This window comes from Curcuma longa, chromosome 5 (assembly GCF_044706935.1).
Source record: "Curcuma longa cultivar G26 ecotype Majalengka, Jawa Barat chromosome 5, ITB_CL_G26_1.1, whole genome shotgun sequence".
Taxonomy (NCBI): domain Eukaryota; kingdom Viridiplantae; phylum Streptophyta; class Magnoliopsida; order Zingiberales; family Zingiberaceae; genus Curcuma; species Curcuma longa.
In genome coordinates, this window is record NC_133865.1 from 11,316,459 (window position 1) to 11,387,704 (window position 71,246).

General features: G+C 36.6%; 8 protein-coding genes and 1 long non-coding RNA gene across 11 annotated transcripts in view; 2 read left to right on the top strand and 7 right to left on the bottom strand.

Moving 5' to 3' along the window:
- Positions 1-1,547, bottom strand: part of LOC141829880 (putative gamma-glutamylcyclotransferase At3g02910) — a 7,211-nt gene extending 5,664 nt beyond the window's left edge. Inside the window, exon 1 of the mRNA XM_074717363.1 lies at positions 901-1,547. Within this exon, the coding sequence (XP_074573464.1) occupies positions 901-1,428 (528 nt within the window). The 5' untranslated portion in view covers positions 1,429-1,547. The remainder of the gene's footprint in view (positions 1-900) is intronic.
- A 5,498-nt stretch (positions 1,548-7,045) lies between these two features.
- LOC141830141 (scarecrow-like protein 1) lies at positions 7,046-11,145 on the top strand. The gene is made up of 4 exons (XM_074717627.1): positions 7,046-7,273; positions 8,905-10,406; positions 10,499-10,654; positions 10,739-11,145. Exons 2-4 carry the CDS (start codon positions 9,022-9,024, stop codon positions 10,935-10,937), a joined length of 1,740 nt encoding a protein of 579 aa, XP_074573728.1. The 5' UTR covers positions 7,046-7,273; positions 8,905-9,021; the 3' UTR covers positions 10,938-11,145.
- A 557-nt stretch (positions 11,146-11,702) lies between these two features.
- LOC141829635 (calnexin homolog) lies at positions 11,703-18,126 on the bottom strand. 2 transcript variants are annotated; one of them, XM_074717154.1, is made up of 7 exons: positions 17,965-18,126; positions 17,809-17,878; positions 12,656-13,782; positions 12,490-12,561; positions 12,179-12,295; positions 11,933-12,093; positions 11,703-11,813 (listed from the first exon to the last, which is right to left on the bottom strand). In XM_074717154.1, exons 1-6 carry the CDS (start codon positions 18,043-18,045, stop codon positions 11,935-11,937), a joined length of 1,626 nt encoding a protein of 541 aa, XP_074573255.1. In that variant the 5' UTR covers positions 18,046-18,126; the 3' UTR covers positions 11,703-11,813; positions 11,933-11,934. The 2 variants fall into 2 exon arrangements, with proteins under 2 accessions (XP_074573255.1, XP_074573254.1); XM_074717153.1 differs by having other exon boundaries at positions 11,703-12,093.
- A 17,616-nt stretch (positions 18,127-35,742) lies between these two features.
- On the bottom strand, positions 35,743-36,600 carry LOC141828824 (uncharacterized). Its single transcript, XM_074716209.1, has one exon. The coding sequence runs from the start codon at positions 36,598-36,600 to the stop codon at positions 35,743-35,745; it is 858 nt and encodes a 285-aa protein (XP_074572310.1).
- A 5,239-nt stretch (positions 36,601-41,839) lies between these two features.
- LOC141830017 (uncharacterized) lies at positions 41,840-45,653 on the bottom strand. Of its 2 annotated transcripts, none has more exons than XM_074717488.1 (3): positions 45,310-45,653; positions 44,289-44,555; positions 41,840-42,497 (listed from the first exon to the last, which is right to left on the bottom strand). In XM_074717488.1, exons 1-3 carry the CDS (start codon positions 45,628-45,630, stop codon positions 42,045-42,047), a joined length of 1,041 nt encoding a protein of 346 aa, XP_074573589.1. In that variant the 5' UTR covers positions 45,631-45,653; the 3' UTR covers positions 41,840-42,044. The 2 variants fall into 2 exon arrangements, with proteins under 2 accessions (XP_074573589.1, XP_074573590.1); XM_074717489.1 differs by having other exon boundaries at positions 45,315-45,599.
- A 4,216-nt stretch (positions 45,654-49,869) lies between these two features.
- Positions 49,870-50,968, bottom strand: LOC141828908 (uncharacterized). The gene is made up of 3 exons (XR_012601856.1): positions 50,854-50,968; positions 50,428-50,510; positions 49,870-50,202 (listed from the first exon to the last, which is right to left on the bottom strand). It is a non-coding gene; the product is annotated as an uncharacterized LOC141828908 (long non-coding RNA).
- A 10,414-nt stretch (positions 50,969-61,382) lies between these two features.
- Positions 61,383-64,590, bottom strand: LOC141829524 (upstream activation factor subunit UAF30-like). Its single transcript, XM_074717015.1, has 2 exons — positions 64,209-64,590; positions 61,383-61,674 (listed from the first exon to the last, which is right to left on the bottom strand). The coding sequence occupies exons 1-2, from the start codon at positions 64,515-64,517 to the stop codon at positions 61,555-61,557; spliced, it is 429 nt and encodes a 142-aa protein (XP_074573116.1). The 5' UTR covers positions 64,518-64,590; the 3' UTR covers positions 61,383-61,554.
- A 630-nt stretch (positions 64,591-65,220) lies between these two features.
- On the top strand, positions 65,221-66,041 carry LOC141830119 (uncharacterized). The gene is made up of 4 exons (XM_074717607.1): positions 65,221-65,345; positions 65,452-65,527; positions 65,617-65,789; positions 65,867-66,041. The coding sequence occupies exons 1-4, from the start codon at positions 65,233-65,235 to the stop codon at positions 65,949-65,951; spliced, it is 447 nt and encodes a 148-aa protein (XP_074573708.1). The 5' UTR covers positions 65,221-65,232; the 3' UTR covers positions 65,952-66,041.
- A 3,712-nt stretch (positions 66,042-69,753) lies between these two features.
- Positions 69,754-71,246, bottom strand: part of LOC141830162 (ERAD-associated E3 ubiquitin-protein ligase component HRD3-like) — a 16,219-nt gene continuing 14,726 nt past the window's right edge. The window contains exons 5-6 of the mRNA XM_074717646.1: positions 71,054-71,246; positions 69,754-70,278 (exon numbers count right to left, since the gene is read on the bottom strand). The exon at positions 71,054-71,246 is cut by the window's right edge and continues 50 nt beyond it. Coding sequence (XP_074573747.1) covers positions 70,084-70,278; positions 71,054-71,246 — 388 coding nt within the window. The 3' untranslated portion in view covers positions 69,754-70,083. The remainder of the gene's footprint in view (positions 70,279-71,053) is intronic.

A 71,246-nucleotide genomic window follows, 5' to 3' on the forward strand; every position in this document is an offset into this window, starting at 1 on the left:
AGTTTGTCAAGATGTGTTAGAGTTAAGAAGCCTCTAATGATAGACATCAAATTCATAGTATAAAATACTTACATAAAAAATACAATCATTTCTTGGCACAAAAGTTTAGTGGCAGTGGCCAAAGTAGCTGCAAAAGCCTATATATTAATTATTATATAAATTAAGGCATATGTCATTTAATATCTATCATAAAAAATATATGATACAATGTTAATTCACGAAGACACTTTTCTCATTGCAAATTTGATGTTATGATTAGCAGCAAAAATAACATCAATCAGAGGTTATGACAAAGAAAGAAACTGATGAAGAGCTTCTTGACATATAATTTTCTATCATTAGTTTGAAGTCCATTTTAAAGGAAATGAATTGCTTTAGGAAACATATGATGAAGCTGAATTAAGTGGTGCAAAATATATATATAGTATGAACAACTGATAGATATGTCAATGTAAAACCAATTGATCCTCAAATAAATTAGTACTTAACATATTCATATATAAGCATATTTAGTTGACGAGAGCACGAGTTGAACTACATGTTAGTCCTAAGGAAAACACCTACATTGCCAAACACATTCACTAACATGCAGTAAATGTGCCTCACCACATCTTCTTCCTGGCTTCATTGGTTGGACTCATCCAGAGCTGCATTGCCCTGCTCAATTATGCACTCACTGGAGCTGAAACTTCTAACTTCCTGGCTGCGGTGAGCAACTCTGGTAAGGCTCCGTTCACAATCGATGATCAATTCTAACGAAGGGAGAGACAAAAGCAACTATGAACAATAAAAGGGGTTTTGATGATAGAATCGAGTGTATTAATGGGTTCTTGTTTCTTGCAATTTAGAGAAAAATAGTAGTTCATTCATCTAATTGGGAGAGGTAATAAAACGCCGCACCTCGCCGAGGAACGTGGTGCCCGCCGGCCGGTCCTTGGGAGGCACGTACCCACTCGCATCGTCCTCCGTGTACGACGCGAGCCCTCTTTCTCTGCACCGCCACCACAGGTCCTCCCCGAAGCTCGGATGAGCGAAGTAGGCCTCCGCGGTAACAGCCCCAGGCGCATCCGCTCCTTCCTCAGCGTCGCGGGCCTCGTCGTCATCGACCCCTGGAGTACAGGGGACGACGACGAGAGGGAGCCGCTCGTAGTGTCCGCGGGTCGTGCCCTCGAGTTCGTCGAGGCGGGAGAGGCCACGGGAGGAGACGGCGTAGAGCTCCCCATCGACGCGACGGCCAGATCCGGGGAGGCGGAGGAGAAAGGGGATGGAAAGGGGACCGATGACGAGGGGGAAGCGGCGAGCGGTTCGGACGGCGGTGAGGAAGGAGGCGTCGCCGGCGTAGGCGAGGTCGGCGAGGAGGGAGTGGTTGGGGAAACGGCGCTTGAGGGTGCCATAGACGAACACGAGAGCCGCCCGATCCAGAACCATCGTCTCTCCTCCTATCGCATGTGTAAAGAGAAACAAACCCTCAGGCGGGCAGGAAGCAGGATTTTGCGAGATTAGGGCAGCGGGCGAAGGTGGGAAGGAATATAGCCGGAGGGATATCACGCGAGGGAGCACGGGGAGGGATTATCACGGGCGGGATAGGGAGGATTTTAGGAGTTTTTTTTAAAGAAATTAAAAATAATATAATTATAATTATAATTTATAAATTTTAACAGCGGACATTATGCGCTGTCAATATAAATCTTTAACAGCGCACATTGCACGCTGTTAAAAATACTTTTAACGGCGCACAATATGCGCTGTTAAAAATAATTTTAACGGCGTACAATGTGCGCTGTTAAAAGTATTTTTAACAGCGTACTATTGTTGCGCGCTGCGGTTAATAAAAATATTATATTATCTGCAGCGCATTTTATTGGGCGCGCCGTCAAAGCAACTATTAACAGCGCGCCTATGATGTGCGCTGCGGATGACTAGTCGTGTTGTTAGATGCTGCGGAAAGTCATTTTTGTTGTAGTGAGTGGTAGAAATACTAATTGTGGTGGCACAAAGTGAGCTTCTGGTCTTCGATCAACACTTCGTCTAGGTCTATCTCCCCTTTGTTAGCATCGTCATAAACTGAATCACTAAATATTTCGATCTTGTCATCGTCTCTGCTGCTTCCTGTGATCGGATGATCGTGAGAGTAGGACTGATCATACTCGATGTTGTTGAGATCCGCATCTTCATGGTTGTCTTTGTCGTTGTAAGAGGAACGGGGGACGTAGATGCACTGTATAGCTGACGTTTTTCGAAGTTGTAGGTGGCAGGGCGATTGATCCCGAATTCCTCAAAACCAAACTTGTGCTTCAACATCTTTTCTCAATTAGAAATTAAGGATTTTTCAAAAGGAGAATAAAATAACTTACGACATTTACGATCTTGCACCGCTAGATGCTGAGATAATTTTGTGATTTATCTTTGTAGATCTTGAAGTATCTCATCTCTGTTGGGAATCCTATGCAATAAAACTAAAATTTGCACAGCGAAAATAGGATCCCTTGAGCGATCCATGTGAAAAATCTGTACGAGTTTAGATCTATAAGATCCTATCTAATAGGTTTTACCTTTGATGCGTGCTCTTCACTTATCCCGCTCGTTTAAAGGTTGTTGGATCTCTAGCACGTTCAAGTGTCCGTGCCTCTATGCATATCCACACTAACACTCACTTTTTGGAGAAAGTTGGTTGTGCTAGCAACCCTTGTTGTAGAGCTCGGCCAAGAAGAAGAAGAAGAGAAGAAGATGAACATCCAACCATATCACTTTAGGGTAGAAAAACTCTGTTTATACCCAAGCCATGATAACCTCCATGCATGGTAACCTCATTTTCTTCAATAACCTCCTTGCATGGTAACCTCATCTTCTTTAAGGCATGATTAATCATGCATGATGAATTAAAATCATTCATCAACTTGGTTTAATTTGAGTCTAACTCAAATTCAACCAACTTGAGTCTAACTCAAGTCTAGGTCATCCAATGAGCTTAATTGTTCGTTTAGTCAAATTAAATGAACTCATCTCCAAATAGAGTGTTATTTGTGTGTGACCTAATAGGTTCTTGTAACGTTGGTAATATCTCTAAAACCATTTTAGAAACATAAGCAATGAGTGACATCTAGCAATGCATCATTGCTATCCAAATGACAAGAATATCGAGATCCGACATAACCTCCGTGACTATGATAATATATGATCATATCATTCTATCCTCGATATCTAAATTGATCAATGAGGCATAGACCGTGTCATCCTCTTATCAATCTTTATATTTCTTGATTCCCAAGTAGACTCACTCAATCAAATGAGCTCAATATCTCATATTGACTCATTTGAGCATGACCATGCATTTCGTGGTCCTACTCTATCAAGAGGTCGCAAGATATCATTCTCGTTATATGGAAGGGATAGATCCCATCTGCATCACTCACATCCCTCCCATAATTTGTTACATACCCAGTGATCGCCTTTATAGTCCACCCTGTTATGGGTGATGTTTAGGGATGGCAATTAGACCCGGACCCGATGGGGAATCCGTTCCCCGATCCCATTTTGATCGGGGAATCCCCGAATCCGAGAAAGCGGGGATGGGGAATCCCCGAATCTCGGAAAGCGGGGATGGGTCGGGGATGGTATTCCAAAAATTCTCCGTCCCCATCCCCGAACCCGACTTTGATAATTTCATTCATTGAGATTCATTAATTTGATTATATCCTTATATCAAATGAAAAAATAAGTCATATTGATAATTACTTGTTTGAATACTATAGTTTCATTATTTCTAAAATAAATAATATTTTCTTTTTTTAATTAATAAAAAAGTAATAAATTTAAAAAAAATACTTTTTAAATATGTCATGACGGGGATGGGGATGTGTATGGGTATGGGGATACCCATGGAAATACCCGCGGGGAAAACCACCTCCGAAATCTGTGGGGATCTCCGAAACCCGCTGGATACCCGAAACCCGACGGGGACGGGGATGATATTTAAATTATGATACCCGACGGGGATGGTATATGGGTTTGGGTTTCGGGGACGGGGATGGAGAAGGCTTCCCCGCCAATTCCCGAACCCGTTGTCATCCCTAGTGATGTTTGACTATACCAAAATACATAACTCCTTATGTAGGGAACCGTAGTGACTTCAGGTCTAAAGACTATTCATACCAATAGTCACATGATAAAGTTTATGACACTCATATAACGATTCATGAAACTTTCTCGTGACGGGTTAATTCAGTATACATTCTCTAATGTATACCCATATGTCAACTTGATATCTCATATCCATGACTTGTGAGATCAAGTCATCCAGCTGATCCACATGCTAGTCTCAACGCATTAACATCGTCCCTGAATATTAAAGCTTGACTAGGAATGATTAAGAGTAGTGTTCTCTACATCGTCTCACTATCAATTTAAACAATCGATATTATGTAGATTAGAACTAGCTACCCAAGGACATTATTATACTTAGTTATTTGGCACAAATACAAAATAAGTATAATAACCAAAAATCTTATCTTTATTAGTAATAGAATATGATACAAAAGTTCCTAGTCAATCATCACATAATTGGCTCTAGGGCAACTACTAACAGTCTCGAATGTTATGATTATGGTGCGAGGCTTCCTCAGTTGGAATCTGCCTGTTACGATCACGATCACGTCAATTGTAACTGATGCGTCTCTTTCCTATGGCTCCTTTACTGATGGAGTAACGAACATCTATCGTCAACGGTGTAACTGACACGTTTTCAATAACTAACGTCTTCTCTAATCCGTAACTTACTCATCATGGCCGAGCTAGACTCTGATGAGCGTACTCTGAATTTGACTCTGAGAGATCTGTCAAGGTCTCTGTAATTTATCGAGCTCGCCCCAGAAGAGATCAACCGACCTATTTGTACCTTATCACCAACTTGGCTGACTTTGACTGAATTCCTTGCTAGGATGTTGTCAACTGAGTTGATCTAACTAGAACCAAGTTAAACCATCTTAAGCCGAGTTCAGGCCAACCTACATCCCAATCTTGTCTTGACTTATACTTACTCTTGGCTGAGGTTGACCGAGTCTCAAGTCGTGCTACATGGCATGGGTCTGAGTTGACTAAGTCTTCGGACATGCCTCGTGGTTTATAGGTTGACTAAGTTTTTGATCATGCCACGTGAAGTTCATACTTTCTCCCATATCAAAGTCAATAAAGAGTACTCCTTATTAGGCCTGAGTTTATTAAATAGATCTTTAATCGACTGAAAAAGAATGGTTTGAAAGGAAAAATTTGTTTTCATAGCCACTATAAGTCGATTGAAACTTGTTGAGTTGACTATGGAGGATTTAAATCAACTACATTTTGAATAGAATGGAAAGAATTATCTATTGTCAAATAGGCTTGTAATATTATCCATTCGAGTCAACTAAATTGAGCTGATTAAAATGGATTTCACTTAACTGTTTTTAGTTGATTGAGAATTAACCTTTGATGGATAAAATTTTCTTATTTGAGTTCTAATCGGTTGAAGATGATTCTAAGTCGAGTAAAATGAAACAAAAGCTACTTGTATTGATCTACTTTATCTAGTATTTGAAGGTTGATTAGCATGTATGAATGGTAGCTTCAAAATATAACTTATACATACTTAAAAGAATTGATTCTCTTAGTTCCTTACCACTTAAAGAATGCTCTTGTTAGGCATGAGTTTATTAAATAGATCTTTAGTTAATTGAAAAAGTATTTGTTGAAAGAATAAATTTATTTTCATAGCCACTTAAGTGGATTGAAACTTGTTGAGTCAAATATAGAGGATTTGAGTTGATTCCATTTTGAGTGAAGTGGAAAAATTATCTATTGTTAAATAGTCTTGTAATACTATTCACTTGAGTCAACTTAATTGAGTTGAGTAGGCTAAAATCCATTTAAATTGATTGAAAAGTTTTTTAATTGATTGAGAATTAACCATAGATAAAATTTTCTTATTTTGATTTAAGTAGAGTAAAATCAAACAAAAGCTAGTTATTTAATCTACTTTATCTAATATTAAAGTAGATTAATTTCAGCCCATGGGGTGTGGTGCCATGATAAGCAATAAGATGGACTCCCATATAATGAGGGTTCAATTCTCATGCATGCATGATTCTTATACGCTTGCGATGCTTGAATCACTCGTAATACTGAGCGGTCAGAACCTCATATATGCTTTTTGGATGGTGAAGGGAATCTTACAATGAAAATAAGCAAAAATGAAAAAGTATTGCTTGATTCTATTCTTGAATTTGATTTCATGACATGGTGAAGGGAATCTTACAATGGAATTATAGTTTTAATATTATGTAATGTAAATAGGATGTACTATAAATTAATTTATAAATTATTTTAAAAAAAAATAAAATCTAAAATTCTCAACTTCAATATAATTTACCATTCATCTTATGCTATAACAGTTATCAATTAATTTAAATTTAACTTTGAGGTATTTCAAAAATAAATTATTTTAATGTCTCTCTCTCTATATATATATGTCCTTAAATTTTGATGCAATAATATTTTTAAAGGAAAAAAGTCACATTTAAATTTTGATTTTTAGGTAATTTTTTATTTTTTATTTAGAGTAAAAAAAATTAAAAAGGCATCTTTTATTTTCATCATCATAAAAAAATCCCATGTTAAAAAAATATTATAAGAGCATTCCTTCCTAAATTTTCTTTCTAAATTATCCTTAATATAAAATAGTTTTAATTAAAATTGGCTGAATATTGGTTAAAAATGTTTAATTGGTCAAATTTATTCTAAATTTAGTCAAAAATTATAACATTGCTCAAGAACTTCTTTAAAATTTGACTTTGGCATCCGTTGAAAACCTCTTCTCTTTCTTCCTCTTTGGGTAACTCCTCTTTCGACGTCTTAATCATACGCACACGTATTACGCACACAGATGGACGGTCGGATGGGCAGACAAGGAATGCCCGCGTAGGACTACGGCGTGCCTTATTGTTTACTGCTTGGCTTCTTCTGCTGCGTTGCTCTGATCCTTCGACCGTCTCCCAACGACTCCTCAATCGCGTTTCCTCCACCGTCGCCAGACTCCCTTCGTTTCTTCTCGGATCGCCTCTTCTTCTTCTTCTTCTCTGACCTTTTTCCGCCCCGTGGAATTTTGACCTCGGGTTTTCGGAGGGCAGAGTGTCAGATCGTAGACGCCTAGCCGACTTCTTTTGATCTGCTTTGATCGGTCGAGCCATTGTTGGATTATGCCACGGCGATCGGCTATCTTTCTTTCCTGATCGTGGAACAGGTAATAAGTAGAATTTAGTATTGCACTCTTCTGTGGCGTCGATTGGTTTGTTTTTAACCCTCGAAGAGTTCAATTTCTCTTTGAGGATTTGCGTTTTGACTTGAAAACATCTTGATTTTTGGTTAATCAGCAAAATTGGATTTTTGAGCTGTTCGAGAAGGTGCGGATTTTCTGGATTACAATGTTGACTATTGAATTTTTGTGCGCGCACTCGGGTATTTAGTCTTAAGTTAACGATCTTTTTTATCCGTCTTGAAATAAATTTTTTGGCCACTGCACGGATTTTTCTGGAAAACGTGATCGTCTTTCCAAGTCATTGTTTGTGTTCATTTGTCCTTTGGTTTTAATGAACCATGAATCCTTGAAGCTGTCTGATTCGATATATCAAAATATACATCATCGAGGATGCCATCCCTCAACTGTGGTTTAGATATTCAATTTGTTTTTAGAACCCTTTGGTCTTCCCAAGCATGCAGAATGATCATCGAGTTTGATAGCCAAGTGTTTATTTTAGAGAAATAAAGCACATAAGAAAAATGATGTATCTGAATTGAAGAGGTGAAGTGCGTTGTTATGCAATTCAATGACGGAAATTAGTAATAAAATTAAAAATGCACATGATATCTTACTGGTTGCAGAGGTGAATTGCAGAGGTGTGTGTGTTCTTCATTTGTTTTCTTTTATTAGAAAAGACCTGAGATGCAGTTAGTGTAATCCCGTCAAGTAAAACCATTTTTGTAGTATTGTGGACTTATTAATCATCAATGTGGTTCGCTTGGTGAAGAATGGTGGGTGGTGGATAAAGAACCATGGCTAGGTCATCATATATTCTTATACCTTGAAACTTGTACGATTGGTGTAATTTTGAAGTCCCAATAGAAGCATACCTGTGTTCGCCAAAATAGACTGAGGCACTTAAGGAAAATCAAGATAATGCTACATGGGAATTTCTTTCATGATGGCTCCAGGACACTATAACATACATGCTAAGACTGGAAAATCATAGAATATGATCTACTTTTCATTTTTCAACTATAGGCATCGTCCATGAAGGATTTCATGTGCTGTGAATCCTTTCCACCTGATCTGTTTTGCTCTGTATAAGACCTAACCAGCGACAGATTTTGGAGGATTTGTTATCATGATTTAATACGGAATCAGAGACCAGAAGAATAGGGCTGTGACTAGTACAAGAACACAAGTTGTAACTATGGTCCCTACATTATCACAAGCATACTAATATGTTAGTCCATTCATACCATCCCTTTTTTTTGTTGGTTCCCTCTCTTGGCAGTTGTCTTTCATAGTTTCTGTCATTGTATCATTTGTTACAGTTTTTTAAATTTACATGCTGATCTTGATAATTCTTGAATGAGAAGCCATCCATCTTCAGTTTGTCATTCAGATATAATACATGCTCTCTTATCTCAACGTGTAGAAACTGGTTGTTAATTCTTGAATTTACTTGTTACATCATTTTATGCTTTCTGTTAATTTACTTGTTATTTGGTTTGTCTAAAGATATTTAGCACTGTGCATTAGAATGAAGTTTAATCTATCTTTGAATTTTCAGAGCCATTCTACCGTGATGAAAATTTTGCGCTTGCTAACATTACTATTTGTGATCACAGCACTTATGGTACTTATTGCTATTTGGTCTGAATTGGCCGATCAGCTTAAGAAATCTCCCGTCTTTTGGTGAATTGGAACTCCTGTTCAGCACTTGAAGTATATTAAGATAAAATATCATGTCGATGATAAGGTCTGTAGATTCATCTACTGCTTACGGTGAATCTAATCTTTACAACACTAGTAAAGATGGCAGCAGCAACCCTGCTTTATCAAGGCACAGATTAAGTGTGGATAAGCAAATTTATAATCATGGACATGCTTTGTACCATTCAGACTACTATCCCAAACAATACTTCAATTCGCCATCAGAAATGATGCATGCTAATTCACTTTGCATATCGACATCCACTATTCCAGGTCAATGTGTTCAAGTTTCTTCAGCTCCATGTCAACTAATGGCTAATATTCACTCTTCTGCAATATCAAATAATCCTTATAGTGGCTGCTTTGAAGTTTGTCATCCTGATTCCTCATCAAACTCTGACATTACCTCTCATTCTTTGTTGGGAAGTGCGAGTCCAGAGCAAGATATAGATTATGGTGAGGAAGAAATCAGATTGAAGCTTCGAGAACTTGAGAAGGCTCTTCTGTATGATAATGAGGACTTGGATATAGATGATTTTATGGGAGTTGATGATTGGGGTGAGCCTATCCAGAATCTACTGCTTACAAACTCGCTGAAGCAGTCATCTTCAGATTCTAGCATCAGTTGTGTTGGCAGCAATAAAGAACCAAGAACTGCCAAGCAGCTACTTTTGGATTGTTCTGCTGCAATATCTGAAGGCAGTATAGAGGAAGCACAAGCAATCATAACTCAGCTTCGTCAAATGGTTTCAATTCAAGGTGATCCTCATCAAAGGATTGCAGCCTACATGGTGGAAGGTCTTGCAGCCAGAATAGCCTCATCGGGGCAATGTATTTATAAGGCTCTAAAATGTAAAGAACCCCCAACTTCTGATCGTCTATCAGCAATGCAGATTCTATTTGAGATCTGTCCATGTTTTAAGTTTGGCTACATGGCAGCGAATTACATAATTTTGGAAGCATGCAGAGATGAAGAAAATATTCATATTATAGACTTTGATTTGAACCAAGGAGTGCAATACATTAACCTGATACAATCACTATCAACATGGCCAAGAAAACCACCACACATAAGGTTATCTGGGGTGGATGATCCTGAGTCAGTGCAGCGATCAGTTGAAGGTTTGCGAGTTATCGGTCAGTGTCTTGAGAAGCTAGCGGAGGATCTCGGTGTGCAGTTCAAATTTCAAGCCATTGCTGCTAAGACTGGCGATGTAATGCCTGAGATGCTAGATTGCCGACCCGGAGAGTCTCTTGTGGTTAACTTTGCTTTTCAGCTTCATCATATTCCAGATGAGAGTGTGTCGACTGTGAACGAGAGAGATCAACTTCTTCGAATGGTGAAGGGTTTGAAACCAAAGCTGGTCACAATCGTGGAGCAGGATATGAATACCAACACAGCCCCATTCTTCCCAAGGTTGCTTCCCCTATATCTTCAAGTTCTATTCCATAATTTTGGATTTTGCTTGTGCCTATTCCGTATCTTAAAACTTCATCATTTGAACTCAGGTTTGTGGAAGCTTACAATTATTATTCAGCAGTCTTTGATTCACTTGATGCCACTCTCCCAAGGGATAACACTGATAGAATGAATGTAGAGAAGCATTGCCTTGCACGCGACATTGTCAACATCGTGGCTTGCGAAGGTGCCGACCGCATAGAGAGGTAATATTAACTGTTAGCATTCTATACATTTGAGTTATCCCTCCACTTTCAACCAAATAATTAACTTCCAACTCAATATCAAAGATATGAGGCTGCTGGAAAGTGGAGAGCAAGGATGACGATGGCAGGGTTTGTTTCGTGCCCATTCAGCAGCAATGTCAATGCATCGATACGAGCACTGCTGAAATCATACTGTGACCGATACATGGTTAAGGAGGAGACGGGGACGCTGTACTTTGGATGGGAGAACAAGCCTTTGGTAGTTGCCTCAGCTTGGAAATAAAAGTTTTCATTCTCTAGGTAAGTTTTCATGTGTATAAGCTTCAAATTTCCACTGATATCTTCAGAAAATTATGCTCATTGTGATGATTGTATAAAACAAGGTATTTAACTAGAATTTGCTTTTGCAAGTCTAGTAACAAGTCCTGTAATTAAAAAAAAAAATCCCTTTTTTGTGTTGGTGTATAGGAATGCTGCAAAATAAATGTAAACTTATACAAAAGTATATGCTAAGTCAATTTCTCATGATCATGATTTAATTACAAAGAAATAACAAACTTTGATATTAAAGTTTAATATTTATCATTTAATTATTGGGACTGTGTGCTAAACATTATTATTGGTGATCAATTATTAATAGTAGTCAATTATTGACATTCATAGTTAATTTATAGGATATCTTTTGTTAGTAAAAAGTTTGATATTTTATTTACATATGTTTATTAAAATTTATTCTCTCGTCTTGATTTCATCCCTTTTTATCTTAGTTTTAGAACTGGAATACTCGGGTCGTTTTGGAATATATAATTTTATTTTTATATATCATCATTTAATATTCATTACTATTTTTAGTATGAACTAATTATTACGTTATGATGCTGTCAGCATCAGCTTAGGAGCTACTATATTAAAGAAATATTCTTTTACAAAAAAATCCTCAAAACAATTTGATAAAAAAAATTGATACATCCTTGAGTACCATGTCTGCTACTCAAATTAATGCCATAGGCAAACTTCAAAGCAATGAGATGCATGTACACAGGCAAACTTCAAAGTGATGGATGAATAGGCTGTTTAAACACATAAAACAGTTCCCAGGAACTACTGATTTTTAAGTACATCCAAAATTCAAGAACAATCCATCTTTTCCAGGTTGATTCTAATAAAAACAAGAGAGGCAAGATAAACTAAAAATCCATCTTTTCCAAGTCAACTTCTAAAGTTTCAAACTGAAGACTAAATATATTTATATGACACGAAATTTTAAGACCTGATTACCTTTATGTCTCCCTCCTAGATCTCCTAGGGCGTGGTGCTGATACATCATCCTTCCCTTCCTCTTCTTTCTCCTCACTGCTTCCTAGAACTTCAGACTCTACAGAACCAGGGTTCTGGGGTTGGGCAGCTGGTGCGACAGAAGCAGCTGGTGGAGCTAGTGACTGTGATGCAAAACAACAAAAGTTAAATCATGTATTAGTTGTAGACAGGAACAAATGAAGAAGCCGCTGCAAGACAGTAGCTCACTTGAGGTTTCTTTTTGCTGAAGAGAAGCTTGAAGATGGCAGTAGCGAATATGACCAGTATGGAAACCAGGACTCCTAGGGTGAGGTTAGGTTGTTTTTCTGCTTTTTCAATGACATCCTGAAAGACAATATGAATGAGACCTCAAAGTTTAGTTGTTCTATGTAAAAGAAGCAGAAAGAGTAAAATCAAAGTAGCCAAATAACTAAAAGAATGGTGATATCCAGAGAGAGGAAAAGCATCTAATAACAGAAATTTTGTAAATGATTTTCAGTTCTGAATGTGGATGAAGTAAAAAAATTCTATGATCTCACAATAATTTTGATCTTGTAGGGCTCCAGTAGTGGAATATCAGCTATCCTATAAAGAACATCAAACACTTTCTTCTGCAATAAATCAAAAAAGTGGTAAATGTAAAATCCAGTCTGAAAAAAGAGGACTTAGCTATTGGATAAATTAAACTGGTCAGAATAATCATGCCTGGACAGCTGAAAGCCAATCTGAAGATACATCAGAGGGTTCTTCAGCCTTCTGCTTTTCTTTCTCAACCTCATACTTTGGCTTCCATGCCTCCAGCCTATATGATTCAGAAACCTTCTCATCTGTATCTATCAAAATATTGTCAAACAGAATACCATCCTGCATTGTCCAAATCTCAATACCAATAGCAGCAATTGGCTCAATCTCTGGTTTGTCGAGCTCGAAATAATCAGGGTTATCTATCTCTTGTGGCTTCCAGATACCCTTGTAGTTTGGGTTGTCAATTAAAGGAGCATGCCATTTTCCTTTGTATGCTGGGTTTCTCTTCATTGGTCTCTTCCATTCTCCACAGCCAGGTGCAGCTTCACATTTTGGGTTGTCAACTTTGGGTGCTTCCCATTCTCCATCCTCTTCATCATCCCAGTCTTCTGGTTTTGTGGCTTCAGGGTCATCAATTTCCTCAGGTTCATCATCCAACCAACCTTCTGGCTTGACAGCTTCTTCATCTTCAATCTCCATAGGTGCATCTTCATCCCAGTCATCAGGCTTTAAAGCATATGGGTCTGGAATTTTAGCCCTCTCATCCCAATCATCAGGTTTCTTGTCATCAGGATCAGGTATTGTCTTGAGTGGAATAAGTGCCGGCTCGAAATCATTGGTGGATAAGAAATTTGCTTTTTTCTTTTCCTCCCCATCAATTAAAATTCTTAGTTCATTATCAGGTTTTAGAATAGCAGTATAGATATGAGTGAATTTGTCAGATGGGACAGAAGGAGGATATTTTAGATGATGTTCGACAAACTTCCCAGTCTTTGGATTCTTGTGTTGAAAGATGAAGTGCACCTTATTTGTGGACCCACATTTATCAGGTCCAAACATGATAGCATATGGAGACTCATTGTCGAAACCCTTAGGAGTCCATCCAGCATCTTGAGGACGGAGATACTTCAGATATGCCCCTCCACATTCAAGTCCATTCTGAAATCGAACCTCAAACTGTAGAACAATTGTATCCTTCAGAACAGTAGGTTCATCAAGTTCCTTTACAATCGCATACTTCCTAGCCTTCTCACTAACAAGTAGCCCATAGTCTTCATGACCATCACTCTTTGCATGTTTCCATATACCTAAACAAGAAATAGAAATTCTGTTAAAAGAGGATGGGCGCCAATGGCAAAATGCAGCAAGCAAAAGATAGGAGGAAGACCTATCCTAATTCCCAGAGCAAAACAACAGTGAGACTAAAATTGTAATATAGTACCAAAATAAACAATAAAGAAAATAGCATTGCATATATCCACACCTATACGCAACTAAAAATTCATGGATAGTGACTCTGTAACATATTGTTTTGCTTTTGGTGCATATAACATGACGACATAATGATCATTGTATCTGCTTCACTGATAAAAGCACAGGCAAGAAATAGCGCCTAATACTTGAATCCATTACTTTGACAATTGCTGTTTCATTCATAACTATGGTACTCATTGAATCATTTGCCCTCTAAATAGACTTTTTTCATATCCTAACTTCCTGTAGAGTGTCCAAATCTACTCCCTTACAATTCAACCAAAAACATGGTTATGCATCCTAAAATGGTTGTAACAAAATCTAATTGGAAGATAATCAAGACACTGTATTTGAGTAACTAGAAGAAAAATAAGCCATATTATCCCATTTGCATTAAGCCAAAAGACCTACATCTGAAAGGTAAAACTATTTGGATTAAGTTTTCTCTAAGAACATAACAAATCAATGACTACTGGAATTCACACTCATTTTCTCTGTATTGGTTATTTAGCACTCAAATGAGATTCCAATAGGTTATACTTCCAAACTTCCTTTACCTCAGATTTAGATGACAAGAAAAGATCAAAGGAAGTCAAAAAAATTAAAGAGCAAAAATCAAAAGGGCAGCCCTTTTTTTTCAAATCGTCAAAGGGGCACTCCATTTTGATTTTTTATCAAAAAGACATCTCATCTCTGTAAAATGACATAACTGTCCTCCAGTAATGTTCTCATTATTATCCTGCCTATATCTTCCGTATAAGTCTTGAACTGGTCGGATGCATTGTAGTAGCTATGAAATCATAACTATTACTCAGTTGTAGTAGCTATGGTTTTGTAACTGCTACAACATAGAAAAAAAAATTAAGATTAAAATTGTTTGGAGTCTCTGAAAAGGACTTACATGATGTTTTTTGAGCCTGAAAACAGGTTGTTACCAGTTCCATCCCGTAATAAGTTATAGATCACTGAACGAACTTCGATTTGATATACTATGTATCCCGTAATTAAACTCGAATCAAAAGGTATAACTCTCAAAGTTTAGGATTTAACATTCATTGTGGCAGCTACAAATTATAGCAGCTACAGAGTTGTGGCAGCTTTTACGAGTTGTGGCGTAGTTTCATGCTATATAACATGAATGTTAAATTTTAAACTTTGAGAGATTATAATTTTTGACTTAAGTTGAACCACGAGACACACAGTATATTAAATCGGAACTCGTTCAGAGATCTATAACTTATTATGGGATGAAACGGGTAACGACTTGGTTTCAGGCTCAAAAAACGTCATTTAAATCCTTTTCGGAGGTTCCAAACAATTTTAGTTTTTAAAAAAAAAATCCATGTTGTAGCAGCTACAAAACTGTAGTTACTACACACTTGTGTAGCAGCTACAGTTTCATAGCTGCTACAATGCATCTGATCACGCACCCAATCAGTTTAGAATTTAGCACAGGAGATATAAGTAAGATAATAATAAGAACATTATTGGAGGATAATTATGTCATTTTACATAGGGATTGGCCACCCTATTGATAAAAAATCAACATAGGGCGCATTTTTGACAATTCAATAAAAAAAGGACGCCTTTTTGACTTCTGCCCAAAACTAAAATCCTTGATCAAGACTAAATAGGAATAGAAGAATGACAGATGTAAACAGACAAATGCAAACTTATTGATTCACTAACTGATGGTAAGGTAGATATTCAGCTTGTCTGAGTTCCAACTAGGATTGCATTTGGAGTTGCTTGTTTTATTTCTCAAACGGTAACTAAGCATAAACCTATGCAAAATATATCTATAAGTTATGATACACATACTTGATCAGTATATCATGGACTGGCTAATACTTCATTGTTATGTCATAAGGGGGCACAACAGAAGCATATCCATATCTAATGTGGATAACTATAACCATAAAAGAACCCAATGGCAAATCTATCTTTTCCATACCATGAATAAATGCAACTTTTACCAGAATCAAACCAAAGGAGGTAAATTCACATAGACAACCATTGTGTAGTCATTCTAACAGCATTTAGGTAAAATTTATAACTATATTAAAAGATTTAATAATATGATGGTAAAATTCATCGGATCCCTTTGTATCATCTGAAGAAACTATCACATATTTTCATTTCAATTCAGCATTCTTTTGACTCTTAATCACATAATAGTAGAGTCTTTACTAATCATGGCTCACACCATAATATAACAATAACATAATAACATAGAATTATTGAAAATATATTTTTTTCAACTCAATTTTGAAATGCTAAACATAAAGAATTACAGATAGTGAGGATACAAAGTAATATTTACTGATGATGAATGCAAAAGAGAAAATAATTATATCAGTTTCAGCTTTGACAGAATAATCTAGACAGTTTTTAAAATGAAAATTCTTGAAGTTATTACAGCAAAACCATTTAGGAACTATATATGAAAAGAAACAAATCCCAAATTTGTGACCATTCAAAGAAAACAGTGGCAAATTGAAATTCATTCAAAAAACAAAATCTGAAAACTTAGCTTAAGTTGATATATAAAAAAGTTACGCTGCAATAATTGATTAGTAAAAAGAATACAATGATTTAGCCTAACTAATTGAAGATATTGTACATAAAGAGTTTGCTTACTTGATACAATTTAAGATGCGAAGAGCCTTACCAATAAATAAGTGTTTGAATGAACCAGTTAATATTTTTTCCCTACTTTCTTTTATCCAAAAAATTCATCGAAAATAAGATTGTAAATGAACCAAACATTCGTAAACAAGCTTGGTGTTCGGCTTGATAAGAGTTTATTTATGTTTGTTTAATATACACAAGATCAATTAAATGAACAAGCTTGAACAATTCATTAAACTAAATAAATAAATAAACTTAAATACATATGTCTTCAACTCGTTAATGTTCGTGAACCATATTCATCAATAAAATTCATATCAACATGCTAATAAACAAAAAAAAATTAAAATGAACAAATAAAAGCTCAATAACCAACCAAACAAGCTTAAAATATAAAAGTTTCAAACAATCAAGTAAGCTTAAATTGAGAGCTTGATAACATCTAAACGAACCAAACTCAAGCTCATAAAAAAGAAACCAAGCCAAACTTGAACAATCATTTCAACGGCTTGATTCATTTTAGGCTTGGCTTGGCTCGGTTACCTTATCAAACAAGCTTGAACACCACAAAGCTTGGCTCGGTTTGGCTTGTTACAGCCCTAATCGAAAGTAAACTAGTAAAAGTGATACGCCAAAAACTAAAGAATGAAAAATTCAATCATTAAAGCTATAGTATTTTTCCCCACTAAAGAATGAAAAATTCTATCATTAATCATGGGTCTGATAGATGCTAAATTTCATAGCATTTGCAGGCAATGATAAACCCAAGGGTAGTTCAGTAGGATAGAGCAGTTAACTTAAAAACATATACCTCCATTATGGATTAATGCAGGGGGGGAGGGCGGAAGGAGCACGCAGGGGGGAAAAAATTAAAATTTGCACCTACCTTTGCTAAAACAGCATCAGAGTCAAAAAAAAAAAAAGATTGCTAATCTGCTATGGAATAATAAATGAAGGAAGAAAAGAACATCCCCTTTTGGCTAAACTGCTAGAGAAGAAATTTGAAATGTGGAGCTCCAGAGTTGCCAAAAGAGCATCTTGTACAAAAGACGAGGTTGACTATTATAGGATTTAATTTTAACATCCTGTAGTTTGATTCCATGAATAGCAAATCCCAGACCAATCATAAGAGCGTGTAAATCAATCAGCCAACAGTCAAAGTAAGAATTTCGATGCTATCAATATAAGCATCCCGAAACTACCAACAGATCTCGGGGTAAATGGTATACCATTATAGTCCTCCTTCTCCGATGCAATCCACCGCCCCTCGAACGGCTCATCGAACGACTCATAGAACAACTAAAACATAGCCCACAAAATTGTTAAACCCTCATCTTAAAAAAGGAGGGGAAAACTTAGCTCAAAACACGGAAAAGACGAATTACAGGATCCTCTGCACAAATCCGAAGGAGTGACGAAGCGATTAGAAGCAGGAGGAACGATGCCGACATCTCCCTCCCGGCCATCGTCAAGACTCGAGGCAACGACCGGCACCCGTAAGAACCCTAACGCGAGACTGAGAGAGAGCAGCCGCTCTCACTCACAGCGCAAACTGTGGGTGGAACTTGAGACCATCCACGTGTGCTAATTGGTCTAGATAGTAAATATATTCGGCAAAAATTAAAATGGCGCGTTAAAAAACTATTTAAAGGCATTCGTCCTAATTTTTATTTTTTTTAAATACTACTTTTATTAAAAATTATTTTAATATTTATTACAACTGTTCAACTACAAATGGCTCAATTTACTATGTTGTAATACTCATGGAGTCCATCCCTTCTTGGTAAAAAATAAAAAATAAAAAATAAAATTTATCATTCCAACAATTTTATATAATAAATTTTATGATAAAATGATAAATCCAAAAACTACAATAAATACATATAGAATATTTTGTTAGTTTATTAATTAGATGAAATCCCATATAATGTATCTTCCTTATAGATTGCGTTGGATAATTTTGAAAAACTCTTGCATAAATATTATCATTTTTTTACTATAATAGCTTATTCAAATATTCTTAAAACTATTTGGACATTATCAAAATTAATTTGATTCCATCAAAATTATAAAATACTATTATATTAATTTTATTATAATTATTATAATTGAAAATAATTTTTAACTATTTCAATAAGATTATTTAATCAATATAAATATTATTTAATGATTCATTTATACTCATCCATACATACCACTCCAATTGTATTAGAAGACTTACACTCCGGGGGTGTTTGGTTTAAAGTTCCCCATATGCAAATGTTCCATTGAGTTCTTGAAATTTGTGCAATGGAGCCAAATTGGGTGATTGGGTTTAGATGGTGAATGTACATATGAGGTTGGGGTAACTGGAAATTGGAGGTTGGCAAAAAGGATCTATGGAGGTCCTTTTTGCCAACCTGAAAGTTCAAATTACACATCTACCCTTGTGAAAAATATATAAGGATTTTTTTTGAGTTTTTTAGTAATGGTAAATAAGTAAATGGACATCCAAAATACAACTCAACCTCATATTCACCAAACACTCCATTTACATTTACATTTTCTCAATCTTTTCTCAACCCCAACTATACATTTACATATTTTCAACCCCAATTTTCCGTTGAAAAAATACAACTTAAAACCAAACACCCCCTCCATGTGTCATTCTTTAACCAATTGATTAAATCGCGCATAAATGATTATTTCACAAATATAGCATCGTAAATCAATTTCTTAGGATGAAATTTTAATATCTAAAAGTTATTAGAGTAATAGAGGGAATCGAGTAAGTATAGGAGATCATACATGATCATTTATAAGCATGAATATATGAATGTTAAATCGAGTATTGGTGAATACTAATTTGACAAAGCTAATTTAAAGGGAAAATTATATTTCTATAAAATAATTTGAGTCGAATTAAATTTGGCAATAGAATAACAATATATGTGCACGGACCTAATAAATTTAAGTTATTATGGAAGTGGTACAATGATAAAGAGGAACAATTTTAAAAAATCACAATTAGAATCCTATCAAAGATGAATATTTTAAAAATTAATTTTTTTAATATGCATACTATCATATTGAGGGGTCAAGTAATTTTAAACAACTTATTGTAAATGTTAGAATGTTAAAATGGTATATAATATGAAAAAAATAATATAGCATTTGTTCCGATTAAATATCGTGAATAGTCAAGTCACCAATTAATGAACGGATTGACGTGCATGCTCTTCAGAGATAGTCATTAGAAGAGATGAAGAGATTTGAAAAATACTCTTAAAGGAGAGTTAGAATGACACCGAGGATGGATCTTGACAACCTACTCCAACGTTCAAGTTAGGATTCCATGAATAGGAGAATAATGACTTGGAGAAAATTAAAATTTTATGTGTATATACTTGTACCAATGAGGGCGGGCAACCTTTTAAAGAGTTGTTCTTCAAAGCATACACCTCCATTTACGGTATCTTCCGAGATATTCACCTTTGTTTATGGTATCTTTCGATATATCCTCCTTTATTTATGGTATCTCCCTAGATATCTACCTCTATTTATTTATCTCATTTTTCGGAGGAAACGGTCCCATGAATGAAGCGGTCAAGTAGACACAATCTCGATGAGGTCGAGGATGTTAAGCTTTAAAGATGGGAGAATTCAACCTCAGAGGTCAAGTCCAAGATAAGATCAGATCTTAGGGCCGAACTGGAGATAAGACACCCAAGACTGAGATAAGATGAGATCTCGAGGGCAAACTAGAGATGAGGTCAACACCCGAAATTGAGATAAGATGAGATCCCATGAGTGAATTGGAGATGAGATTGGCGTCTGAGACTGAGGTAAGATGAGATCTCAAGGCCGAACTGGAGATGAGGTCGACGCCCAAGATGGAGATAAGGTTGGCGTCTGAGACCAAGTATGAGATGAGATCCTGAGATTGAACTGGAGATGACGTCAGCACTCGAGATGGAGATGAGGTCGGCGCTTCAGACTATAAGTTCGAAATGAGGTCGGATCCTGAAGTTGAACCAGAGATAAGGTCAGGGCTAGAAATCGAGATGAAATTAAATTCCAGGGCCGAGATGAAGATGAGGTCAACACCTGAGATCGAGCCCGAGATGAGATCCTGGGGTTGAGATGAGGATGAGATTGACACCCAAGACCAAAATGAGGTTGACGCTCGAGGCTAAGATGAGATCAGCTCCCAAGGCTGAGATAGAGATGAGATTGGCACCGAGATCGAGCTCAAAATGAGATTGGATCCTAGGGTTGAACTAGAGATGAGATTGGCACCCGAGACTGAGATGAGATCAAGTTATAGGGCCAAACTGGAGATGAGGTCAGCACTTGAGGCTGAACCAGAAATGAGGTTGGAGCTCAAATCCATTCTAAGTCCAATTTGCTTATCTTTTAGGACTATAGTGACTTTGACTGATAGCTCCACACAATTTTTGAATCTCAGGAGCCACGTGGTCACTATAGGTTCCCGTCATATCATAAGTTATCTCGATAAATCTAGTTGAAGGAGGTGTAGTCTGACTGACTGAACTATGCTGAGTTGTCATTGAACTACCACGCTTGTTGTTCAGAGTGGCGTGTTGAGGTGTCAATGTTCCGTTGAGACAGCTCGCTAAATCCTTGTTCCCAAGGGGTTAAAGCCTTTAATGAACATAATATGTAGAATTGTGTATTGCTCTTGTTATTGGTGCATCGTACCTTCACATTGAATGGCGAATGTGCAGTATCACTCTCGAACCGTGAGCATTCTGTCTCATTAATTAAGGAGATGTGTGACGATATTGCTGATGACGTGGTCATTTATCCAACGATGACAATGCTCTGCCACCTTTTTGTCTTCTACATCGGATGGTTGTGTTTGAACCTTCATGGAGACTGAGGCATCGCCTTGTATCTCTTCATTGCTATGAGTTAAAAAGAGAGATTACCGCCTAGTCTGTAGCGCGGTCATCATTTCTCGGATATATCATATTCCACTTAACCCTGCCACCTTCCATTATTTTCTTTTACCCTAAGCGAGGAGAGATCAGTTGTTTACTTCGTGTTTAGGTCGAGATGTAACTTCCTCGGTGAGTATCTAACCTCCTACAAAGGGTGCAAAGATTGTTTTTTTTTATCAAACCACCCCAACGTAACCTTATACTTGGCCAACTGCCTGGCATGCATAACTACCCCCTCAACCACCTCTCGATCAGTACAAACTAGAGCGAGCTTATCTATTTGCAGCTAAGATTCTGACAGGATTGAAATTCAATGTGGCTGCCCTAGTGGATAACGAATCTCTTCTTTAGCAGGCTGGACTAAGTTCGAACGTTGTTGCTTCGAAGGACCACCTGAGTAAGACTCTATTTCTATAGAAGTTTCTAAATCACTGACTAACTTTCTTTTTTCCTTGTAGATCAAATTATATTGAACACCTCAGTTAATGAGACCTTGAAATGCGATCTAACTATGGTAGATCACATGTGGGTTTTAGAGGATGTTGTTGAGTCCTCGATAGTTGTCGTTGAGTCCCCTGTGGTGGTGGATCGATCTCAGACTCTGGCAGGTGAGGCGGATGAGTTTGGAGAAGTATCAAAAGTAGAGACCATTAAGGCTAAGGCTGAGATGGTCGAGGTGGCAGCTGAGTTTCAGGAGGAGATCCAGCCTTGGAAGAGGAGTCTAATAATAAAGTGACCTCCTCCTTTGAGTAAGGTTCATCCAATCTCCTGCCTAAATGAGGAGGGGGCGGGTGCAGTCAACTCCTAGGAGATCCATAAGGACTCCATAGCCGCTTTACCTCTCTTGAGTCTGCCTCCAGAGATTCATATGAAACATTAACAAGACCGAGCTCCCAGGTCGACCTCCCCTATTGAGATCGATGAGGTTGCTCCTCCCACCATCACGACAGCAACATCTGACCTTGGGAATGTCCCTCCTGCCCAAGCTCCGCAGCTCGACTCCAGGAGAGGAAGGATCGCTCGGGGCGATCAATGGAGGGACTTCGGCGATATGAGGTTGAGGTCCTTCCTCACATAGAGTTAGAGAATCTAAGCAAGGTTCTTAATGCCTCCCTCATGAAGGTATAAAACTCCAACAACTTATAATTCATCGATTAGAAATTTTAATTACCTTTCTTTTTTCTTATAGACCTAGAAGGAACATCGGGAGCTCCATTGTTATTTGCTCCGCCTCATCCAGCAATGTTGTTGATCGGAGGCACAAGTGGTCGAGCTAGAGGGGAGGGTGGCTCGACCAACTAGAGAGGTGGACAAGGCTAAGGCGGCAATGGCCGCTAACAGAGCTGCTACAAAGAAAGTCCTAGTTGATGCCAAAGTAATTGGGTTGAGGTGGAGAAAATGTGTCAAGAGGTTGAGTTTCAAACTCAAAAGATCCATCAATTGGAGCAATATCCTTGGAGGAGACTGGATCTTCAGTTAATGCCCTGGAGGAGGAAGTTACTCGAGCCAAGGAAATGACGAAGGTATTTGAGGAAAAGGTCGCCAAAGCGAAGAAAGAGTTGAGTGCTCATGAGACTTAAGCAGTTGAACTTTGACAAGACCTCCACGAGGCAGTCGCAAAGAGATAGGACCTCGAGAAATAATTATCAGAGGAGAAAGGGCAGGGGAGAAATCAGTTTCTAATCTAGAGGCTATGAAGAAGAAACTAGCCGACAAGCAAGGGCGTTGGGAGGAGCGGAAGAAAGCATTCCTCACCTCGCAGAAGTACTATGATTTGCTAGGAACACGAACCAGTAGGATGTTCAAACACAGATTCGAGAGAGTTATTCATCAATTTATGTAGTCTGATCTCATTCCTCGGGGGACTGATCTAAGCTTTTTGGATCTGAGGAAAGTTTGAGATGACTTACCATCTTCCAAGAGAGCAGATTAACCTAACATCACTACATCCGACTCCAATGACATTGTTTTTGTAATCCCTATTTTTTTTGCTTATGTCTTGCCATTCTAGATGTAATCATTGTTGTAATATTTTTACGAAATTGAATGAAAATTTCCTTTCACAACTTTATTGTCTCGCTTGTGTTGAGCTATAGAGGACCGCATGTATTAACTAAGATCCTGACTTAGAGAAAATGAGTTGGCTTGTCTTGAGGGGCCTGAATGTTAGTGCAAGAAGCACTAGTTGTTAGTGTCAATTCGGATTGAGTGAGACTTGAGTTGGACTCAAGTCAAATCGAATCCATTAAGAGGGTTACATGATCATCATGCATGAGATTAATAGGGTATTAATTCTCTCATCATTAAGAGGGTTGCATGAGCATCATTAAGAGGGTTGCATGATCATCATGCATAACATGCATGGGATTATTAAAGGTATTAATTCCATGGAATCTCAACAGTCAAAAACCCTTCATATTCCATGGTTGGATATAAAAAGGGATGAGAGGCTCTTGAGAGAAGGACATTTTTGATCTTCTTCCTCTTCTCTTCTACCTTGGCCGAATTTAGTATTGTGGCTAGCACCACGATCTGGTTCCTCTCCATCTCAGCGTTCGTGTGGATACCGTGGAGGCGCGAACACACTGATCGTGCTGAGATCCGTCAACCTTTGAAGGCAAGAGTTGCTGTTGGGATTGCGAAGGGCTCGCATCGAAGGTAACCTCGATTCCAGTAGATAGAATCGATAAAACGAATATGGTTTCGCATGGATCTTCTGGAGGGACCATTTTTCCGCTGCGTTTTATGCAGCTAAAACTGTTTTTAGGCGCATGTAGATCCCAACACTAGTCTGTCCCTAGAGTTTTGATATTTGACAATAAACCAAGATCTGGTCTATTTGACTAATGGTTGATCCAAACAAGACTTAATATTTAAATGTGAGTGAAGTCTAGTCAGGTCAATTTAACTAGAAGACTAGCGAGAAGTCCTAGTTGAAATTAGGTAGGGAAAATCCTAGTTGGAGGCTAAGCTGGAAAAGTCCTAGTTGGAGGCTAGCCAGAGAAAGTCCTAGTTGGAGGCTAGGCAGAGGAAGTCCTGATCTGGAGGATTAGGTAAGGAAGTCCTAGTTGGAGGCTAGACGATCCTAGTTGGAGGCTAGAAAAAGTCCTGATCTGGAGGATTAGGCAGGAAAAGTTCTAATTGGAGGTTAGACAAAGGAATGACCAAACTGAATGTTTGGTAGGTGAGAAGTCTACCTATAGAAGTGATTAGTCCTAACTGCAGATTTGGCAAGAAAATGTCTAAACTGATGTTTAGCAGGTGGAAAATCTACCTATAGAAGTGATTAGCCCTAACGGGGAGTTAGACACGGGTAAGCTAGTAGATTATACCTATAGGATAAGGCTTAGATAAGTCTGTTGGGATCGTCCCGGTGCAATGCACGTGTTTACACGTTTCAAAAATATGTGCAGCAAAAATAAAATAACAATAATTAATACTAATTATTACAACAGGTGCATGCATATGACAACCCTAGATTTGATATGTCACGAATAGGGTTGCAAATTGATTTAAATTATCGAAAACCCATAATAAATTCAAATAAGCAAGTATAGGGGCCTCGAGTCGTATTTTTCCAAGGGCTAGTAGAAAATTGTTTAATTTGAGCTTCGGGTCATGTCGTATTTTTGGGGTTTTCTAATGTAAATGGGGTTTTGGTGGTTTTGAAATGAAATGTAAATGAAAAATTGGCAAATAAATGAAAAATACAATTAACTAATCTAAAAATGAAACTAAGGAACCAAGGTATCAAGGTAAACCTAAAATGCAATTCGATGCAAAGTAAAAGAACGAAACCTACCCTAGTTATGCTCCTAAACAATCATAGAATTCAAACTCAATTCTTGGTTAATAGAAATTGATGGAACCCTAATGCAATTCAAAACCCAAGGCAGACTAACCAAATTAAATGGCTCATGCTGTGCAAAATAGGCTTCAAGGTTTCAATAGGTGCAAGCAAGAATCCACACACTAAAATCAACTAAAACTAGCTAACTAATCCTAAAATGCAATCAAAACATTTAACTAATGAAGGCTTCATTCGATACATTCACAAGTGTTTGGCACGGAACAGTGCCACCTTAGAGTATCAGACAGTATCAGTTCAGCAGGGAAATATGGAAGCTAAGCTAAGCAAATTAAACAAATCTGAATCCAAACAACAGCTAAACATGAACCATATAACCAAATTCATGAAATTGCAAAAGATTTAGATTAACAACAACTCAGGAATTTCAGTTACAGAAACAGCTATCAGAAATGTTCAGAAACAGAAACTAAAGCATCCAATCATCCTCTTTTCCGATTGTTTCTTCAATTTGGCGTCAACAAACTGCCTAATCCAACAATGTGGCTTCAATAATCCCAAGAAGCTTCAATTTGGTCGTCTGGTGTGTTTTCCTTGCGTGCCCGAACCCAGAAAAGCCGAAGAAACCCTCTCCGGCGCAGACAGAGCTCGGCGGAGGGCTTTTCAGCTGGCAAAACCGGAAGTCCAAGCCTCTTCTTGCGCCGATGAGCTTGCTGATGCCTTGGACGTATTTCGCCGGCCTTCGGAGAACCCCTTCGTCGACGCTCGGCTTGGATTGCTCAGCACCTCTCCGGAACACGAAGAGAACGGAGGATTGCGCCGCCGGTGAAACCCTCTCCGGCGCAGCTGCTTCCAGTCGCCGATTCACACCCAATGGACCGCCTTTGGATTCCACGAGGATCAAGGATTACAATGGAATTAGATTTTTCGGATGGGGCTTGGCCAGGAGTTACGCTCCTTCAACAGAGAATTCGCGCGAGGAAGGCGATGAACAGTGCGCAGCCAGCCACTGTTCATCGATTAAGTTTCAGCTTATATACGCCTGATTAATTGATTAATCTGAGCCGTTGATTTTTGAATCCAACGGTGAAGATTTGATCTAGGGTTTAGGGCAGCTTAGGGCTTCCAAAAAATTTAGGGATCTTGATCGGACTTGATCTAGGTCATGTCCTCCATGTTGGCTTGATCAATTTGGGCAAATTTGACTTGATTTGACCACGGTTGAGCTCGAGTTGGGTCCGATTTGAGCCCTAAAATCAATTAAAACCAAATTAATACAAAAATTCACCATTAAATCATGAAAATTATAATCAAGCCTCAATTTATGCAATATAGGACAAATACGATCAAATCGATTCATTAAATAATTTATTTTCATGTAAAACCCAAAAATAAATCGATTAAAAAGGCAAAAACCCTAGCTCATCACAAAGGGTTCAGTGGCACCTCCTTCGGCGAACAGTTCGGCTGCAGCAAAGGGCTAAGTGGAGACTTCGACTGGGTAGAACCCTAGTTCTGGCGAGGCCGTCCGACGACGGTGGATCAGAGCGGAACAAGGCAACGGCAGAACAAGGCAACGGCAAGGCAGATCAGGGCGGCAGAATAAGCAGCAGAATAGAGCAACGACGGTGATCAAAACAGCGGAGATCAGAGGAGGAGAGGAGGAACTCACCATGAGGATTCCTTTTTCTCCAGCGGTGACGATCTCCATTGATTGACCGAGGGCAGAAGACTACCAATTAGGTGTCAGCGGCGGTGGCAGAATAGGCCAGAGAGGAGGAGGGAAAACTAGGGTTTGCTCGTGCTCTTCCCTCGGTGCTCGCGGCTTCTTTTAAAGTGCTCCTTTTGCGAGGTTTTCGCCGACGGATGTGGAATCGCAATGTCCCGTCAGTCGATTTCGGTGAAGTCGCAAGCTGCAGGGACGAAGTCGCGGGTGTGAGTCACGGACGAGCGAGGGCGATTCGGGCACGTGCTGAATCGGAAGGGAAAGAAAGGAACCCTAATTGAACCGGACTGATTTTTTTAGGGTTACTGTAGCAAACCAATTTAATCTTGGTTCGCTTGGTTCGATGATCAAACGACCTCTGATTTGATCCAAACCAGTTTTATTCAATTCATCTTCGCAAGACAAAAGCTCTCCATCTCTTCTATTTTTCCAAAATAATTTCCATTATGAATCATACTAAGTTGGTTCAATTTAGTTCAACATCGAATCATTTGGTTCAACAACCAAGCTTTCTCTGATTTGAACTAAACTAATTTTTCTTATTGTTTGGTCCAACTAAATCAATATTCTCTCGATCTGAGAATTAAATTTTCAAACTCATTTTAAGTCCTTCAGAAAACTTCTAATGCGTGTGACCTAATAGGTCCCCGATTATATTGGTTGTCCGTAATTAACCATTAATTACGAAACGATCATGAGTGATACATAGTAGTATATCATGATTTACAATTGATCAAAAAATCATCGATGATTCTAGAATAATTTCTAAAACTTTCAGCAGCTCTAATAAGCGTGTCTCGTTCCTTTCACCGTCTTATACCCGCTTGGTTCAAGACATTGTATATATGTGTCAGTCGCCACTATACTAACTATGTCACACCTAGCCCAAGCTGCTTCTTATCTTGTGGATTCAAGTTACTTGTACATGTGTCCAAGAGTGGCATACTATTGACATGTGATGCTTTGGCCAAAGACTTCCAATAACAATCTTAACAAGTGGTCACAGGGTATACATCGTTTTTTACAAAGAGCAGTGAATCCTCTGTGAGCTATTCAAATACCTTCGGGTATTTCGACTTATACCCAATCATCCTGGGTCCACACCTCATCAGAGATGTCTACTTAAGATGTCCAAGTATAAGCTTCCATAACCAAGATGACTTGAATACCGCAAGTCCAAGGAAACTCACACTTAAGCTACATTGAGATCTTCATTGACATATATATAAGAACCATATGAAGTCTCAAGGCAGGTCACTCCAATGAACTGATTACCTTTAACCAACATCCACGTTTAACTCTCAATATCCAATGTCTCTAGCTAGTGAGAACAGTTGCTCGTCAAACCAAAGAGTTTAAACGTGCTAGTCTTAACAAAATCAATAACATTTGCTTTCATCAATTCATCGACTAGGGATAATTCCAATATATTCATAATTACACATGTAGAGATACTCACAAGTTGTGATCTAATCACAAATTCTCTCATGCTATGAATCATATTGCAGGCATTCAGTAAATAAGTTTAAGATCCAATCAAATGTAAGAAAATATGTACTTAAATAGTGAATTTTAGTTATTATTAAATAAATTAATAATACAACTATAAGGCAATTGCCTTAGGACACCTCTCAAACATAACAAATCTAGTAGATGAGATGGATTGTAAGTAGGTTTAGGGTGCTTACGTGTTTGTATGCTTATCTTGCAGGAATCAGGAGCTGTAAGCAAGACAAAGAAAGCATAAGAGGAACACATAGAAGCAATCGAACCAAGTCTGGATCAACTTAGGTCAAACTCGAGTTGACTAGATCTGAGCACTCGGATATTACTCCGGCGACTGGACGGTCCGGGCACCCCGATTGATTCTAGGCGACTGGACATTAGCCGAGCGGGCTAGCGAGACAAATGAGGTGGTAGAGTCCCAGTGGTTGGGACACCTCAGCCACCAAGCCCTCGAAGAGGTTCCAGGCCCCCGTATCAAGAAAAATCAACCTCGATAAAGACTGAGGAGATTGGATCGGATCGGATCTTATCCAAACACCCAGATAAGAATTCAGGCTCCCAGAAGGGTTTATATAAAGGGCCTCAGCGTGAAGCACCAGAGGATAACTTCTCTACATCATACTCATCATCCTGCGGTGCTGCTGAGCGCAACGGAGCCAGGCTCGTGCAACCGGAGAAGTTCCACGAGGAGTGCGCGGCGCTCAAGACTTCCTGATCGGCTACTACACGCGTTTGGTTTATTCTTTTTACGTCTTATTTGTTTGCATTTATCTTTATTATTATTTAGACTGTAAGACGAGTTTCTCCACTTCTAGAGACAAACGTCCGAAAAGGAGACCACTAGTGGACGGGCGCCTCTTGTACATAGGCCTTGGATGTACTAACCTTGGGAGGTTAGGAACCAAGTAAATCCACGTGTCCTTGCATTATTTACTAATTTCATGCTAAGTCTTTGTGATAGAACAAACGAATAAAAATGACGAATGCACTATTCACCCCCCTCTAGCACGCCCCACCTATCCTACAATTGGTATTAGAGCAGGCCTACTCTTGATCGGATTAATCGCCACGGAAGCAAGACGACAAAGATGGAGGGGGAGAGAGGTATTAATTTTAAAGTTTATTTTAAATTGCATATTACATATTTTAAGGGCAGGGAGAGAGGGTACTACAAAAATCAGTGCCCTATTCATAAGACTCAGATGACACCACCAACGATAAAGGAACAATTAATGCTAGGAGTCCGGAGGAACAAAAAGCATATCAAGTGCTTCAAGTGCCAAAAATGCAGACACTACAAGAATCGGTGCCCAGAGAGGAAGACGACAGAGAAGAAATCAAAATTAAGGGATATGATTCTGGTAAGTTCATTATTTTATGAAAATACCCTTATGATTTTGCATGTTAGATTTAATTTTATTAAAAATTTAGATAATTTTGATAATTTATAATTAAAAATTAATAAAAATGAGGTCGAGTCCGAGATTGAGCCCGAGATGAGATTGGATCCTAGGGTTGAATCAAAGATGAGATCAGCGCTTGAGATTGAGACGAGATCAAGTCTTGAGGGCAAATTGGAGATGGGGTCAGCATCTGTGGTAGAACTGAAAATGAGGTCGGAGCCCATATCCATTCTAAGCCCAATTTGCTTATCTTTTGGGACTACTGTAACTTTAATTGATAGCTCAGCATAATTTCTAGATTTTAAGGGCCAGATCTCAGGGGCCACATGGTCACTGTAGGTTCCTGCCATATTAGTGTTCATTTAAATATTTTAATTATCTAAATATAAATATAAGTTAATAATTATAAAATGTTAAAAATTATAATTGTAAAAAATAATGGATTATAGTATAATAATTTATCATCTCTATAAATATATAATCAATTTCTTATAGTTTAAATAATGTTTAAGTTCAACCATTATTAACTATTTTTTTAAGAAACTTGAAATTTAGAAAACTAATTCTATAATAAAAGTTCAAATTCTATTAATAAAATTGGTTTTTCTAAATATATTGTGAAATTAAATAGAAAAATATATCTATATTTAAATATAAAATCTAAATAAAAAATTGTGGTAAGAATTAAAAGAGTGTCTTTTTTTATTATTGTCAAAAGGTATGACATTTAAAAAAAAAAATCAAAAGATGTTCCATCATATTTTTCATTCTAAAACATACTTATTTTAATTTTTTTTATTAATTACCAAATGAATGCCCCACTCTATGTTGTTACATCCCTCCTTACTAATCAATTTGAATGCATGGAAATTGAATCTTAATTAAGTAACTCTGATCAATATCATATTATAGCAATTGTGCATTATGTTATAATATATTATGGTTATAATTTATAATTATTATAATATGAGCACAGGTGAGATCTTGCAGTAACAATTAATCATAGTTGTTATAAAAAAATGATAATCTCAGTTAGTTGTATTGACTCAATCCTGGGGATGACCGGTTCGGTCCCATGGAAGTTTCTCATTGGTCACCAGGGTAAATCGCGAAGCACACGCAGCGGCCAACCCAGATGCCCAGCATCCTTTGATTGCGATCCTCATTTGGAGGAAAATTCTTGTAAATACATCGTAGCTGGGGATCGAACCGCGGGTACCTGGGTGACAATCTGAATGTCTTACCGCAGCACGATGGCCCCAGGGACAACCATAGTTGTTATAGTATATACACAAATGATATTTTATTCAATTTAATACTGATAATATCATATTATAATAATTATGAATCATAATTATTATAATATTATAGTAACTACTATTAATAGTTATTATAATATATAAATAAATAATTAATAACATATTAGCGTAGCTATGAAACATAACCGCTAGAGTTGTAGTAATTATAAGTTATAGCGATTACACCATAAATATTAGTTAAAACTTATTCAACTTTTTCTAGTCAAATTTCAGAGTATTAGGGTCACACAATAGGGGATAGGAAGGAGTGATACACTATTTCAATGAAGAAGAGGCGTTCCTTGCCCTTTTAATTTTTGCACAATTTTTGTCAAAGATTATTACCACATGCAAAGAATAATGTGAAGCATTTAATAATTTCAGATGTATAATTTTGAATCAATTTATTAATGTATATGAATATAAATTATCATTTTTTTAGTAACTAAATTTTTTAATTGGTATTCTTCATTTTATTTGATCTTAAAATAAAATATCAATGTGGAATCCATTATCCCAGTGGTTCCATATGATTATCTCCACGATCATATGTGAAAAAGTAAATTAAAAAATTATAATTAACTATGATGAAGAAGGACATTGTTTCAACTTCGCATGAAACATCTACACTAACTTTATACAATAGAAAAATTCAGCATTACCTATTTATGACTTTTTTGTGGCATTTTATCAAAGGCAACACTTAGGGGGCGTTTGGTTTGATCATTTTTCATTTTCATTTTCTTATTTTTTAGAAGTTACTGTGTGCTTTGTATTTTCCAATCTCATTTTCTAGAAAATGAAAAGTCATTTTCTAAGAAAACAGTCATTTTATATAGAGAATGAAAACTGCGACTAAAAAATAGAAAATAAGAAAAGACGGTTACAGTACCGCACACCTCCTCATCGCACGATTATTTTAATAAAATAATTTATTAAATTAATAAATATAATTTGATAATTTTATTTTAATAAAATAATTCATTAAAAAATTTTTCCTTTTTCATGATAAGATGGTATTTTAAGTAAAAAAATTTATTTTATTTATAATTTTTTATATTAAAAAAATGAATATATTTTTTAATTTTATTTTTTAGAAAATAGAAAATAGTATATCATACTAAACGTATTTTCTATTTTTTGAAAACTAGAGAAAATAAAAAATAAAAAAAGAAAAAGAAAAATAAAAAATAGAATTTTTTTTTAAACCAAACGCCCCCTTAATTTTCTGAATTTTCTAAAAGACACGTCGTATTTTTGGCATACTTAATTTTTAAAATACCATTCCCACCTATTTCAGTTTTATATTAAAATTAAAATTTAATTTTTCTTATTTAAATCGAATCAATTTGAATTAAGAAAAAAACAAAACTTAACCAAATTATTATTATTATTTTATTATTATTTTTGTTTCATTTTTTCTCTTATAAATTAATTATTAAAAAAGATAAAAAACTGAATAAATAAAAATAATTTTTGGTTTTTATTTTCATTAACGATCTTTTAATTTTATAATTTTTTATTAACTTCTCTTGTATTTTTAAAATTCTTTATTAAAGTTTTGAAACAAAAAAAATAATAAATTTAGGAGATCGTTACTAGTTTAATTATGTATTGTTTTAAAAAAATAATGAACTTTTTAGATGATCGATGACTTTTATATGAAATTTGATTAATAAAATAATTAAATTTTTTTAATATTTGACTGTGTATTATCCACTTGACTATCTTTCATAATTCCAAAAATACATATCACGTATTCTTCCATTTTTTTCACAAAATAATTATGTGATTTATGTGCATTCGTCTTAAAATTTTTATTTTATCTATTCTAAAATTTAATATTATCAATTTATGCTATTAAATTTAGATATAAGGGCATTGATATATTAAATAAGTTTATAAGAATATATTAATTTTGATTTGAAATGATTCGATTCAATTTAAATAAGAAAAATCAATTCTTCATTTAATTTCAAAATTCGATGAAATCAAATTACCATGATTGATAGGGAAATTCAGAAAATTAAATGCCCCCTTTCTAAAACTATTTTTAAAAAAAAATTATTTAATATCAAAGATTATTTTACTTTGTTTTATTATTCGATGAAATTTAAAATTTTTGTTTATTTACTAATAAATTTCTATATATAAGAAGATTGGTCTATTTGGAGCAAATTATATCCATTTATTAGCGAGCATATTGTTCATAGAAGACGCATCGTTCTTGAATGGAACGATCGCGTTTATTCCTGGCTAATCGATGGAGCCATATAGTTGCGGAGTTGCAGTGGCCATGGCGAATGCTTATTCTGGTAGAGGAAGATCACTCCGCGTTCGGATCTCAGTGGAGAGATGGTTGATCATTCTTGCCCGATCGCTTCATGGTGAGCTTGATGTGCACGCCGGGGCTTCCTTGGTCGCACGAAGCATTGAGCATCAATGAATTGTTGACGCTTTGCACATTGCTGTTTACCAGCGAGATCATCGGCTTCTGCTGTTGCTTGTTGCTGTTGCTGTTCGATTCCTTTGCTGGCTTGCCTTCCTTGTGTGCTCCGTTGTTCAAGTCCTTGAACCAAGTGTCGCCGACCGTCGGACGAACCTGCTGCTTCCTGATCTGATGCTGAAGGCCGTAGGAAGGGGAGAGATCCAGGAACGCCCCCATGTTTTGCCCTGCGATGGTAATCGCTCTCGTCTCCCCCTGATCTTTGCTTTTGGTTGTGGATCCGTTCCCGTTGGCGGTTGCTGAATTTTTTCCTTCTGCTTTGGTGGGAAAAGAGGGGGGTTTCTTGTCGGGATTCTTGTTTGAGCTGTTTTGCTCGATGGTTCGCTTTGGTTGTGAGACGGCGATCGGATCGGGCTCTGGTTGTGGTACCAGAGACGCAGAAGAGGAATTGATCACTTTGGGATATTGCGGAGGAGGTGGGGATCGGGTTGCCGCGGTTACAGGTATCGGCGACGGCAGGGGTGAGTTTGTTATGGGTGCTGCTGCCGCAAGCCTCGGCGACGCCAGGCGTTGCAGCATTGGGGTCGCCGCCGGCGCTGGCACCGACGGCGCTAATTTCGGAACCTCAGGCGGGGAAAGATATGCGGCGTCGGCCCGAGACGGCGGGGATGGGTTTGCTACCGGGGCCGCTGTCACAGGGGATGGGTTTGCTACTGGGGCCGCTGTCACAGGCCTCGGTGACGCCACGCGTTGCAGCATTGGAGTCGTCGCTGGTTTCGGGACCTCAGGCGGTGAAGGGGTCGCAGTGTTCGTTGTTTGTGTAGGCCGTGGTGTCTCCTGTGGTTGGGTTGGCACCGGCGACGGAGGTGGCGGCGGTGGCGCTTGGGCAGCCAACAAAGGTGTTCGATCAAATGCCAGTGAGGCTTGGCGAACTGGTGACGCTGGGGGAGGTTGCGCTGGCTGAGGTTGTGCCGGCGGAGCTGGCGGGTCGATACGGGCCTGCGAAGCCAGTCGGAGAAACCACGGGCGTCCAACCGGTTGGTTCGCCATGGCCACGCACCTAGTTCTTTTCTTCGAGACACTCGAGAAGATTATGGAATGGTGAAGATTTGTGCTGTTCCGACGCCCTATTTGTAGCGAAGGTGGTGGGGAGGAGACGTTCGAGCTGGATTGCTGAAGAGGACGTCTTCAGGAACCTTTCTACCAGAGGCAAAGGCAAAGGATCTGATACCCGACAGAGATGTTAACAGCCTCTCTCCTAGCAAGATTAGTATCAAATCTTAGTTAATTTCATCAAGAGGCAACCTTCAAGTTCAATTGTGCAACGTTACAGACACATTTAGCCAAAAACTCTGCAGGGATTCGAGAGTTGGCTTCCATCTCACTCTGCATTGCTTAAGCTCGATGGGAGACATTGGAATCTGAAAGCGACGCTCTTCTTCAGCCCGTTGCCCAACCCACCGTTCTTTTCTCCATCGCCAAAAAGGATCCTATTCGAATTCTCTCCTACGGCCGTGGTGCTCTTCTTTAACCAGAGACTCGGAGTTCTTGTGAACAATGGTCGAGCAAGTGGCTGATACTAATCGACCACCACCGAGGCCAAGCCCAGGAGTACGAGGAAGCCCAAGGCATCTCCTACCCAGGCGACCGATTGTTGTATCTGCTTGAAACATTGAAGCGAACCACATGCGCAAAGAGTCATTCCCCAGTGGACTCATCGAGAATGCTTTATACGAAATATGATGCTCAATGCATTGCACAACGGAAACCACCTCCCTTACATATAGCCACAGAGGAAAGAGGGAGTCTCTTTAGGAACAGTGAATAGCAATACGTACAAAGAAGGGAAGAAAGGAGTTCGTAAACTTGAAGGAGAAGAGACACTTCTAAAATAGCTCAACTTGACACCGGAGCGAGAGCAGAGTAGGAGCCGAACCAGGCCAAACACAAATGGAAAACGCCACGTCCACCGGCGGGCGCGCAACCCAAATTGAAGTGCAGATTGCAGATGGCGAGCTTTGTATGCCCGCTCGTCAGTAGTAGTAAGAGGAGCTGCCGAGCTGGAAGCCGTCGGAGGCGACGTCGTCCACCGTCGGCATTGGCCCGAATAGGGGGCTATGCACGTAGCCTTCATCGAAGAAGATCCCGTGCGAGGTCGGGGAGCCGTATCCGCTGAACTCCCCGGCGTCGCACCACGTTGCTGGTCCTCCAGTCCCTATCTCTGTTAGCACATCCTCGGCGGCAACCGGAGCGCCACCGGACTCCCATGCTGATGCCCCCGCTGGAACCGTCGGCGGAGACGGCGGACGTGTCGCATTGGTGTATTGGAAGCCCTCCTCTGCCTGCTGCTGGTAGTAGTAATGAGCTGCTCCGTCGTTGTTGGACGCGTTGCTCGTGAAAGAAGTGTACCCGTCGTGAGTTCCGAGAGCTGGGAAGGTAGTCGTGCGGTGGTCGGATTCCGGCAGAGCGGGGGGCGGCGGCTCGGAGAAGAGGAAGGAGGAGGGAGGAGGTTGGAGGTCTGGTGAGAGGAAAGGGGTGACGGAGGAGCCCGGCGGAAGGTCGGGGTAGGCGAAGTTGGTGCGGGCGCGCGCGCCCCGCAGGGTGCGGGCGGCGCGATCGTACGCCACGGCCGCTTCCTCTGCCGTGTCGAAGGTGCCCAACCAGTGCCGCTCCTTTGTCGCCGGGTCGCGTATCTCTGCCGCGTACCGTCCCCAGGGCCGACGGCGCACGCCAAGGTACCTGAAGCCACCCCCCGCCTCGGCGCCATTGCCATTGGCTTCGTTGCTACTGCTGTTGTCATGCTCTTTTTGCTGCCTGCGTTTGCTTTTCTTGTCCTGATTGAGATCAGAGCTTGCAGCAGAAGAGGAGGAGAAGAAGAAGGAAAAACCCATTGGACAGTGAGAATTTGGGAATAATATGGTGATGAATAATGATGTTGAGATGATGGTGTTCGTTTGGTGGTGGAAGAGTTTGTATGGTGTTGGTTTATATACTAGTAGAGGTAGTGGTGACTGGTGGAAGAAATATATGGATAGACATTTTATATAACAAGGTTGGCCCATGTTTAATTTGATCAATAGTGGTCAATCTAATGATTCAGAGTGGAGATCAAAAAGAAATATAATGATATCGAGTGGTGGGATGATCCTTTGTGGATGAAAGTTTTAGTAACATGCAATCTTTTAATGGTTTATTGAGGTTTATCTCATTCCAAGTGAATATTTTGACTTGAGAGGGAACAAGCAAGGAATTGGTTTGCAGAACCAAGAAGTTTATTTTTGACTGAGTTGAAATTAACGCTTGTAGCCTTTTGCAGAGAAGACAATAGGTGTGATATCAAAAATCCAACCTAGTGAGAATCACTTGCAGGCATGACAATAGATGTGATATTCACAGTTCCAATATGTGCTTTTCAGTTTACTGCACCAGTAAACTTTCTAAATAGATCTAGTTGATCAAATTGATTTAAGAAATGCCTTTAATACATACAATATCTAAAAACACTTGGTTGTTCTTGCCTTCGTCCATATAAAATTACATTCATGAACTCCCATGCATGTGATACTTGTTTAATCAATTACTTTTAAGCATCCATAGAATTACTTTGAATGCTCTTAGGCTACCGTCAACTACACACCTAGGCTACTAAAAAGACGGGTTTTTTTTCTTTCGCATAATCAAAGATGCGAGTCGAGCAGCTCTTGAGGAGAAGTAAGTGGCAATTGATCCTTGGTAGCATAGTGTACCTACTCTTCCAGGCCCACCATGAAGAGTTATTGTGAATCGGTATTGAGAATAAGAATTAGCTCCAATCACTCTGAAAGTGAGATGAAACTAAAACTGTCCTTTTTATTAGCTTTCTTGCTTTTAGTATGGGGCAGTAACTGATACTATTATTCTTCACAAAATTATTATGGAACTACCTTTTAGTTCAAACTAATAGTCCTTGTAATTCACTTGAAAAGCTAGTTGGTAATCATACCCATCCATCCAAAACTCTGTAACTTGCAAAGGTATGTGAAGGTACATCATGAACCGATATGATTTTTGAACTTGATTCTTGAATTGCTGAAAACCTGACTATACAATTTTCTTCTGAGTACAATCTGACATTGTGAGTTTATCTCTGTTAACTGTCATAAAGCATGTTCTTTTTCAAGTCAAGTATCTTAGTTGGTTAGTGATTTGATCATTTGGTGTAAGTTTGGACCAGAATGTCACATGCTCATAGATTATATTTGATGTATATAAATCCAGTATGCTATCTGAAAAATATTATCTCAGAAAGCTGACATAGAAAATCTACTGCAGTCATGCCTAAGGTCGGCATTAATTAAGAAGCCATGGGCATGGTCCTTGTTTAATTTCTTTAAATCTGTTGATTATTCTCTCATGGTATGGAGTTGCTAATCATGAGGGCGATCACATGATTATGTGGTTCACCAGAAATGATTAGCATGTTCTATCACTCGCTTTAGATGCCAATGCTTTTGTTTATTACAATATGCAATTGCCTCTTCTTAGCATGGACTCATGAACAGAAAAAGTTCTTATAAGTTGATTGTTAGATCAGACTCTAATCAATCATATGTTCAGTGTACCTCGCAGAAAATTATGTTACTTTACTTTTATCTTTGATTATTATTTTATCCTTTATCTATATATGCATTTCTTTTTGAAAAGATTGTCAATAAGAAAATGATACTTAATCTGTCAACAAAATATTGAAACATTGATTTTTCTAGACATGTACATCTTTTGAATCGTATGAATGAGAGAATATATTTGGATTTCATATAATGTAGCAAATGGGGATAATTAATGTCTTTGGTATTATTTAATTTGAATATTAGTTGATATGCATATGACCTTTGGTGTTATGGGAGTTGGGAGCAGAAGTGCTGCAGTAGGGGCCTTATTTTATTCTCCAAAGCATAATGAGTTAAAGCAGTTCTTTAGATAATTAAATTATTTATTACATATAGAACATACTTTCTTGATGATAGACTGTAGGATATTAATGGAGAAGATTTGTGTCTTTCACCTCCAATGTAATATATGACATAATATCTGCTGCTTCATCAACTTACAGTATGATCTTGCAATGCAGACACAAAAGGCAGTTTAGAAGGCATAAATGGAACAAACTATTTCATCTTGACTTGATCTGATTGCAAACACTGCTAATAACTACGAAAGGAGCATTTATGTCCAAAGAGCTTCTGGCACTTAAATCAAAAGATTAGGTACATTCAATTGCTTTTTAAGGGAATTCTAATTCTTATCATGTTCTGAATCATGCATAGGTTTTTAAAGCCAAGCATGAATGGCTTATCATTGCTCATCCATGTGCTAGCAATTTAGCAAGATCAATGATAAACTCCACAATCCAAACACTTTTGAAAGCCAAACCTTTTTTTTAAAAAAAAATTGTTCCTAACTGAAGATTTCAATTTTGTGTATTTTTTTTTATTGTTGCAGGCCCCATGGAAGCCTGAATGAGTCAAAAGATTTGTTGGGTTGCATGTGAAGAGGGAACTGTTGGTATATATTCTAAAGTAATCAGATATGACTCAGTCACTGAAACTTTAATCCTCATGATCCATCAATAAAGCAAAAAGCTCTTGTAAATACCTGCATAGTATCTTATAGCAAGAGCCTTTGTGATCTTGGATTCCAGGGTAAGTTACTTAAACAAATCCATTCAGTGTTCTTCTGACAAGATGAATCTTGTTCTTTCCCCAACCAGAAGATGCCTCGACTCACAACTTGAGATGCTTCCAAGAAAAACTTTAACCATGGAAGCCAAAGGCTCCTATTCCCTGACAGTTGACTTTGTTAGGTAACTCCAAAAATTCAATGCAACCAAACTGTTAAAAACTTGACTGGACTACAAAAGCCCAAAAATTGTGTGTTTTTTTTATATATATTTCCTTCGTGTCTGGTTGTTTTTTGCTTTTGGGTTGAGATTCCAGATTGTTTTTTCAGAAAATAAAACCTCAAACTCGATTTTAACTTCTTTTTCTTTTTTTTAGTCAGACAGTCAGTAGATGTATTTAATTTCCTCTGCATGTAAAATAAAATATTTAACATGCAAATTTTATTATCACACTACGAAGATTAGTCTTCCTGCATTTTGGTCAGTTTCTGCACCTGGTCTTGATACCTTCCTCATGGTCGGTTGCATTGCTAATATTGTGAAATCACATGGTACAATTTAAAAAAAAAAAGAGATTAGGAAGTCTACCAGGAACACCAACCATTACTTCTGCTCTTCCATGAACCTAGAACAGACCAAAGGACCAAAACAAGCTAACACAATTCAGTATTTCAGATGAATCATATTTTTTCAAATTGCAGATTCTCATGTTACAGGCAAACTCACTGTTTTTCTCATATCTGCATTACAGATGAAGATGGGGATTCACAGCCAAGATCACTGCACAACATCAAGGTTAGTTTCCCCACTTTGTTTAAGAAAACTCTCTTCCATGTTTAAGTTTTTTAGTGCTGATGCATTCATCTAAATGGAGTCAGAATTGACTGAGATGTGTTGACTGTAGGTTTGTGCTTCCTTCCACAAGGCATGTGAAAGAATAAATAAACAATAAACCCTAAATTATTTGTCAGCTAGTGTACTTGTGCTTTAAGGTAGAAAATGGAGATCTTAAGCGCGATTTTAGGATGCAAAAATATGTTTCTGCCTGAGCCTAGTAAAAGGTGTTTGTGCTAGGGCGTACAATGCTTTAGTTTAGGCATGTGAAAGTTAGATCTTAATATGCTGTTTTTCATGCAAATAATTGAAAGAGAAACAAACCAATGTTGGATGAAATTTAACAACATAAAAAAAATAAAAAAATCCTTAATGGCTGAAACAAATAAGGAAAGAAAGAAATTGAACAACACAAGATTTTCTGGCAGATTTCTGATGCATGGAGCTTGTGAACCTTAAGGAAGTTGAAAAGTGATCATGTAAGAATATTTATTTTTTGATTTGTTTCATTAAATTGATTAGAGTAAAATTAATGTTTTGTTCTCATTTTTATTTGGAATTGCATCTATAATATTAAAATTACTCTTAAAAAATATTTTCCTTGATTCATTTCGTAGGTGAGTTGGTCTGTCTAATCCATAAAGTCATCTGTTCTGCTTAGCCTGTCTGTCTCATCTAATTCATTCAATGTATCTGTGTCCTTTGGCTCGGTTGACGTGTTTGTCCTATTTAATTTTCTCGAATTCTCTAACCCTTTCAATTTAATCATCCTATTTATATAGTCTAGTTCAATTAATTCTCTCAATTTGTCTAATTTGTTTGAATGGCTTATTGATTTTGCAAAATACAATGGGAATTATCTTTGTTCTATTTGTTTGTAGAAAACTAATTTATAAATTTGGATTTATCAAGCAGTTTAGCTTAGTAAACTTAGCCAATATAATTGACTTAGACGAATCCACTCGATTCCTCGCGCACTGCTTAACTTAACTAGCTCACCAAACTCGACTGGATCGAGCAACTCAACTAAATTGACTAGACTGTTCTTGCTTGAATCAACTATAGATTAATCAACAAAGTGTGGAGGATAAAGAAAGGCTTAGTTAATAGAGTAGAGCTTATGGATTAAGGAGAAAAATAACTTTTGGTCTCTTGTAGAAAAAGTGGTTTTCTTTAAATGATATTCATCCCCAAAAGAAAATATCTCATATTTTTTATTGATAACAATTGTTTTGATCGTATCAAACAACAAAGCCTGCGATCCAACAATATATAATTTGTTTGAATGCAACAGTATATGAAGATTAGCGTAAAAGAATAGCAATTTTATTAAAGTGTTCTGACAGTTGTTCTGAGTTCTGACACGGCCGGGATTTGATAATGGACCGGGGAGGAGAAAAGAAAGATTTCTTCCATCTCCTCACTGCTCAAGATCTGTTCAACTAATGATTTTAGGAAGACACTAGAATCTATTCAGCTAATGATTTAGGGAAGACACTGGAAATCATTCGATGTGCAGAAGCATGACCTAATCATCCACATAGCAGCCATAAAGGGACAACCAAAGGCATACAAATCAATCTCTATCAAGCAAAAGACATTGAAATGAAAAGCTAGCTAGTTGCAAAATAGTGATACCATTCATCATAAATACATTAAGAAGCCACAACATTCAAACAAACAGAGAGGAGTAGATTAAGAAAGAGAGCTTTCTAGTTAAATATATAGAAACCCACTGCCATAATTCCAAAGCAATGGTAAGTGTATTAAACATATGATGGGCCGACTACCGAACTTGGGCAGAGCAGTGCCTCGTAGCGATCGAGCCTTCCACATTCGAACCTAGAAGCAAGGACTGCGAGGCTGAACGCACTCCTTTGCCCAGTGCCCTTCTTTGCCGCAACGGAAGCATTTTCCTGGCTTAGATGCGCTTGCAACTCCTTGCTGGAAATTCAGCCTTTTAACAGGAGAACATAACCCTAGCTGACCAGGTCCATGTAGCCATTTTGGTGAAACTGGTGTTTCTGTAGCATCTGGAACATCAATTGGCATGGGCTCCAATTTGTGACCATTGGTTACTGCTACCCCGACTCTTAGATTCGCCACTTTGTTTGGGGCCAAAAGGTTTTGCCGCGTGTTCTGACCATGGTTGTAGTTGGTGCCGCTATCAATTTGACAAGTTGTTGGCTTCTCTGGCACTGACTTTATATTCTTGTCTAGATGGTTATCTTTTGCAGATGGTGTAACAGGACTTGGAGTATCAATCCATTGTACAAAATTGCAAGCTCCTTGACCCTGGTAAATATAAACCAGACTTTTTTTTTAGTCTGGCAAGGTGAGTTAAACACAGAAAAAGAACATAAATTTCAAATGCAACATGATAATTTCTCTGGTCAGTGCACGGTTTAAAAGTATAAAGAAGTACAGATACACTAAATGATATTCTTGATATAATTTTCTTATGCTGAGAACTCAAAGTGAACAAATCAACAAGTGATATTCTTGATATAATTTTCTTATGCTGAGAACTCGAAGAGAACAAATCATATACTACATACACACCGGGTCAAATTTAGTTCCCATTGTTTGTACAAGTTGTTTAAATAGAGCCTTATTTGTGCCAACTATTTGAGATTTGACTATATAAATCTTTAGTATTTCTTTTATTTTATCTTTCTAGTAGCTTCAAATGTTCATCTTAGCATTCTCTTATCATTATGACAAAATATGACTTAGCTTCAAATGTTTTTTCTCTTATCATGGTAAAAATTTGGCTTGAGCAATGTTTTCAAATGTTTGGCCCAGGGGCGAAAGATAGAGGTAAAAATAGCAAAGTTTTGGTTTGGATAACACCAATTCATCAATTGGCAAGACAACACTATATATCTTGAAAATAGAAAGAACAACAGGACTGTGATGAAAATTAGGCAAATTTCCTCAATCTATTATTTCAATTGCTGATTATTTTATTTTCTTTCATAGAATATCAAGTAGGAGGCAAACCATATCATGATAAATTCATCAAAGGAAATCTATGCTTAAGAAACAGCACAAAAGAAATTTAATCTTGAGCTCAATCAGGCTGGAAATTTTCTTCCACTAACATTTGTCATGTTATATTAGGAAACAGAAAACAAAACTAAGAAGTATGAGATTTGAGACATTAGTTAATTAGACATCCTGCAAAAATGACCTTTAAAATTTGATAAAAACATGCATATTCTAAAGGAAGAAGAAACTAAGTATAGAGTTATTGAAAGAAGGAATAGACAAATAACATTTCAATCTGCCAATTCTTTCTTCTAAGAAATTATACTCAGCTCTCCACAATGTGATTCATTATTCTCTATCCTTTTCGTTGTGTCAAACAATGGCATGCTTCAGGCCAAGTTCTGGACCACATGATACAATACTAACAATTAACAGATGAGGATTATATGATGTGATGCTATGAAAAAAAATATCTTTTGTAGTGATCATGCTTCCCAAATGACAATGCAAAGCACATACCGATAAGAATAATCGCTGGTGATGGTTCAGACATACTGCCTACTGTGCTTCCATGTATGGAAAGCATGTTGGTTCACAATTGCATTCAATATAAATGTATTGCTCCTATCTCAGGCCAGGAAATCAAGCTACCACTAGGCTACAAAAGTGAGAATAACATATCCATCATGTTTATAATGTTAACAAAAACTACATATGGAAATATCAGAAAGGGGGAAAGGCAAAAAAGGGGAATGATTCCACCAAAATTGGTTAAAGGGTTGAGTTGCATGCCTATCACAAGTTTGATGACTTAAATATGCAGCTTAATGTGATAAGAATGATCAATTATTTAACGAAGGAACGAGGCAAGGTCATGCGGACTTCAAAAGAATTTGAAGCTTCTACTACATCACATGATGGAAGATGACAGATAAACACACTAGTAAACAGTGCCAATCAACAAGAGTAAATACTGTAAAGAGAAGTGATTCAGACAACCAACCCTTTGGCCCAGGAAATGCATTCCACATGCCTAAAACAACAAAATCCATTCTTTAATGACAGAGATAATATATAGATTCTAACCAGCATTACCTTTTTTATCGTACAGCCGAAGTATCTGAGACCTGCATTGATTCCATTTTCCATGGTCAGATACTGACACTTCCCAGCACCACAAGCACAAAATGGAGGTTCTGTAATGCCAATTTGGCAGTAAGGCTTGGTCGGACTTTTGGAACCGCCATGTTGCTTTAATGGGCTGTTGAGTGCATGCTGCTGATTAAGTTCCAAAGGAGTATCAAATCTGATGGGCTGATCTACTTTGTCACACCATGAGAAATAGCCACAGCTTGCCTCAAACTAGAACAGTTGCACAATTTTAAATTCAACATGAATCCAAGAATGGCTTGTAAATTAATGGATTACTTCTGGTTATTCATCACCAACACAAATCTTGAAATCAAAAATAGGAAAAGAATAAACCATCAGGATTCTTCTTACTATTTTACTAGTACTACCATTGCATTGGGGATGCTGAGAAATCAAAATAACACATTACTTTACAAAGGTTATCATCTTTGCAATAAAATCAAAATGCAAATAAGAGTTCCAACTAAGATATACAGTCGGCATTACCATAGAAGACTTGCAATGGTTGCCTAAAATCACTACCATACATTCTTCTTATTGTTTTCAGTTTTCAGTGCCACTCCTTAATTCCAAAGTTTGAACTCTTTTCTTTTCCCCTCTTTAACATGCCAAAATTGAGATCCATCAGTTTGAGATATGCTATGGTTGAAACTAGTGAGGCCTTAATTTTCTTAGTTTATGAGAATGAAAACAATATTTTGGAAAGTTCCTTTGTTTATCTTGGGGAGACAAAAACTGAGTGATATAGGAGAAGAACAAACAATTTGGTTGTTTATCGACACAGTGTAGTTTCTGGAAAGGAGAAACAAGAACTATGTAGTTATTTTACACTATGGGAAGTTTCCTTCCTTCAGTTACTTTCTGTTGTTCTAAGTGTCTGCATCCAAGTGAACAACACCAGAAAAGATGCCTTCCAACAAACCCTAAATTCCCAGAAATGAAAAGTTAGGTTTCGACTGATCACCTTACCGGGGCAGGCGTAGAAGAGCCTCCCGGGGTTCTTATCCGTCTTCGACGTCCGCACGACGCACGGCCCTCGCCCGCAGGGGCACTGCTTTTCCGACGGCCCCCGTCGATCCGGCGTCCCCGGGGCGGTCTTGTTGCTTTTGGGGCAGTCCGGCGACAACTGCCCCTTGTTCTTGCAAATAGTCGAACGATCCGGAGGAGGTGCTTTGACGGGGAAGGCATCGCGCAGAGTTGTTACTTCTTCTCCTAATGCAGTTCGCCGTAGCGGGGATCTCGGTCGCTGAACTCCGGCGACGGAGCCGACACTCTCAGTCTCCATAATATATCCTCCGCGTCGTGGCTACGCTAGTTAATAAAATTGCTATAAATAGATTGAGAAACGGTCTAGACTTTTATATAGTTTTATTTTCTTTCTTATCTAAATCAATAAAAGGTTGACTTCGAGTTAGGTGTAGAAGAATGACAATGAAATATTTTGATTATCAAATGATAAATTGTCAATCTGAATTCCTAAATAGCATTATGATTTACTATTAAATCATTTAAACTTTTTTGTTTAAAATTTAAGGATCAATTATAATATTAAGTATAAAAAATTTTAAAATAAAAAAAATTTAGTTATTTGCAGGATATGTCAAATAAGAAGTGTGAGATAACAATCTGATACGTATGTGATCAACTAAATTTTTTTAATTTTGAAAATTTCTATATGATTAATACTATAACTCAACTCCTAAATTCTAAAAAGAAAAATCGTAAATGACTTAATCGTAAATTAAAAAATAAATAAAAAATAAAAATATTACTATTCATGTTCTGTGCATCTGAAACCCTTCTGGGCACCCCAAATATTCTATCATGGACGCGTTGCGTATTATAAGATGCACAAGATATCAAATTCCTCTCTCTCTCTCTCTATATATATATATATAAGTATGATATGTTCTGCGGCTTTCCATATGTGTATATGAGTCTAATATACTATGTGCCTTGTTGTGAGCGTAGCGTCCGTGACTATGTGTGTGTCGGAGTAAATCGGGACATCCAGAACTGATTCGAGCACCCCACTAACTCAATCACAGACGGATATCATACACGGAAAGTAAATCTCATATATATATATATATATGAAAAGGCATTTTATTTTTTAAAATATCTCTATTCTAATATTATCTTTAAATATATGTTTAAAATTGTAAAAAATATTTTAACATTCATCAAATTTACTTCATTTTTTAATCAAAATGATTAATTTAATAAAATATTATTAGAATCATTTTACTTAAAACAGCTACAATTAGAATAATTTTAATCAAAATTATTGTAATATACAATTTATAATTTTTTTTACTAAAGTTACTCTAATTATTCTATGTTAGAATAATTTTGATCAAATATCTTAATTAAAATAATTTTAACTAAAGTTGATACAATAAATGATAAAATTATTTTTAAATATGAGGTACTCGATTTTAGTTGTTAACTAAATTATTAAAAATAATAAACTAAATCATTGGCAAAAAGAATTTGAAATATGAACCAAATGAAAAGGAAATCTTACAATTTGTTTTCTACTGTAAAAAAAAGAAAAGAAAAGAAAAACACACACACACAAGTAAAATAGTAAGTATATACTTTCTCATATAGAATCAATACTTAATTCTTTGATTAGCAATTATATATACTAGTGTTTATTTGCTTATTTGAAAGCAATGATCAATTAAATCTTAAGTTTTATCCTAAGAAGAAGAGTTTAGCTAGTCATATTATTATTACTTGTGTTAAATGGATTTGTAATATAATGGTGTCAAATGGGTCATGTCGTTCAGGACATTTTAACAAAAAATGAAATTCGTCACTCCAACAGCTCTACATGGTCGACTCCATGATCATTTGTAAGGAGGTAAATCGAGAAGCTACAGTTGGCTACGACGGAGGAGGACATTGCCTTGACTTCGTCAACAATGGTAGAGCCAGCCCGGGTGATTTACCTGGGCTGATCTCCGATTGTGGCTTGTTCTGACGAGACAACCCGGGCTGATCTCCTTCGTTTTCTAAAAAAAAAATTTCCTCCCATAAATTTAAAGCTTTTCACGTCGAGCTACCCGAGCTATAGCCCGGGTAGCATACAACGTGGCTCCGCCCGTGTTCGTCAAGATTTGACTCTTACCTACTTCAGCAAGTCTGCTCCATCGTAACCAACTCAACTATGCTCTAGAGGTGTATCGTTTAGGACACAACATGACTTGACATGATTTGAATCATGCTCGATATAGTTCATCAAAAAAATTAAATGAGTTATGTTGTTAGTCTAGACCTTGTGTCAAGTTGAATGGTAATGGCAAGGCTTACATGTTGGACTAAGCTATTGATAGAATAACATTCAAAAATTTTGAAAAGATCAAAATGTCTATAAAATTATCAAATTAACCTTAAAAAAATATTTACAAAATTCAAAATTTTCTTATAAATATCTTTTGATCCTACACGTAGTCTATTATCCAAATAAATTATATTTTCTCGTTCTCATTCTCTAAACCTCATTCGTCCTCTCTCATTCTCATTTTTAATTTTAGAGATGGAATCAGGCAGGGACGGATCTAGAAATTAGAGTTAGGGGGGGGCTTGACTTAATATAATGAAAAGTCATTTATATTATACAATTCAATAAAGTTGTGCCCTACGAGATTTTGAAACATAAAATTCATCTATAATAGAATCTACATCTATATCCTTAGTTAAATCTCGTTCAATATAAAGAATCAAGCAATCTTCAAGAAAATCATTTTCCATTTTATTGCGAAGTGACGTCTTGTAACGACCCGACCTCTCATGCTTACTTGCAAGGCCGGATTCGTTACTTATATACATACATAAACTACAGCGGAAGGCTTACTAAGGTGACAAGAAAGTGTCTAACATAAAATTTCCTTTGAACCCTAACTCAATCCGTATTTAGGGGTTTGAAGTGACACGGCCGTGCTGCTTAGCACGGCCTGCCCGTGTCGGGTTCTGGACGCACGGCACTCCCACGCCAAGAGGCTACTTGGCACGGCCGTGCTGTTCAGCACGGCCTGGCCGTGTCCGTCTCTGGACGCCGAAGGGCTGGCTGGCACGGCCGTGCTGTTTAGCACGGGCTGGCCGTGTCGCCCTCTGGAAGTCGACGGTGTCCAACCAATTCACAGTAATATATGTCACCCTGACACTACTAGAAAAATGTTAATAGACAACGCGAAAAACGCGTTGTCTTTGTGGGGTAAAAAGCGTTGTAAGAGGCCCTGTTGTAAAAGGGGTCCCTCAACGACAACGCTTTTTAAGCGTTGTCTTTGTTAACATCGACAACACCTTCGCAACGCAGAAAAAGCGTTGTAAATATTACAACGTTTTTTGCGACGCTTTAAAAACGTTATGTTTAATAGGTATGACAACACATTTTGCAACGGTTAAAAAGCGTTGTAATTGTTTTACAAATTGCTTGGGTTTTTGCAACGTTTTTAAAAGCGTTGTCTTTTGATTTTTTTAGCAGTAAATAAGAATTAATATATTTTGTAAATACAAAACTATTGGCTACAAAATTTACTCAATCAGAGGTACAAAACATACAACTTATATTCACACAAAAACCATTCTTACAGCAGGTTCATAACATACAGCAGGTCGATAACATACAACTTATACAAGTTCATAACACAAATTCAATTTACAACTTCCAACATATAAGCTCCATAACAGGAGCAGGTCCATAACAAAGGTTTCAAGGCAACAGCAGCAGAAATATCATCACAACAGCAGTAGAAATATCATCACAACAGAATATCCTCCAACAGCAACAGAATATCATCACAACATTAGCAGCACCATGTATCAGCAGCAGAAATATGGGCACAACAGCAGCAGATTTAGCAGCAAGTGCATCACCAAGTATGGACACAACATTAGCATCACCAAGTATCAGCAGCAGAAATATGCCACAAAGCACACTTAGGCACTATATATGTTTCTATAAGTGATGGAAGATGATTTGCAGATAAGTATGAGGCAAAAGAACTCTTAAAACAATGCCAATTGTCAGCATCCATAGTCTTTTATTCAAAACATGAGCAAATGAAACATTAGGCTTAATTTTCGCTCTTAAATTCAAACATATAAATTAATAATTGAGTCACCTAGGTGTTTTAAATTAATAAATTCAAACACATAAGCAGCATTGTGCTCGTCTATTGTAAGAAGAAAAAGTTCCCTTCCTTGAGTGAGCTTCATCCACAAAAGCTCACTGCAAATGATGAAACATAGATCCAGCCAAGGTTCCATGAGGGGGAACCATAGCAATACAGGAAGAAGACAAGAAAGTATCACACAAAAATAGGAAAGTGAAGAAAAGAACAAGAGGATCAAGGAAATTCTATATAAAGGATGCACTTGATTTGCACCAACTCAACATTGGTCAAACTGCCAGTATCATGTTAAACTCATATGCAATCCATATTTTACCATATATTTGATTAATTCCCATAAGGGCAACAAGATCAACAATAAATTGCACAAATTGCAAGCCTGTTGGAGTTATAAATTCATAACGCAGTTGACTTTTTAAAGAAAAAAACAAAGATAGCATGTGTCAAAAAGTATAACATCCATGTTAAGAAACATGGCAATCAAATTCATAATGCATAGCGTATGATATCAACATCATCAAACTTATCATCAAAAAGAAGATGCACGATTCTCCTTATAAACTAACACATACCTGGGTATGCTAAAAATTGACAATAAAAGGCTGAACAACTTAAATCTAAAAACATATTGTTTCTGATAAAGAAAAAACATACTCTTTCAAAACTGCTTGTATGTTGTCTCGTGTCTAGCAAAACAGGTTTATGTTGTCCTGTATCTGCAATAGGGAACAAACACTTGGTTATGCTTGGATTCATTATACCCAAATCTGGAATCTGTAATCTGTAATCATGTCTATAGATAGAAGTTGAGGCTAGACAATTTTGCAGAAAATTAATAATCCAATACAACAAAGGCAATGTTCACCAAAGCATTAATAAGTCCACTTTGCTATAAGTTGGAAAATAATTATACAAAAGTGAAACATAGATTATAAACATACCTTTAAGTTAGTAAAGTTTGCTGATATTTTAGTGAAGGCCTCTGTGTTACTTTCAAGAAGCTCTCCTGTTCGACCACCAATATCTGTGCGAGAAAAAAAAGTTTTACAAGTAAAATCAATAGAAAGATCACATTCCTCGTGAAGCTACATTGCTTGAAGTTAATATATTAGTCCAAATAATGGCAATCACCTATTCTACTAAATTTAATGTCCAAAATTAGATAATTATCATCATCTTCAAAGCATGTTTGTCCAAACTAGCTTAGATACATCGATGTTGTCTCTCCATTGACGTCTACTAATATTAAATCAAGTAAATCACAATGTATTTTCCACCTAATCAAAATATGGTTTCCAATGGAAATTAATCCATAAAACCTATTTACCACAATAAATTTAAAAATGGAAAAAGGAAGATATCAAAACCTTTATATGAAATATCATCATCATCAACTGGGAGCATTGGTGGTGCATATGGAGGAACATTAGGACGTGTTCCAAGGTGGCCTGTCGCTTTTGCAGGAGTATCTGAAACCCTTTCTTGTGAAAATGACAAGTTGACATCAGAGATTCAGCTTCTAAATAATAGTCAGAAGGTCAATTTAGTAGTAGTAGACATAGAAATCCAAATTCTCCCTAAAGATGAGAGCCGATTACAAACCTACAATTCTTTAAACAAGTTTCATCAAAAATAGGGGAAAAAAGGGGAAAAAAAGGCTCAGATAAACCAGAGTAAGAGAAGGTTTCGGGTGTAAATAACAAGACATTCTCAAGAATAACGAATCAGCAAATTCTGATTTTTGAAGGTTTCAAGTTTCATCAATGCTGGTTCTCAAAGATGTTCAAGACAAAGCAAATTCAGTTTACATAACAGTTATAGTTATTAAAAGATACAAAATAATGACTGGCATGAGACAAAATATGTGATAAAAAAAATTACCACAATGCAGCTTATGCATTGCAAGAGAGATCAAACATATACACTTGATGAACAACATCTAAATATAACTAAACCAGAACGAAATGTGAAAATAATTAATCAGCACTCACCTCTAACTAAAATAACCAGCTATGCAAAGTAAAATAGAAAATATGCCTAATTAGGAGGTCCTGGAAAGATATCTACATGTTAATCTTTCAAGTTGAAGAGTGGGGTGCTGAATTTCTTGGACATCAATGCATACTAGTTAAGAATTAAGATCGCAATCTCCAACATTCAAAGTGCACTTATCATATCCATGTTAGTACCTAAAATTTAATTTGGTTTGATTCACCTGAATTAACTTAAATTCAATTATGAATGAATCTTACCTTAGAATCGTGCCCTAGCTCACCCTTTCTTCCTCCTTCTCACTTTGCTGCTGGACCTCCCTCAAGTTCCAATCGGACAACAACCGAAATCTGTGAGGGCAAACACCGATCCACAAATCAAGCTCGAAAACCCAATTAAACGTATATCTACGCTCAAAAACTGATCACAACTCAAAAGGTAACTCAAACTAGACTTACCTTCTTCTCCTTGAAGCTGCCGGTTCCAAACAGAATCCCACAGCCGACCAACTCTAATCAACTCTCTGAAAGCCAACCAAAAACTGAGATCCAAGCTCTGCAAATCCGGCAACACTAGATCTAGGCTCAAGAAACCCTAAAACAAGAGATTTCCACTTACTTTCCCCTTACCGGTCAGTTTCCTCTTCCGATTTGCAGCCGCCGCCGCTGATCCACCTCCACTCACGAACCACACCTTTTCCGGCGAGATCCAACCCCGGTCGCCGGCCCTTCTCCTCCTGCGTAGGGCACCAGCAGTGGAGCTCGCTCAGCTGGCGTCCCGTCTCCGTGTGCGGCGTCGACGGCGAGAAGCAGAGAAGAAAGGGGCTGCGGCGCGACGAAGAAAAAAAACCAAAACTCACGATTGGGAAACCAGCAGGGAAATCGCGAACATAGGTTAGTGTAGCCTTCTATTATTCTTAACGGGTTGATTCCAAGATCCAATAACCAATTAATACTATTAACCCTTTAACCAGTTAAATGACTTAGGTTTAAATTAATCAAACCCAAATAAATCTTAAGTTTAATTCTAATTAAATTTCCTCACATAATGGTTAATTTACATTATTTTTTAAAAAATTAAATTAAATTAATTTTAACGGCGTACAATATGCGCTGTCAAAAATAATTTTAACGGCGCACAATGTGTATTTTTAACAGCGTAAAATATTTGAAATCATACTGTAATGGTGTAAAAACTATGTAATGGTGTAACCCTAATCATTTAGGTGGTAGATAAAACTTAAGGAATCAATGCTTATTCTAACCCTAATCGAAGAAAAAATATGTAATGGTGTAACCTGACAAGAAATTTAAAATGCTTATTCTAACCCTAATCGAAGAAAACAGATTGAAGCCGTACTTGGAACTTGGAGAACTGGAGGAGCACGGGCCTGGAGGAGCACGGGAGGAGCACGAGGAGGTCACCGTACGCACTGGAGGAGCACGGGCCTGGAGGAGCACGGGAGCAGCACGAGGAGGTCACCGTACGCACTGGAGGAGCACGGGCCTGGAGGAGCACCGCCCTAGAGGGGAGCACGGGCCTGGAGGAGCACCGGATGCGGCTTCCGTTCTATCTTCGTCTTCGCCTCTTCACAGCGGCGCGAAGAGGAGCTAGAGGTGCGAAAGGGGCGGGAGAAGCGGAGAGGCACGAAAGGGGGGGGGGCGGGAGAAGAGTAGCTACTAGCTAGAGGTGCGAGAGGGGGCGGGAGAGGCACGAAAATGCGGCGCGGGGGAGAAGACGAGCTAGAGGTGCGAGAGCGGGAGAGGGACGAAAATGGTGCGGGAGAGAAGAGGGAGGCGTACGAAGGAAATCGCGGACTCGCCCGCTAAAAAACCCTGGATATAAACCATCAACGACAACACTAAACGACAATACTTTTAAAAGCGTTGTCTTTGGCACCTCTAGCTCGTCTTTGACACTAAACGACACTAAAAGACAACGTTTTCGACAACGCTTTTGTAAAGTGTTGTGGTTGACCCCTAATAGACAACGCTTTCTGTACAAACGTTGTCTTTTGATTTCAAAAGACAACGCTTTTGACAAAAAACGTTGTAAATTGAAATACCACAACGCTTTTGCTAAAAAACGTTGTCTTTGGGGCGTTGTCTATTAACATTTTTCTAGTAGTGATTGGGCATTTTTTGGAGCATTCTCAAGTACAACTTCATCAATTTTTGTATTCATTTTTGCAAAAGCCTTTATCAATTCAAGAAAATTTCCACGATTAGATGAAGATAGAGACTCATCGTTACCTCTAAAGGCACAAGCTTGAAGTGCTAACTAGCGAACAGTTACAATTGAGGTCCTCAAACGCAAACGATTTTTCTCCTTTTCCTCTTGAGATTGAGCATGCATCACATTATCAATATGTTGTGAGGGCTTCATCAAATTTTCAGCCCTTCTCTCGCACATAGTATGAGGGGAAGAGGCTACATAACCAATATGTGCAAGAAATGCACATGTTTTTCCTTGATTTACCCTTTTCCAATTGTCAAATCCTTTATTGACCAATGCCGAAATATTAGACGAATTAACTTCATTCAAGAAAAGAAAACAGTAAAAGCAATATGCCTTATTCACTGAAGGTGAATACTCCAACCAATGAAATTTCTGGAATCATTTTTTCTGAAATCGACGATTTTGACTTCCAAATTTTGTAACTGGATACTCCAACATATCTGGTTGATAAGGCTCCATCTTTATATATGAACGTCTTATCTCATCTCGTACATTAACATGATATTCACATATCTGTTTTCTTTTTCCTGGATCTCGTTCAATACAAGTAGAAGATGAGTGATGGTCGTTACTAGGAGAGAAAATAGTAGGAATTTGGATGGTTGAAATTGAAAGACTTTCATTAGATTGATGTTGCATTGTCGGAATGATAGAAATTGAAGTGTTTTCACTGGTTTGATGATCTCTCTTCTTAAAGAAAGAGAATATCTTTCTTTTCTTTGTAGCAGATTGATGTTCCATTTTTAAATAGTTCAAGTAATATCCCTAAATAAGTAATTAATAAAACAACAGTCATATAAATGAACAAGTAAGAGTTAATCAATGGTCCAAAAGTATAATAAATCATATGTGAAAAAGATAAATTTGTCAGTTAACGCATAAAAAGCTTTAAATCTGCCAGATAACATATTGAATCATTCATTCTTATCCAATATATCTGAATGAAAATTTTACATCTATCACATAACTTAGGAGATTTATCAACAAAATAATACAGGAGAAAATTTTATGCCTAACCGATAACATGGCTACAACTTAAAAAAAAAAATTATCATTCATTCTTTATCTCAATTTGACATAAAAAAAAATTCAAACTGATCTCAAATTAGCACTTGTCCCTATGTTGTTGAATGTGGATCCACACTTTTTAGGGCTACAACTTAAAAATTAGGCTTAGATACCATGGCTGTATCATTTTTATTTTATCTGCCATATTATCATGACTTGACCTAGATATGCAATGGTTGCTACTTGCTAGTTGTCCCCGGTTGCAGCAGCCAGCAGGGCAACAGCCGTGCCGGGCTGGCGGCAGGCCGGCAGGTTCCACAGACCGCAGGTCCGCAGTGGCAGGCCAGCAGGCAGCGCGAGCAGCAGCAGGCCGGTAGCGGCTGTGCGAGCAGCGGCAGGCCGGAAGTGGTGGCGTGAACGGCGGCAGACCGGCGTTCACACTGGTTGTGGTCGCGACTCACCGTTCGGCGACAGAACTATGAGAGGAAAGAGGAGAAGAACGAAAAAATTACCTGACTCGCCGTACGCAGTGGAATTCCTCGTCGTCGTCGTCGCCGTCACGCGATGTTGCGCTCCGCCTCCGCTCTCGCCTGTCACACTTCGCATCTTCGCGAACAAAAAAAAAATAACCCTAAAAAAATTCCAGAAAAGAGGGCTGGGCTACAGCCAAGTATAGCCCACGATTAGATCCGTCTCTGGAATCAGGAATTTCATATTAGAGAGGGGAATGAAAAATATATGTTTATGTTGAGGGGAGGTTGTGCCATTCACCCCTCCGCTCCCCGTCACTACAAAAAAAACCTTTAATTAGCTACGGAATTAGCAACGAAATTTAATTCAGTCTCAATTAGCGATTGAAATAATATTCGATTACTTTATTATCCAAAATTTATATTTATCCTATTTAATTAGCGATCGAAATTAAATTCAATCTCTAAAATAGTTACAGAAATAAAATTCAATCGCTAAATATCAACCGAATTTAATTTCAATCTCTATTTTTGTGACGAAATAAAATTTGATTGCTAAAAACCCTTAAAATCAATCAATCCCTAATTTTTTTCTTCCCACACGCCGACCCCTAAAATTGCGAAGACTTTCGATCTTCAACCCCAGCCTGCTCCGATCTCCTCTTTGGCACTGAGTAAGCTTCCTCTCTTCTCCTCCCTCCTCACCTCTCTGATCGGAGAGGTGCGACGACCTGGTGTGACTGTCGCCTCAACCATGGTCATGAGGCCCATGCCACTTCGGCCATGCCTCAACTTGGCTACAAGGCTGGCCAAGAGCTCAACCCCAACAGACCGTGAGCTCAGCCCCAACAGACCATGATCTCAACCCTGGTCACTCGACCACGAGCTCAGTTTTGGCCAATTGGCTATGAGCTCAGCCCCAACCATGGGCTCGGACAACCGTGTGATTAGCCCCAACCGTGAGCTCGGCTGACCTTGAGCTCATGGCCTCGACCTCGAGGGTATCAGTTGGTCGTGATCTCAACCCTGGTCCCAAGCTCAACCTTGGTTGCGAGCTCAACCCTGTTCGGGTGGTTGGGTCACGTGCAATCCTGTTTGGATGCACGTGCAGTCTTAGTTAGGTGGCTGAACATGGTTTGAGGTCTCTATTTTTTGTGATATTCATTTAGTTTACCAAAAATATTTATTTGGTAATACTTATATTTGATTGTTGACTTCGTAATATGCAGGTCTATTTGGTGTGTTCTTAAAATATTTGACAACACTCCTCTTTGTTTATTGATTTTAGGTATATCTGCAATAATAATTATTTATTATTAATATTAGATTTTAATGATTTAATTTAACTATATATTATGTTTTAACTATATACATGTTTACTTTACACTTTTAATAATGTTACAAATTTATATTTTTCTTTAGGTTACAATGTATATGAATAAAATTTGATAAATTATAGGTTAGAAAATGAATTTATCACTGATGAATATTTAGGTGGAGTTGAAGAGTTTATGAACTTTGCTAAGTATCATCCAAACTATATAGATGGTGATAAGTTATGTTGTCCATGTAATCATTATAAATATAGAAATATAATTTTTTGAAAGTACATCTAGATGAAAATGGATTTATTTCAAATTATTACAACTAGTATTAATGTCACGGAGAACCTTATATGTTTGAGCAATTTGGATATTTTGGTACTCCGTCATTTGACCCTATTGCTTGAGAGGAACCATCATTTAATGACAATGAAATGCAATCAATGGTTTACGATGCGATGAATGCGATTGATTATACAAATGTTGATGAAATATCAACTCCTAAAGTTTAGAAACTATATGACATATTAAAGACTAGTGAAAAAGAAGTGTGAGAAGACATTCTTCCAGTCATTCCCAACTATCAATTATTACAAGGCTATTGAACATCAAGGTAGAACATTATTTATCAGAACGATATTACGATGACTCGATGGCATTTATCAATTGATGTCAGAGTTGCCTCATGTTGATAATATCATGATTGATAGCTTCTACGGTACAAATAAATTGATTAGAGGTTTGAGTTTGCCTGTAGAAAAAATTAATTATTGTATAAATAATTGCATGATCTTTTAGAATGAAAATAGTGAACTTATTGAATGCAGAATATATAATCACCCTCGTTATAGGCATCATAATAACATATTAGGGAAGAAGAAGAAAAATTTACTATGAAAAATTATGTATTACTTCCCTTAACTGCTACACTCTAACGCTTATATGCATCTACTGCAACAGCAAGTCGCATGTGGTGGTATCATGAGCATGTATACAAAGGAGATATAATATGTCATCCTTCTGACTCTCCTGCATGGAAAGATCTTGATACAACATTTTCTTTCTTTGCAATGGAACCACATAATGTAAGATTGAGATTTTCAACATATGGATTTCAATCATTTGGTTAATCTGTACAGCAATATTCATCTTAACTAGTCATATTAACACCATATAATTTATCGCCATATATGTGCATAAAAGATGAATACATATTCCTTACTGTAGTTATTCCAAGTCCAAAGAATCTGAAACAGAAGATAGATATAATTTTGCAACCTCTAATTGCTGAGATGAATGAATTATAGAATGTAGGGTTTCTGACTTATGATATTGTAAGTAAATCAATTTTACCTTGCACGTCGCTTTATTATGGACGATTGGTGATTTTTTCGCATACTCAATGTTGTTAGGATGGAGCACAATTAGTAAGTTAGCATGCCCACATTGCATAATCAAGTCTGATGCATTTTCATTACCTTACAGTGGGAAGATATCTTGGTTTGATAATCATTATAAATTTTTACCATTGAAGTACCCTTTTAAATGAAATAAGAAAGAGTTCATAAACAATAAAATGGTTAGAAACTTCGACCCATAATTAGGTCAAGAGAGAAAATCCTTGAGGAAATAGACAACTATGAATTTGTACTAGTAATTCAGATGAGTTTTGATGATTTATAAATACATTATTAGGGTATACAAGTGTGGTTGGAAGAAACGGAACATATTTTGGGAGTTGTTATATTGGAAGTATCTACTCATTCGACATAATTTAGGCGTGATGCATGTGGGAAAAAAAATTTCGATAATATTTTTAGTACTATAATGAATGTTCCGAGAAATATTTTTAGTATTTGGTTTGTGGAATTCGTAGGGTTGTTCGACTTCATAAAGTCGGTTAGACGACAAGCATGAAAGGCCGAAAGGCTATTGGGAATTCTTGAGTAAACTTTATAAGGGATGTAATTGCTTACAGATTTCTACACGTATTATGCTTATAGATTTTTTTACTAAGTCATTGACTAGAGAGTCATTTCAAAGATATGTGAAATCTTTGGGACTTTGAAGAATGTAACATATTGTAAGACAATCAGATAATGTAAGATGATTGTTTATGAAATATCATGATTTATTCAGTATATATGTCTTTGTTACATTTGGATAAAGTCTCGATGAATATGTTGGCAGGTTGAGATTGATTTTCTCAACAATCAGATAATGTAAGATGATTGTTTATGAAATATCATGATCTATTCAGTATATATGTCTTTGTTACATTTGGATAAAGTCTCGATGAACATGTTGGCAGGTTGAGATAATTGGTTTTCTCAACAATCATCTATATTTGTTAAGTATAAATAGAGGTAAAACTATTATTTATGAAACAGCTAATGAAGCTATGAATGGAGATATACCTGTAAGTTAGGGTCACTTTGATAGTTGTATCAAGATGAGATTATTTGTGAATTAATAATGATAAGAGTAAATGAATCCACCATTTATTAAACCTGCAAGAAGCCAAATTAAAATTCATGAGTTGAATTCAAGATTAGATATTGTGAATATTTAGATCAAAATTTGTACGACGTTTGAGAATAATATGTGCTCTTTCTTAGTAAAGAGAATAACATCGCAACATGTGATTCATACTATATGTGCTATATATAGCGACAATAAAAGTAGTAGGAGAATAAATCTTTGCTTCTTTACTATGTGAAACCTTTGAGATTATAAGTTAATCTCGATTTTACCTTAAGTGATTATTTAACTATCTACTTGAAATTTTAATTAGGGTCTACTACATATATCCTATTGACTATGGATGATTCAGTCTGTGGAATATGACTAAGAAAGTAACTGGTTAACATGAATCGATTCTAACTAAAAAAAGATTAAAATAAATTTATATCTTTGATATTTATTTATTGGCCGATCAATTATATATTTTTTGTTAAGTTCATAAAAATGTGATTGTGAATAATTAATTGTATTGATTGAGCATATTAAACATATATGCTCTCGATATAATAGTCATTATGAGGGATTAGAGATATTTATATTGATGTAAATAATTTAATTTGGGATAAATACAAGATGTTGATGTCTCTAATTTATTTGGAAAAGCGATCGACTATGTGAGATGTGAGGTATAACAACTTTTTAAATATTAATCGTGTAGTATGTTTGCTGTCGCACGAACTATTTTTTAAAATATGAATTAGATATTCTATTGATCTTTGTGATTATATGGTCTTTGTGATTTAACTTGAATGATAATGGAGGTGTGGGTAGTTAACAAAATTGTCCACTTCTCCCACTTACCTAATATATCATGATCCCTTATATATATGTACGTCCAAGGTAAAAAAAATGGTTGGTCTGAAGTTTTCTTTTTCTTGCAACGTGAGAGCATTCAAAGCGCGAAGGAATTTGATTCATGGAATCTGGAGGAATATTCGACTTCATAACATCCTTTAAACGACAAATACGAATTAAGATCATCTGCCAGACAAGATCACATTTGTAAAGTATCAATCAGGATAAGTATTTAATTACTTTTATAATTAATATAGTATATAAATATTCATTCATGCATATCCATTTACCAACAAAACAAAATTAAAGTCACAGAGAGAAAAAAAAATGAAAGCGAGAAGCATGAACTCGTGATGTATCCTGCATATGATAGAAGATTCATTTTATCAGGATGCAGCAAGTCGGTGTGCGATATTTGGTGTCAATAAATATATATATATATATATATATTCCTTTCAATTAGAAACTAAGAAAGAGTACCCGTTTTGATCGTAGGGTGACGCATAGAGAATCGAATTTTAATAGGTCATTATTTTTAATTCAGATATAGAATAAGACATGATCAATTGTTAATCGAAGCTTTTTCAAATACCTTTATTTGATATATGGTAAAACCCATACTGACCCAGTTTCAGATCCATCTGACATCGTTCAGTGATCCGTCCGTGGCTTCAATTTGATTTTTTTTTGATATTTTTAATTTTTTCAAATTAGGATTTTTGATTTATGACCTATTTATAGTCATGTTTAACCGTTTACGTCTAATTTAGTTGATTGAATAAATTTTTTGGGTAAAAACTCTAGAAGCAACGCCATCGCGGTTTTCTATCTATTTTTTTTTAAATTTCAAACTTATTCTCTTCGTAACTCTCCTCTAAACTTTTATCTTCAGAATAATTATTATTCTGTCTGACGTCAAATATATTTATATTTTGTGAGCGTGGAAGCATTAGCTCAGATAAAACCTCCATTAATTCAATAACAGAGCTCCGTGAGTTTACTTCTTAGACTTATGGTTTGAAGAGCAAGGAATTTGTGTTCATTGTATGAATTTTTTTGAAAAATAGGGAAAATAATGTAGTGTACCTCCAACCTGTCCATTATGTACATATTCCAGTTCCCCTAAATTTGAATTCAAATTGGGAAAATGTGACTATTGGAGGAAATGATTCAAATCGTATAATGAAAAATATGTATAATTTTCCATAAAAAAGAAAACTTTTAACATGAAGATTGACCAGAACTCCCTAACAAATATACAACATACTATTGGCGATTATAGATTCGAAGTAAACGGCAATGGAAAAGAATTGATTCTACTTGATCCTTCTAAATTTCAAATATGAGCAACACTAGCCCAAGTAAAAAGAACAAAATAAAAACCAACTTCATGTGAAAGAAAGCTATTTAAGAGTCCAAAAAATCTCAAAAATAATTTTAGAAATATTCTATGATTTTTCTGGCAAGACATGATAGAAACCCAGAGGAAACTATCATGCTTAAAACTAACTGGAGAATCTAAAGTAACGTAGAAGCAACTAGTCGACGAAGAGTAGCCATACAACTGTCTATCAGATAGAACAGCATTTTAAGTCACTGACATGTAGCAAAATGGGAGAAAAAAGGACCAGAACAAACAATCTATCAGTCCATGGAGAAGCTATGACAAAAGCTTACAGTCATCCATATACCAAAAACAAGCTAATGCCAATAGCACTTCTCACTTTGCAAAGTGAGGGGTAATCAACCCTGCGATCTCCAGAAACCCGACCCGATCTCTCCCGCCAAAAATAGCTTTTAGTTTCTCATCACATATAATTACCTTCTTGTCATTTGGATCCTGCAAAACAAGTTTTAACACAATATATTAATCCAATAGAAAAATAGGATCTGCTAGAAACTCAGCAGAATCTACATAACCACCAGAAGATTAATAACAAGGAGCCCCTTTACTATGATATTCCATGGTCATGAGAAATTTCTATTTACATGATCGATTGTAGTAAACAAGGATCAATCCTGATTCCACTAAATATAACAAACGCATAGTCCCTCGGGGCGGTAAAAAGATAACAAGATAATTGGTTTTAAATATATCTTCCACAAGTAAATGCATTTTAAGACACTGAAAGATACAAGTGCAGAGTAAATACTGGAACAATTACAATGAACTGCCAGAAATCTATTTTAAGTCGAAGCAAACCATCCGTAAATGAAAGCATGATTTAATTGAAACTAAACACAAATTCATAATAATGCAAATGCTAAGATTTATAGATGTCACCTGACAACCTTCTTCTAACAGATTACTTGAAGACCTCAAAGAATCTAATGTTTAATCGATTAGCTAACTATGAATTTTAAGCCATATAAAAGACATACAAATCAATGTCTAAATATTTCTTTAGGGAGGGTTGATAGAGATGTTTATATAAAATATAAGTAAGATGGTTGAAATAGAAGAGGACATCATATGTTTTTTTGTGATAGTAAGGAAGGAAATTTTATAAAACGACAACTTAACCTGCTAGAAGAAGAGAGTCGCAAAGATGAGAATGTTAATGTAAATGTCAGAATATAAAAGGATGAACAAGATAAAAAATGATAATATTAAATCTAAAGTCAGAGTTCTATTTATTGAGGGAAAACTCCGATTGGTGTTTAAAATGATTTGGGCATGTCCTTAGATGACCAATAAATACCCTAATTATGCGATGTGAGACCAATGACAAATACACACATTAATCAAAGAAAAAAATCAAAGAAAACTTCATAAGCAATGATTAAAAAAGGATAAAATTTATTTAAATATAGATTATATATAGCAGGAGATCGAGCTCAATGGCATTGGAGGATCCATATAAAGGCTTGGTTGTTGTTGTTGTTCTGAAATGAATACCATAAAAGGCTACAATATGTATTCTTTGAAGGCAAAGCAATCTCATCATGTGACCATTTGCATATTCAAGGTATTATAGTATAGGTTGCCACCAGATCAGGTTTCTATCAAAGTGTGGTATGGCCGTGTAGAATACAAAACCTTACCATTGCAATCAAAGAGGTTACATCGGCTTTCTATGATTCAAGCTTCAGATCATTGAGTTAGAAAAGAAACATCTACCTTCTAGTCAGTTTCAATAACTAAAAAGAACACTTGCTGTCATTTTGTGAAGGCTCTTTAGGATAGCAACCCTGAAAATGTAATCATTTATATTTCTATACAAATGTTCTTAAAGCCCATCCCTTCTCTGTTATGTGTGTGATTTAACCAAGAGCAGCACCTGATATTCTGTGCTTAAAATCATTAATTGGGCAATCCAAGCGCATATAGATAACTCAATGATTTAGTTTTCAAACTGATTAAAATTTATATGACCTTTTCTTAAACATTCTCGAAAACACAGCACAAAATATGCAAGTTTTTCATGTTACAGAATCTGGAGTACATTTTCCCCAACTTTGATTTTTGTTCTATGAATTGCATAGCCTGGTAGCAAAATACAATAATTTCCTTCAACACCAAACAGGTAACAAGATGTAGAAGTTTCAATTTGTTGATTTAGACATTATAGTTCCTATAGAACATGATAGCCCATAACATTTCAGGATAATGCTAATTAGGCTGTCTGATCTATTAAGAAATTAGATTCTACCTACGTTACACAAGTGGTGATTGATCAACAAATTTATAAAATTCGATGAGCAGATCCTGACAAATATTATGAAACACAAAAGTAAGGGGGGAAGGGGAAATAATCCACTGTCACTCTAAGTTGAACTAGAACTTCATAACGATAGTATAATAAACTGTCAATAAAAAAATACAAATTTCATATCAGTTAACCTCTACCTATTAATAAGGTAACCAAAGATCACGTCCAACAAGTGCCAGCGTATTTCGATTTGAAAAGTCAAAACAAATGGAAGAATATACAATTATAAAAAGCCTGTGTTCTTATGCACCAATGCCTCATAAACATACCAACTCAGAACTTAGTTTTTAAATATATATTGTCCAGCGAGAGAATCTCAAAGTCAAAGATACTTTGTCCAACATCAAATCTCTGGCACAAGTTCTTGCAGCAGTGGTATCCTTCCTCGAGCAATCAACTTATCATTGTTCACATTAGAATATCAAGAATGTTGTAGCACTCATGACATTTTCCTTCCAGAAAACAAGCTGTATAACTCACCTCACCCTATCAACACAATCATAACTACATAAAGAAATCGCAGACAAATTGCATGCTTAATCTTTATCAGTACAACTAAGACAAAAAAGCATAGCCAGACCAACGACATGTTCAGCTAAGACCCTACCCGCAAAAAACAAAACTAGGGTTTCCGTAAAGGAGGGAAGATAAAAAAAGTAACCTGAAGGTTGTGCTCCTTGATGTGAGCCCAGATGAGTTTGAGGGCTTGGGTGCGGGGGATTTCCGGCACGCCGACGAGCGCCTGCATGGCAGGGGAGACAATACGGGGCTTGGTGATGCCCTTTGCTGGCCTCACTCCCGCTGCAGAGCCAGGCTTGGAGGAAGCGGCCGCCCGAACGAACGGCAGCAGCGCGGCCCTCCGGCTGGAAACGAAGGAGACGGAGACAACGCGGCAGCGGCGCAGAGGATGGTCAGTAGTCACGAAGGAGGAGGAAGCGCAGACGCCACCGGAGGCGATGCTCGCTGCCATTGGAGAGGGAACGGGAAGAGTCACCGCTGCAGAGTCCGCCGCGGAATGGATAAGAAGGGGAAAAAAGTGGGAATTAAACAATAGTTTAGGGGTTTAACTGGAAACCCACCCATTTCTTATAATATATTTTCTATGAAATTTAAATTTAAATTTACATACATTAAAGTTTCAAATTCTATTTATTTTACAAAATATTATTTTTGTATCAATATTTTATTAGAATTATATAAATCCAAACCGGTGGTTAAAATGGAGCCTTTGCAATGTTTAGAAATATACATAGGAAGGGCTATGTTTGGAGGGCAGGTAAAGAAAGGAAACAATTAGGAGTTAAAAACAATTTTGTGAAAAAAATAGGACATGGTAAAAATTTTGTATCAATATTTTATGATAATTATATAAATCCATATCTTTATTAGTCAATTAATAAATAATATAATTAAAAAAATCAAGTAAAAAAAATAAGATGTCATTCCATATTAATAAATTTGTTAAAATAGTGTTTTTAATAAAAAATTAAAAGATTAAAGTAAATTATTTTTATTTTTTAGTTCAATTTTATCAAAATATAATATATTTTAAAAAAATTCTTTATAAAAAAAAAATGAGATGTGCTTTGGCTGTAAGCGAGAGCAAGGGATCTAATTCTCCATTTCTTTTTCCAGTTTATTAACCAAAATTTTGAGTAGCAAAGCAAAGAAGAGCAGCCGTAGCCATGGGGGTTACCTTGGAGATCCCGAATGAGTACGGCTTCGTCATTCTGGTCCTCGTCTCCTACATCTTCCTTAACACCTGGATGGCGATCCAAGTCGGCAAGGCGCGCAGGAGGTAATCAATCGATCTCCCATTCGACTCTTCTTTTTCTTCTTCAATTCCTCGATCGCCGAAGACGTCGATGATGAATCATTCTTTGTGTTTTCCTTTTGGATCGCAGGTACAATGTGCCCTATCCCGCCCTGTACGCGATCGAGTCGGAGAACAAGGACGCCAAGCTCTTCAACTGCGTCCAGGTCTCGATCTCCTCCTCCCAGGATCCATCATTTCGCTGCCATTTGCTCCTACTTGTTAGTGAATCGCTTGATATATAATTCGGTGGCAGAGGGGGCACCAGAACTCGCTGGAGATGATCTCGGTGTTCTTCGCCACGCTGCTGGTGGCCGGGCTGCAGTTCCCGGTCGCCGCCGCGGGGATCGGCGCCTCCTACACGGTCGCGCGATGGTTCTACTTCAAGGGATACTCCACCGGAGTGCCGGAGAACCGCCACAAGATCGGGTATTTGTTCTCTGCTTTCTTTCGATCGATTCGCCTTAATCTCGATAAAATTTTCAATTTCTTTTTCCCTTCTGAAGGGGGCTTAGCTTCGTGGCGATCTGGGGGCTTATAATCCTCACGGCGGCGATCGGGATAAGCTTGATCGTGAGGGATCTGCTGTGATGCTGCTTTGGTTTCTTGGTGGTGCGATGAGCATACATATGGTGTTCGTTTTGTTCCTTCATCTGCAATCGATGGTTTCAAGTTTGATCCTGTTCGTTTCCATTCTCTTCGTTGGTTTCCTTTACAATGTGTGCTGTGAAAAGGTTTCAAGAACAACTTTCACTCATTTAATAGAAAAAAACTACGATCTCGAAGGCCATCAATCCCTCGATCAATTTAAGACCGAAACCATTACGTATATGGAATCAAAATACATCTTAAAAATATAGAAAAAATCATAGATTTATAAGATAAAAGTTATTTTTATTCTCATAATATTTTTTAATTAAAATTTTAAAATAAAACTATAAAGTTGTCGGTGTAGAAAGTGTCATAATAATAAATTTTTACAGTATGATAAAGTTTAAGAATATCTTTATAGATTTAATTTTACCCATAATTACTATAATTGGGCATATCATAGTGAATCGTTCATATCTGATGAGGATTATCGATGAAATATGCAAGTCTCAGTTAGTGGGGATCAAAGTTATTATGATCAATTAAATCTATATCAAAAGATAGTAATTAATGCCGCGAGTCGGAATTTCATTACCGAATCGGGTGGTGCAAATTCTAATTTTCCTCCAACAATTGAATAAATATTTACTACTTATGCATCACCGTTGGAGGAGATAGAAGTAATAGGTGTTGATGAAAATGTGAATAATGAATCATATGTCTAATTTCAAGAATGATTGAGTATTACTAATGAATCAGTGTGGTCTGGTTATGACAATCACATTAAATTATTTCTCACAACAAGACTGTTGAATATCAAGGTAGAGTATAATGTGTTTGAATATTATTTTAATGATTTTATTCAAGTTATTGAAAAGGTATTACTGTGTGATCACATAATGCCTAATGATTTATACAATATGAAAAAATTTATAAAAGACTTATGTCTTCCGAGGGAAAGAATTGATATTTGTAGAGCTAGTTGTATACTATATTGGGGAGATGATAAAAATACAGATATTTATAAATTCGGTAATCAAGCTAGGTACAAAAGTACTAAAGGAATCAACAGCGACGTAAATCATATACTTAATTATTTTATTTACCTTTAACTCCAAGATTACAAAGGTTTTATGCATCAAAGGTCATTGTTGAACATATAACTTGGCAAGCAACTCATGAAACAGAAAAAGGATTAATGTGTCATCCATCAGATGTAAATTAAAAGCGTAAAAAAATTTTGATAGAACATATCATGAATTTATGAAGGAGACTCAAAATATTAGGTTAGGTTTATATGTTGATGGATTTGCTCTATTTGATAAATCAGGAAGAAATTATTTTTATTGACTAATTATAACTTAACTCTATATAATCTTCCACTATAGGATGAAGATGTGCATGAAAATACTCTTCACATATGATTTTTTTAACTTATTTTGAAGGCTACTCATCATCTATGCCAATCATTGCTAATCATTTTTTCAAATATTTACTTGTTCAAAATGCTTATTTTGACCGTAAGCAGGGCCGGCTCTAGGCATAGGCCACTAAGGCCTATGCCTAGGGCCCTCATTTTAATTGGGGCCCCCATTTTAATACATTAATGTATATATTTTAAGTAAATAAAAATTATTAAAATATTTTTATTAATCGATTTAGCCGGTTAGGGTCCCAAATAAAAAAAATTCTTAAAACGCCATCAAATCCTAAAATGTCACCAAATAGTTCACTTTTCGTTCCGAATCTCCTGATTTGAACTGACCTTCGCTCGCACCTTCGCCGACCCCAAATAAAAAAAAAATCCTTAAAATGCCACCAAATCAACGTCACCAAATCGTTCACCTTTCGCTCTGAATCTCCCGATTTGAATTGACCTTCGCTCGCACCTTCGCCCTTCGCCAGTTCACCTTCGCGCCTTCGCCCTTCGCTAGTTCGCCTTCCCCCTTCACTCGCGCCTTCGTCAGTTCGCCTTCGCCCTTCGCCAGTTCGCCCTTCGCCACCAAACCCTAAAACACCACCAAATAATTTTTTAACCGTTCGTTGTTCGTCCTTCACCACCAAATCCTTCCCTTCGCCTTCGCCGGTTCTGGTGGTTCACCGTCGACCTCATCGCCACCAAATCTTATGCCAATCATTGCTAATCATTTTTTCAAATATTTACTTGTTCAAAATGCTTATTTTGACCGTAAGCACTATTGGTTGGCTTTCAAAAATATATCAGTAATGACATTTCAAGAATATATTAGCAATCTTTTTATTTTTCAAAAATTGAATATGACATAAAATTTTCTAATATCTTCTAAATTTTATTTGTATTTAAGTGTAAAATTATATCAATAAAAATTTATAAATGTATCTCTATTTATCATTATTCTTACAAGAACATCTCATTTTGAAAATATTAAAATAATATTTTATTTATAATTTTCTATTCGCATATTCTTATATACTCCACTTTAAAATTATTTTAACCAAATCTATATCACATGGTAGTTGTTATAGTTAAAGCAACTCCAACTTTAGAGTTGTTTTGACTCTGTCATTTATCTTGGAGCTATGTTTTTTTTTATCAGTTTTAGTTGATGTGGAGTCATTTTGATCTAATTTTAATTCATAAAAAAATAGCATTTTTTTAAAAAATCAAAAAGATACCCCCATTAAATAATATTTTATACCCAAAAAAATATTTATTCTACCGTTAGTGTAACAACTACTCAATAAATTTTATAATATAAAATTTTAATTATTTTATTTTAATTAAAATTAGTATACACAAAACACTATTATATCAAAATACTTTTTATTAACTTAATAAAATTATTTAAACTTTATTGAAATCATTTTAAAATAATTATAAAAATTACTAAATAATTACATAGTTATAGAAATTGCTAAACAATTGACACAGTTATAAGTAAATCTCAATCTAAGTCCAAATTTTAAAATCTTAAATCCTAAACATTCAACTTAATCAAAATTATTTAAATTTCAAAAATATTATTTTAAATTAGTCAAAATTATTTTAAAATAGTTATATAAGTTATTAAGTAGCAACTATAATGCTACAAGAGTATTATATTAGCTCCTACATATTATAGCGGTCAATAATAACTGCTACAATAGTATTAAAAGTAAAAGAACTATATTATAGTTACAGAGTAATTGTTATTCATTATAACAGCTACGATTAATTATTATAATAGCATTGAAAGTAAAAAATAATATTATAGCATCTACAGAATAGCTGCTATATGTTGTAGCAACTAGTCATAGCTACTACAATAACATTGAAAATAAAGGTACCCTCAAAAAGTGGGACATTGGATGATTTACATAATTTGAGATGCTTTTTAATTCTTACTCGAAGAAATTAGATAAAAATTAAAAATATATATTATCATTAAAAGAAAACTTTTATGTTTATTTTTTTAAAAAAAAATCTCTAAATTTCTTCCTCAATTGCTCTTCTAAAACTAAAGATATTATATTGATTTTAATTAAAATTAATAACAATTTTAACTAATTTAATCAAAATTACTATATCATTTTTAAACCCACAAGGAGGCAAATGGAAAAGAACTTTAAAATAAAATGTTTTTTAAAATATTTTTTAACATGAAGCATAACGTTGGGGTGAACATTTTAATAATAATTAGAAAATCGATTCTGACACACATGAAGACTAACATCTTTAGTCTCTCTTTCATGCTTGACTTAATAATCAGTAAAGCAATTTGGGTGAATATCAACATAATTTTCATGCAATTTAAATGGAGACAACGTTGAGTGTTAAAATTAATAAAAAGATAGATTGCATGTCCCAGCAAACGTTGGTATTTCAATATACAGTTTCTTACATTTCGAACAGTGAAAAGAAAACATACAAACTAAACAGATTACAATGTTACATGGTTCGTGCAGAACAAATGTTACATAACTCAGGCGACAACTTCAAACAACATATAGACGTATCAAGGAGGGTATTTACAGCATATGTGGAACAAAAGGAAGATGTCATGACCTATCATTGTAATTAAGATTTCCATAGCACCCAAGGTTCTCCTCTCATCTACGCTTTTCATTTGATTTACTATCAGAAGTTAAGATTCACTAAATTTTTAACGGTTTCCTAGTTGACTGCAATATCCGGTCGACCTGGAGCCACAGGCACAGCTTGCCGCCTCCGACGTTCTCGGAGGTAAAGTACAGTAAGGAGACAAGCAAAAAGAGTTACTATCGTTGCATTTCCTTCATCCATTAGTACCTCGTCCACCCATACCTCTATTTTGGGGTACAACTTGGGGAGTGAATCAAGCGCCTTAACCTGAAACATTGGAATAAGCCATCATGAGGAAGAGAGTTACCATCAACAGAAAAAGAAAAGCAAAGATGATGAAGGAAGATCAAATGCATGCAATATCCTCTTAAGATACTGGCAAATGAGTTTCTTGTCAGTCAATAGCTTTCTTAACTGTTTGATGCCAAATTGAAATTCATAAAAGTTTCCTACCAAAGGTTGATCATACCCTATTTTCAATATATGAACGACTTTTGTTTGCTGCCAATTTGGAATTTTTCTTCAGGGCCTCAAATAGTCATATGTGCTGTTATATTTCAGGATCTCGTTTGGTCATGAAATAAAATAACAGATGGTAGATTCAAATGGCCCATATTTCTCTCCAGGAAGAATTCAAATACAAGTGCAAGTGTTCATGACTGTGTCAAAAGGCATAAGAACATTCAATGATATTCAAATTATCTATTCTGCTGCAATCTAATCATGCCAAGAAAACAACATGAACAAAACCATAAAATGTGAAACTTAGTCAAATGTGATTTCCTTTTTCTCGTCAATAAATTATGAAATAGAATCAATATTTTACTTTAACCCTACCAAAATTTTGACTACAGATTCAAAGTGCCTAGCGAAAGAAAAGGTCCAAGTGACAATCAAAATCAGAAGTCTGTCATCTTTCAGCAAACAAATTTAAATATAGAAGGAAATCTTCATAGAGAACCAATTAGGCAACCTAGAAGCAATTTATCTATGCGATCACTTCAGGGATAGATTGTTGATTAAGAGAATAGAGGAATCTCACCATGATACTATCAGCATAATTCTTCCTTATCCACAAGCTCATTAGTGCCAATTTAACAGGTACCTTTGCATCTGCATCACTCTCAAGGGCTTGATCGTAGTACCTTTTAGCTAGATGAAGATCAAGTGGAAGTCCCTGACCATGTTCATGCATGTAGCCCAGATTGAATATGGCTTGCGCATTGGCTTGCGAT

Coding starts and splice junctions, on each gene's coding strand:
- LOC141830141 (XM_074717627.1), top strand. CDS start 9,022: ATGTCGATGATAAGGTCTGTAGATTCATCTACTGCTTACGGTGAATCT. Junction 10,407..10,498: donor ACAGCCCCATTCTTCCCAAG/GTTGCTTCCCCT, acceptor ATTTGAACTCAG/GTTTGTGGAAGCTTACAATT. Junction 10,655..10,738: donor GGTGCCGACCGCATAGAGAG/GTAATATTAACT, acceptor TCAATATCAAAG/ATATGAGGCTGCTGGAAAGT.
- LOC141829524 (XM_074717015.1), bottom strand. CDS start 64,517: ATGGCAGCGAGCATCGCCTCCGGTGGCGTCTGCGCTTCCTCCTCCTTC. Junction 61,675..64,208: donor TCAAGGAGCACAACCTTCAG/GTTACTTTTTTT, acceptor CTTGTTTTGCAG/GATCCAAATGACAAGAAGGT.
- LOC141828824 (XM_074716209.1), bottom strand. CDS start 36,600: ATGGGTTTTTCCTTCTTCTTCTCCTCCTCTTCTGCTGCAAGCTCTGAT.
- LOC141830119 (XM_074717607.1), top strand. CDS start 65,233: ATGGGGGTTACCTTGGAGATCCCGAATGAGTACGGCTTCGTCATTCTG. Junction 65,528..65,616: donor AGCTCTTCAACTGCGTCCAG/GTCTCGATCTCC, acceptor ATTCGGTGGCAG/AGGGGGCACCAGAACTCGCT. Junction 65,790..65,866: donor GAGAACCGCCACAAGATCGG/GTATTTGTTCTC, acceptor TCCCTTCTGAAG/GGGGCTTAGCTTCGTGGCGA.
- LOC141829635 (XM_074717154.1), bottom strand. CDS start 18,045: ATGGCCGGGAGGGAGATGTCGGCATCGTTCCTCCTGCTTCTAATCGCT. Junction 12,562..12,655: donor ATTGGCTTTCAGCTGTCCAG/GCATGATTATTC, acceptor GATTTATTGCAG/AAGAAAGTGTTTGATGTTCT. Junction 12,094..12,178: donor TCAGCAAAAAGAAACCTCAA/GTGAGCTACTGT, acceptor TTTGCATCACAG/TCACTAGCTCCACCAGCTGC.
- LOC141830017 (XM_074717488.1), bottom strand. CDS start 45,630: ATGGAGACTGAGAGTGTCGGCTCCGTCGCCGGAGTTCAGCGACCGAGA. Junction 44,556..45,309: donor TCTACGCCTGCCCCGGTAAG/GTGATCAGTCGA, acceptor CAACTGTTCTAG/TTTGAGGCAAGCTGTGGCTA. Junction 42,498..44,288: donor TCGGCTGTACGATAAAAAAG/GTAATGCTGGTT, acceptor TATATTTACCAG/GGTCAAGGAGCTTGCAATTT.